This window comes from Hibiscus syriacus, unplaced genomic scaffold, assembly GCF_006381635.1.
Source record: "Hibiscus syriacus cultivar Baekdansim isolate YM2019G1 unplaced genomic scaffold, ASM638163v2 tig00117017_pilon, whole genome shotgun sequence".
Classification (NCBI taxonomy): Eukaryota; Viridiplantae; Streptophyta; class Magnoliopsida; order Malvales; family Malvaceae; genus Hibiscus; species Hibiscus syriacus.
In genome coordinates, this window is record NW_024063526.1 from 3,180,268 (window position 1) to 3,252,356 (window position 72,089).

Below are 72,089 nucleotides of genomic sequence, written 5' to 3' on the forward strand. Positions count from 1 at the left end.
ATCGATACCAAAAATATGTTTGATATTTTGGAAAATTAGCCCTAGTACCGATACTCTTATTGGGAGTATCGATACTCTACCTACTGTATTGATACTCCTATGAGTACTGATACCAAAAGTGGCTACTATAATCTAAAAGACTATTCTAATATCAATATTAAGCCTAGAGTATCGCTACTCTTCTTGGGAGTATCGATACTCTACCTATGGTTTCGATACTCCCATGAGTACCGATACCAAACGTGACTACTATAATCTAAATGAGTATATTAGTTTTGATACTAAGCCCATAATATCGATACCTTAAGCTCAAATCACCTCTGTTTTTTACCTACACAAAGAACAATATCAATATTGTTCCTTCAGTACCAATACTCAAGCCTAGAAAACCTCTGTTTTCACAAAAATACAACCCCAACCCAACCATTATCCCCTCTAAGGTTATTAAATGTCATGTACAACTTGTAGGAGTTGTAGGGGATCATAATGTGTCATTTAACATCCTTCATATACCTTAAAAAACATATAAAACCATGATCATATGAATTTTGCACAACATGCTCAATGACCTCATACAAGCAAACACACTGGAAATGACCTACACATGGTATAGAAGAGTCATAGGTGTGTTACCTTGATCCTAAGTTGCACCTTAATATTGTGTTCACCCAAGAACAAGTTTCACCTTGCCTTTGCCCTTGGAGCTCTCCCCCACCTCTTTCACTAATAACAAGAGTCATAGGAATCTTGATGATTGGGGATTTCATTTCTTACGTTAGATTCTTGGATTAGGAAGGAATGTTTCATAAAATTGCCACCTTTGTCCAACTAGAAGAGAGTAGATGAAGAATGGAGTTTAAATTGGAAGAGTAATAAGACAAAGAGTGGCGAAAAAAAAAAGATATGAGAAGCCTGCTAGTTGACATCACCAATTTATTGGAAATCAACCTTTGGATAAGATTAGGGGTTATTGGCTCTCCTCGTTCTCCTCCTTTCTTGAAAAAATAAAAAAAAAACAAATTTTTATGCCTTGTTGGGCTCAACCCCAACTAGAACATGTCAAACTTAACCCACCACATCTAAATGGTCTCTTGGCCTAATTAAAAACCCACTCGAGTTATCCGTAACTACTAACCCAGAAATTGGGGCATTACAAATTAGAAGTGTCATGGAATTATAAGTATAAATACTATTAAAGGTGTATTTATAATTTGATGAGGGGAAGAGTTATAAGTAAAAACAATAACTGATTTTAAATCAACTATATAAAGGGGTTATGGTTCCCAAGAAATAGAACAATCTCATTTTTTCTCTTATCAATGTTAGAGAGTTTATACTGAAGAGAATTCTATCTGCTTGGAAGATCACAACTAAAGAAATATTCAAGGATTTCAACCTATCAATTAATCCATGTATTCTTCTGCATCTAGTAGTTTATTCTTGATGATTTAGCACGATTAGATCCTGGTTTGATTTTATATTTATGATGGTTTGGTTCTAACAAGTGGTATCATCGCATTGTCATGTTAGATCATAAAGAATCAATTTGATTATCATATGTGTTTCTGATTTTTCGATTAAATCCAATGTGTTTATTATAGCTTTGAAAATATTAGCTTTTGATTCTCTTGGCTCTGTGTATATCCTTAATTCAGGGTAAAGAATTTTATTAAGTGAATATTTATATATTTGGTTGAACATTCATGTGTGTTTTTCTAATCCCTGTGAAGGATTTACGGGTTTCCATTTATATAGAATTGGTAATTGTCTTTTCTCTAATTCAGATGTTTTGCAAGTATCCAACATTTTCTATTAAATGGATCAATTCAAGATTCAATTTGTTGCCTAATTAATGAGCGATAATTTTCTTTTTAATTGTTTGGTGTCTATGTGCCCATATACGTTGATAGACGTTAGTATCTTATGATTAATATTGTTTCCAATAATCATTAGGTTTTTTGGGAGAAACATTAAGGATTCATAATGGTTTCATAGCCCATTATTCTATTTTGTTTTTTTTCTTTATTCTGTCGACTAATAAATATTATTATATATATACATCTATACAAATGCACGATACAATAAACAATTGGCGCAATGTTCATGTACACTTTTAATTATTTACGGCGAATTGTTGATTAATAACATCATTTGTGATAAACGAAAAGAAAATTTGGTTTTTTAATATATGATAGTTTAGTTTATGGTATTAAGTTTGAAAAATTGAAACTTGATAATAATTAATTTTGTGTCATGATATTAATTTTTGAATATATATTCGGTTAATCATGATTTTTTTTAATTTCTTGTATCTTGTTTTATGTTAGTGAATCCATGATTAAGAAATTTTTGAGGAATAGTTAAATGTTTAGGGTTTTTATTTCTAATAATGTCAATTAGAAAACCTTATTATGGTTACTTTAAAAATCATGACGTGAATAGAAAATTCAGTTTTGAGTTTTGATTGTTATGGATTATAGAGTATATATTTGTTATTTATTTATTTGATTTAGTTTGATAAAAGATTTAATTCACTAGTAATTACTTTTGATTTTGAATTTTGAATTTTGGTTAAGTATGGATTATTTTTAATTTGGTTTATTTTTGGGTGATTTATGAAGTTATGAATTAAATCCATATTTAAGGACTTATTTCAAAAACAATAAAAAATTTGAGTTTCAGTTTTTTGATAACTCATTTATGTAACCTTATTTTGGGTTATTTCAAATATTGTAGTGCAATAAGAAATTTTAGTTTTCACCTTTGATTGGTATAGAAATATTAAATTTGAACACTAATATTTATTTTGAGAAGACTTAATTAAAGCAATAAGTCGCTAAAGTGGCCTCTGTTATGGAAAATATTTTATAAGGTTATGTACATATATATGAGGATATGTTATTGTTGATCAACCCAAAGGATGATTAATAGTTACATAATCACATGTACAACTTTGTTAATAAGCATATGATAAGTTTTTGGTTTGATATGTGAGTAATAAATCGTCCAAAAGGAATATTTTTGTTTGATGTGTTCTTATTATCAATGTTTGATTACCGCACTAGATATCATTTAAGGTGAATATTTGACTAAAGATGAAACAATAATAGAGAATTTCGTATCTTGACATAATATTTAAGTGTATTCAAATTTATTATTATTTTTGTTATATTTTAATTTAATTGAAAGATAAATTAAGAGAAATCGATTGGTTGATAATATTTCTATGGTTTTGTTTATATTGTTAATGCAATATATATATATATATATATATTTGCAATTCATTTTTTTTATTTTGATTGTTGGTTAATAGAATATATAAATTTTGATACAAATTAATTAATATTATGGCTATGATTGATATTTTGATAGAATAGTTGAAACATAATGTTGCCTACGTGACCTCTTTTGTGTAAACTAGTTTATTTAAAATATCAAGATGATTATGTGTTTCTTGTGATTCATGCGTTTATTAATTGAACCAAAGGAAAGTTAATATTTGGTCGGATTTCAAGTGACCCTTGTGGTAATATTATGTGACTATTATAAGGCACTTTATATGAGGATTACATTAGTCCAAAGATTAGTCTATTGTTTGACATAGCTTATTGTTAATGTTTCATTACTACAACAAAACCACCATTTACTGTTAATATTGCTGTCCAAATATTTGATATTGATGTAGTGTTTGGTACCTTGAGATAAGAATTAGTCATAATTTTGAATTTATTTGTTTATTTAAGATGTGAGATTCAATTTTATTTATGTTTTGTTATGTATTCAACTAATTATTTACTTTTTGCTATCAAAATATCTTTTATTATACACTTTCTACTCATGGTTAAGAAAATGGATCTCAAGAGAAATGAAAAAATACGCTTATATAAGGTTTTAGTTGTATGAATATAGACTTTGCACTAAGGAAAGAAAATTTTTAACCCCTCATGAGAATATCATCCTTAATTGCTATAAAAGATTTTAAGAGGTGAAATTTGTTCAAATTTCATAAGTTTAATTGTCAAGAAGAATAATATTTTAGAAGTCTTTAGGGGGAACATAATCTGAAAAAATTACCAAGGCTTATGGTTTCCTTGACGAATGTTTCCCAAAGCAATAAGGTTTAATTGACATCATTTTTACTTCTTCGATGTATATAATTTATAAGGAAAAAGGAAATGTGAGGGAATACATTATGGATATGTTTTATATTGCTTCAAGACTTAAGACACTTAAGATCGAGTTTTTCTAAAGAATTAATCGTTCTTGTGATTTCAGTATCGCTTCCTATAGAGTTTAATTAACTCAAAGGGAGAAATAAACTCTAATTAGCTCATTTTTCGTTATGTGCAAAAGGAAAAAAGTTCGAAGCATAATAAGTCTAAAAGTACTCATTTAAAAAGTGCATGTAAATATAAGGCAAAAATAAAATCAGAATGTAGATGTTAAGGGTCAAACTCAAAAGAGACAACAATATGTTACAAAGGGTTGTTCTCTTTTGTATTAAGCTATAACGTATGAGAAGAAATTGAATTCTAAAATAGTAAGCAACTACTTTTGTTATTCTAGGCAATTTAGGGGTTATAAGTTTTATGATCTAAGAATTAGGAATATTTTAAAGAAGAGATCTATAACATTATTTTTAGGATGTTGAGTTCAGAGGGAGAAATATGGTTTAAGGAATTGCTTTTGAAGGGGAATTTAAGTATAAATCAATTCCTATTATCACTTTTGATGATTTTCATGTGTTCATACATGTCGTTAATCAATAAGTGAATCTAAAACCTCAATAAGATAATATAGAACAATTCTCCATTTAAGATAAGAAATTGTTACAGAAGTTCAAACTCACTAACCTCAACGAACAAGTTTCATTAAGAAGATCCTTGAGATGAGAGAAATAATATTTAGAGTATTACATTTTATTTTTTTTTAAAAATAAGGATGTCAGTGGAATGATGGAGGATGATCTAATCAACTTTCGTCATATCATAAAATTTTTGACTCTCAAAAATGGATTAATACCGTGTAAGATGAGTATAAGTTCTAAAGGCATGTTATATATCTAAAGGATATACTTATAAAGAAGACATTGATTTTGTATAGACTTTCTCTTTGGTTTCATTTAATGAATCTTTCAGGATAATCATGATACTTATTGCCCATATTTGATCTTTAGTTACATAATTTGGATTTCAAAATGTTAGCATTTGATGAGATGTTTTATAAGGTGCAATTACAAAATTAATGATATGAAAATTAGTAAACCATTTATGATTTTAAGTATGACTTTCATTAATTGTATAACAAATGTCATCAAGTGATTATCTCGTTTGGTTTTAAGATTAGTTTGGTTGAAAAATGTATATACTATAAGTTCAGTGGGAGTAAACCAAATAATATCCCTTATTGCTTAAGGAAATAAGTTTAATCTTGATCAACACCCTAAGAATGATTTTGAAACTAAGAAATGCAAAATGGTTCATTATGCTTCAAAATAAATAAATAATTTAATGTGTACTCAAGTTTATATGTATTCGGATATATTGTATGATTTTAGGTATGGATGGTTGGATAACAGCCAAATTGATTCATACAATACATTTAAGAACAAAAATGTTACATACTCTCATATTGGATGTCTAATAAGTAAGAGAACATCATGTTTATGGACTCTGACTTATTGGAATATAGGTGCAAAATTTTATCACATGAACTGCTAATTATGGATTGATAAAAAAGACCACTTGAGTTATTTTGTGACAACGAGTTGCAGTACTTAATTCGAAATATAATAAAAACACCATATGTCTAAGCACATTGACACTATATTTCTGGTTGTTAAAGAAAATTCAGAGTGGTTATGTGTTTATAGAATATATTAGTACAAACTAATAATTGTGCGCTTACCAAGGAATTGTCACCCAAGGTCTTTCATGAGCATACTACTTGTGTGAGTGTAATATCATTGAAGGATATTCAATTTTAGTGGGAGTTTTTAATTTTATTGCTCGTTTATTATAAACACAATTTCAATTACTTAAGTTTAAGGATATTAGTTTTAAAGTTATTTTTTGTATAAATAAAATATGTTTTGTTTTATTTCCACACTCTATATTCGATAAAATTTGATCTCACTAATGTCAAATAGGAATAGTTGGAAATAGACATATGTAGTTCACATTGCATGTAATTTCAATACTACACTTGATTGATCTATGTCATTTGACTGTGTTTGTATATGTGACTATTGATGGGTCTAGACATGATTGATATGGCAAAGATCGCTTTGATCCTATATGGATAAAATTGATGCACATGAATTTTATAAAATACCTATTACATGATGACGAATTTTGAGCTCATAAGGTTATAGATTTATCAAGAAACACATGCTGCCCAAGTGAGAGATTGTTGGATTAAGATCCATAATTATGGGCACATATTTAAATGTACATTGTTATAATAAAATATGGCATAAATTAAGTGACTGATTATGTTAAAAGTCATAAGGTATTAGAAGTGTCATGAAAATAAAAGTGTAGATACTATACTAGTTGTATTTATAATTTGAAGAGGGGCAGAGTTATAAGTACAAAAAATAATTGATTCTTAAATAAACTATATAAATGGGTTATGGTTCCCAAGAAATAGAATAATCTCATATTTTGTCTTATCCCTGTCAGAGAGTTTATACTCAAGAGAATTTTATCTTCTTGGAAGATCACAACCAAAGAAAGATTTAAGGATTTTAACCTATCAATTAATTTAGGTACGTTTCTGCATCTAATTTTTTTATTACTTATGATTTAGCATGATTAGATCCATGTTTTATTTCATATTTATTATGGTTTGGTTGTAAAACTGATCTCTCTTATGCTTATGGATGTCGGCTCCAATCATCCAGTGCTATTTAAATGTTTGGCAACTTGCTTTGTTCGGTCTTGCTTGGTCACTCTAACTATATCGAAATGAGGCTATTTTAGAAAACATAAGCCTAGACAGAAACCAACTATTTGATAAGGCAATGATGTGTATTAGTTTCTGGTGTAAAAATAATTGGCATGGTTTCTTCAAATTAGTTTTTGACATATTACATTGCCCCTCGACTGCTCATGTGTTTCAGGTAATGAAAACAAAATCTTTGGACAACATGTGGATAAAATTTAATGTGGATGAAGCTATCCAAGGGAGTTTTGGTTCGACTACTAAGAGAGGCATTATTAGAGATCACAATGGTAAAGCTCTTACTAAATTGTCGAGATCTGCTAGTCTTTTGGACCCTTCGAGTCCTAACTTCAAACTGTTATGGAACCCTATCATCTTTTCCTCGAGTATTCATGGTTCCTATCTTTTTGATTGATTATAGAATCAGACAGCAACCTCGTGTTATCATGGATCAATGCACCACAAATTTCCCCATCTTGCTTTAGCCATAACTGGCGGTATTTTTTTTCTTTTTCGTAAGTTCTAATGGAAGATTTAGGATACACTTAGGGTTATAAAAATGCAATAATATTCTTTAGCAAATTCGGGTATTCGTCATATGTCACATGTGTTTATGTACTTTAGAAAATGCACGAGTTTGGAGGTGTTCTATTATGGATAAGTTCTTGGTGGTTCATTTTGTTAGCTTTTAGTCTACAAAAAATTTGGAGTTCATCGATTTCAGCTTTTCCTTTGGCCATATATGATCCTCCCTTTTTACTCGTGTTTGGTAGTTTTGGGACATGGGGGCTGTTGTAGGTTTTGTTGCTGTGAAGATTGCTCATTACGGTGGCCCGGTATGCGTGATGCTATAGGCAGATTGTTTGTGTGTAGTTGGCCATTTGGTTTTTGTTTCTTTATTGGTTTAATGATGATGTTGACTATACTAGATTATTACATAATGCTTGAACCCTCGATCGACATTGTCATAGACACTCTTTTTCCTCCAACTAGTTCTAGCGAGCTTTTTTTAATGATGTTCATGTCAATGATTCTTTAATCATTATATGATTTACATAAATCAATCATACTTTTACCTTTCATAAAAAGTGAATATATCCTTCTTGAAGAAATTGGTGATAAAAGCTTCGTATAATATTTGATGAAGCTTGAGATCATGCCAAAAGAGAGAAAATGTCTATTGTTTTGAGATATGTTAATAAGATTGAATATGTGAAATAACGATGAGATGTTTTTTTTGACCTTTCTCAATATAATATTTGTTCAAAATATTCAAGGACAAAGATATGATGGTGCAAGTCATATGAGAGGTGATTGGAATGACTTACATGCTTTGGTTTCAAGTGTATGCCCATATGCTTATTATGTTCATTGTATGGAAAATCGATTGTAATTAGCATTAGTTATTGCTTCAAAATAAGTTACACGTATTCATTTATTCTTTGATAAATTGGGTTCCATTGTCAATAAAGTTGATGCTTCCTGCAAGAGTACTTTTCAACTAAAAACTGTCCATACAGAGATTTATTTATCAACTAAAAACTGTAATTAGCATTAGCATTAGTTGTTGCTTCAAATTAAGTTACATTTTTACTTGATATTGATGAACTTTACAGTGGGAAGGGGCTTTATTAAATTGGTACTCTACAAGGTCAAGAGATTTCGATGGAGTTCACATTTAAAATATAATTCTACCTTAATCAATATGTTTAGTGTAACATGCGAAGTTTTGTTGAACATTATTGATGATGAAGGTACGTTAAGTCATTGTAAAGAATTAGATATGGTATATGAGGCTTTAACTTCTTTTGAGATTGTTTTTATCTTGTCTTTTATGAGGAAAGTTCTTGAAATGTTTGATACGTCATGTCAAACTTTTCAATAACAATCTCAGGGCACTTCAAATGTCATGCATCTTGTTTTATCTAGTAAGTCATTACTTTAGACGTTAAGGGATGGAGGATGAAATGACCTATTTATTAAAGTAAGATCCGTATGATTTAAAGGCTCGTTATGTTACAAGAAAATGAAGGACTCACCATCAACAAGAAGACATTACATTGGAGCATCAATATAAAATATACATTTTAAAAAATATGATTGATACTCAATTGTAAGAATTGAATAATAAATTGGTGCACAAATTATATCCTTCATACTTCATTGAACATGAGATGATGCAATTAAAGTTGCAATTGTAATACCAAAATTTTGGCAAGTGGCTAAAACGTAATTTTTGAAAGTTTAGTGGTTAAAGTAAAAAAATTGGGAAACGTTTAGAGACTAAAGAGGTGATTTTCCCAAAAATAAATTTTATCCCGTAAATGAATAGTTCACCCCAAGAATGGCATTTTTGTGGGTTTTAGATTTTTGATTAAAAATTTGTAAAAAAACTATAAAACGATAAATTTCGATAAAAATTTGATTAATCGGATCGAATCCGATTGTCAAGAAATTTTGAAGGATGATAGTATAAGGTTAATAATATCATTTCCATATTTGTAATTAGTATTTTTTAACATGGATAATTGGATTAAGTTGATTTTCTACGTTAAATCAAGATCTTTTGATTAAACTGGCAAGATTAGAATTTTTGGAAAAGTGCAAGGGCAACGATGGAAAGCTAATAAAATATAGTTTTATATTGACATGATGATGTAAGGAATGATGGCATGATAATGGAATGGTGTGATTATCATTATTCATTAAGGGTAAAAAAGACTTTTTGCATAAAATGAATTTTATATTCATTATAATTAGTTAAAGGACAAGTGTTAAAAAAATTATGATAAAAATCTAGAGAAATCAACCATCTTCCTTCTCAAAACAGTGGCATCCATAGCTAAAGTAAGAAAAATTTTATTTTTCATTTTTAAGTCATTTTGTTAGGTTTTTGGATTAAGAAATGAAATAGATAATTAGTCTACATCAAATTCTTTATCGTTTGGTGTAAATATTTCATGCTTGGATCGTTGATTTCATGAAATTGGTGGATGAAGGGGAAGTTCAAATTTAATGATTTAAAGTTGGATTTTGATATTAGTGGTGTAGCAAAGTTGTTTCCAAGCATGTATGATGATTAAAAACATGTAGAAATGATGATGTTGAATTTGGCCATGGTTTGGGTTTGTAAAGAATTAATGAATTTTATTTAAATTGATATGGAAATGATTGTAGAAGCGTGGAAATAATGTTTAAAGATTGAATTCATGCTTGAATCAAAGTAGAAATCATATAATTTTACCTTATTAGGTTCGACATGTATAAATTAGGGGGAAATTATGTATAAGTTGATGAACTATACTTGAATTAAATATCGGAATATGTATCTAAGCTTTTGGAATATGGAATTGAAGTTAGATGGAAAGGGACCATTTTGAATGAAATTGAAAATATTGGGGTGATTTTTAAAGTAAATGCCATACAGAAATTGTGTGACATCCTTAACTTGTATTCAGATATGGATGTGGGTTACAGGTGTTACAAAATTTGACATTTTGATCATGTGTGAAAACTTTCAGATTTCAAAAGTTTGAAAACTATTTCTGATTTGTGTCACTAGATTGTGAAAACAAAACATCTAACACACATCTCATGTATACCATTCCGCACATGAGATACAAATGTCACATCACTTTTTAAAACATTTTGTCATTTAAAAACCCGTAAAATTTTGTTTCAAATTTTAAAACCACGCAATAGAATAACATTCATATAAGAATATTACTAGAACTATCACTTTAAATACATTACAAAATATTTTCTTAAGTTCAAATACATGCCAACTAAGTTTTCAAAATGAATAAGATTGTCCCAATGTTACTGAGGAGTCAACCTTTAATTGATGAAAGTTATTGCAGATGCACTCCTTACTCGCCAAATCTCTGATTGTTACCTACGCATGAAATCAACACACGTTAAGTATTTACTTAATGATGCATAACCTTGTAAAAGAATTACTATTTATTCATAAGTATGTCCTGACTATCAAAACCATGATAAATTGTCTACTTTATGGGATTCTGTTACAATCCTTTTAGTCAAATCAATAAATGACACCGTATATGTCAAAATGCACTGTTAAGCATTTAGTCTTTTACCCAAAGGCATTTAGCCTTTCATCTAACTTGCATGATTGACACCATTTTGCCAAATGCATAACTAGGCTTTTAATCTTTAACTCAAAGGGATTTATCCTTTCAGCTAACTGGCATAATTGTCACCTTTCTGTCAAATGCACATCTAGGCAATTAATCTTTAACTCAAATGTATTTAATCTTTCATCTAACTGGCAAAATTGACACTTTTCTGTCAAATGCACAGCTAGGCAATTAATCTTTTATTTAAAATAGTTCTTACTCTAAAAATCATTCATAATATTAGTTCCATACACATTATAAACATATATAATATAAAGTAAAACATACATTAATTTAAACATTTGAGGTGGACATATTGTGAGTCTCCCTCAACCCATATAATTACATTGTATGCACTCACGTGATATACTGTATTGATGTCCAGCTACTTCACAACTTTTTCTTTGTCCTTTTTCTTGCTTGACTCTGGAGCTTGATTTCGATCTATTCAAATATCCATTAAACACCCATACCAAATCAATTGTTAGTATATTCTCTAACATTTATACTTTAACAATACTCAAAAGTACTATTATTAAATTTTCTATAACAATCTCAACCCATCTTAAAATTCCTGGCTCAATAGTATCGATACCCCTACCATGGAATCAATACTTCTATACTGTGGTACCGATACTCCCTTTCAGTATTGATACCATTTCTACATTCTAGATCTATGGTATTGATACTTTCCTTCTAGTACCGATACTTCTATACTATGTTACCGATACTCCCTTTCAGTATCGATACCATTTTGGCATTCTGGAATCCATGGATCGATACTTTATTGGTATCGATACTGATTACATTACTACCGGTATTATTCATCGTATTTCTACCTATTTAAACCTATAGTATCGGTATTGCTTTATCAATACCGATACCCTTACCCAAATTTTCCATTTTTTTAACCCAATTATTACCCAAATTTTGTCAAATTTCCTTATGGTTACCCTCAACAATACTATTAAACTCTTATTTACTTATCCCTACTAACTTTTCTTCATTTAGCTTTTTAAAACATCTAAAATCTCTCAAGAACATTTCCATCTAAGAATCATACCACTTTTCCTAACATGTTTTTAATCCCATCCAATGCTTCTAATCTCTTATTTACTTATTTGACAAGTCAAATATACTCATAAACATCAATAAAAACTCATATTCTAACATATTATTCAAAAAACCATTTTCTTAAATATAAAATATTTCCTCCATCTCCTAGTTTTAATCTTAATTAACCCTTCCTTAAGCTTACATATCACTTAAGGTTGCAAAAACAAACCATAATCTAAAGGAAAAACTAGTTTGATGAAGCTTACCTTATCTATAGAGAAGGCCATGTGAAAAACAAGAAAGAAGAAGAAGAATAGCCAAGGTATTAGCACTCTCCCTTTTCCCCTTTACTTTAATTTAATAGCATAATTCATTTCCCCTTAAAGGACCAAAATACTCCTTTCATTATTCTATTCTTAGAAATTAGTCTTAACCAAATAATTTCTAATTTATTTTCTTATACTTTAGCATTTATTAATTAAATCCTCAAAATTTAAATATTTTTAATAAAGTCACTTTCTTGACATTTGGGGTATCACAATTCTCCCCCTTAAGAAAATTTTTCCTCGAATTTAATGAAGTATCTGGGACGAAGAGGTATGGAAATTGCTTCCTCATGCTCTCCTCTCTTTCCCAAGTAGCTTCTTCTACCTTATGATTCTGCCAAAGCACATTAACTAACAAAATTATTTTGTTACATAATTCCTTGTTTTCCTTATCCAATAATTATTCGGATCTCTATCTCTTCGGGCTCGATGATATGGGTGGATCTAATCTGTACCTTTTAAGCATCGATACATGGAAAACATTGTGGATCTTGTCCATATTCGAAGGCAATGCTAATTGATAAGCTATGGGTCTGACCCTTCTCACGATCTCATAAGGTCCAATGAATCTCGGAATCAGCATCCCTTTTCGCCAAAATCGCAATACCTCATTCCAAGGCGATTGTTTCAGAAATACTTTGTCTCCTACTTGAAAATCGATTTCTTTTCATTTTAAATCAACATAAGATTTCTGTCGATCAGAGGCTATCTTCAAATTATCTTAGATAATTTTTACTTTCTCCTCAATTTATTTCATCAAATCCGGGCTAATTAGATTTGATCTTTAAGGTCGACCCAATTTAATGGTATTCGATATTTCCTCCCATACAAAGCTTTATACGGGGCCATCTTAAGACTTGATTGGTAACTGTTGTTATAAGCAAATTCACCCAAAGGAAAGTACCTTTCCCATAATCCTTTAAACTCAATCACACATGCCTTAGCATATCGTCCAATATCTGTATAGTTCGTTCAGACTGCCCATCTGTATGCGGATGAAAAGCTATGCTGAAGTTCAATCAAGTACCCAATACCTCATGTAACGACTTCCAGAATCTTGAAGTAAACCTTGGATATCGATCTGGCACTATTGATATAGACACTCCATGTAGTCTGGCTATCTCTTTTATATACAGCTCTGCATACTTATTAATTGAGTAATCTACTTGAGTTGGAATAAAATGAGTCGTATTTGTCAATCTGTCTACAATTACCCATATCGAGTCCCTTTTATTTGGTGTCAAAGGTAGCCCTAAAACAAAATCCATTGTAACCCGCTTTCACTTCCACTCATGAATGGATATCAGTTGTAGCAATCTGAAAGGCACTTGATGTTCAGCTTTCACTTGCTAACATATCAAACCTTTTCAACAAATTCCGATACAACTCTTTTCATATCAGGCCACCAATAACGGCTTTTCAAATCATGACACATCTTATTCCCGCCTGGATGCATCGTCAAAGGGCTACAATGTGCCTCGGTAAGAATATCTTTCTTCAATTCATCATTATCAGGAATGCAAAGTATTCCACGAAAGATAAACATCTATCAAACTTGATTTCGAAGTCTTTGGTTTCTTCTCTTTCCACTTGGGCCATCCTCGCTAAACAATTCTCATCTTGACCTTAAAGCTTTTTTACCCGATCCAAAAGAATTGGATTTAATTTAAGTTCAACAATCAAGGTACCGTCTTGCTTTAGAGACATATGCACATCCAAAGCCCGTAAAGCAGCAAAAGTCTTTCAACTAAGCACATCCACTACCACATTAGGCTTTCCGGGATGATAATCAATAATCAAATCATAATCTTTTAAATGCTCAATCCATCTTCTCTGTCCAATTTCATCTATTTTTGAATCAACAAGTACTTGGGACTCTTGTGATCCGTGTAATCATGACAACGCTCACCGTACAGATAATGTCGCCAAATTTTCAAAGCAAACACTACCGCTACCAATTTTAAGTCATGCGTCGGGTAATTTATCTCATGATTCTTCAGTTGTCTTGAGTCATAAGACATAACTTTCCCTTCTTGCAGCAGCACACATCCCAAACCATTATGGGATGCATCACTGAAAATGACATAATCTTTACCTGACTCAGGTTGCACAAGCAATGGGGCCTCTGTTACTATTTTCTTTAGAAATTCAAAACTTTCTTGGCATTTCTCCGACCAAACAAAAGGAACATATTTCCTCAACAACTTAGTTAGCGGTAAAGCTAACATTGTGAATTCTTCACGAACTGTCTATAATAACTAGCAAGCCCCAAGAAACTTCTAACCTCATAAACATTCTTTGGGAGTTGCCAATCTACTATGGCTTGGATCTTTTTAGGATATACTCTTATGCCTTCTACGGAAACTATATGACCAATGAATGAAATCTCATATAACCAAAATTCACACTTGGACAATTTGGCATACAACTTATTCTCTCGAAGTATCTGAAGAACCACCCGAAGATGGTCAGCATGGTCCTCTCTTGACTTAGAATGCACCAAAAGATCGTTTATGAATACCACAACAAATTGATCCAAGTAAGGTTGGAATACTCGGTTAATCAAGTCCATAAATGTTGCAGGAGCATTAGTCAATCCAAATTGCATTACCACAAACACATAGTGTACTTACCGAGTCTAAAAAGTTGTATGGGAAATATCCTCATTTTTTATCTTTAATTGGTGGTACCCCAACCTCAAGTCTATATTAGAAAACATCGCTGCACCTTTTCAGTTGATCAAACAGATCATCAATCCTCGGTAGAGGATACTTGTTCTTTATCGTTTCTTTATTCAACTGATGATAGTCAATATATAACCGCATAGACCCATCCTTATTTTTCACAAATAGTACCGGTGCTCCCCAAGGAGAAACACTGGGTCTGATAAATCCCTTCTCAAGTAACTCTTACAACTAGGCTTTTGATTCTCTTAACTCCGTTGGAGCCATTTGATACAGAGCCATAGAAACAGGTTCAATACCCGGGTAAACCTCAATCTTGAATTCTATTTCACTAGAAATTCCTTAACTATTGGAATATCGTTTAATCTCACCTTTATCACTCGAGTACCTACCACATTAGCTAGAAAAGCTATAAACCCCTTTGACATCATTTTCTTTGCAAACATGGCTGATATCACATTGGATGGTGATTTCATTTTTCGCCAATCACTACAATTTCTGAGCCTTCCGCATCTTTCAGATAAAATCACTTCTGGCGACAATCAACCATCCATTATGTGGAGAAAACCAGTCCATACCCAAAATGATTTCAAACTCATCGAAAGGCAACTCCATTAAGTTTGCCGGAAATAAAATCCCATGGATTTTTATTGGGCATTTTCTACACACCCGCTCTACTGTAGTACTATGACCCATAAGATTTACCACTATCATTTCACTAAAGATTTATTCTATAGGAATTCCTCTAGCTCTAAGCAACTTTGTACTAATGTAAGAATATGTAGAACCAGGGTCAACTAATACAAATACAGACTCATCAAAAAGATGGAATGCACTTGTTATGATCTCTAGGTCATCCCGATCCTCATTGGTCTTAATGTTATAAATTATGGCGACTCCCCAAGTGTTTTGTCACTGCATTAATTTAGCTTGTCCCCTGGATCTACCCCTTTCTCTACTTCTATTAGAGGCTACCACATATCTTTCAGATTTCGCCTAATGGTCCCCAGATCTCTTTGGACAGTGTTGGGCAAAGTGACTAGTCTCGCCACATTGGAAACAAACTCCACTAAGAAGTCTGAATACTCCCCGGTGTGCTCTACCGCATGCCTAACATACATTTCTTTCTCCAACTACTCCCCAAGCTAGCAGTAACCGATTGAGACTGTTTAGTTTCCTGTGAAGATGTAGCAGAATCCTCTCTGCCAGAATATCTAGAACTCGAGCCCTTCCTCTATCAACATAATGGGAAGTTAAAGGCGTTCCAACCCTTTTCCCTATCTACAAATTCTATTTCACTACTAATGTCCCTGTTTGAGCTCTATCGATAGCTTTGGCTCGGTTTATAACTTCTTATAATCTAGGCAAACTCAAAGCTAACATCATTTCTTTCAACTTTAATCTCAACCCCTCAATAAACTAATCACAACGGGTCTTGTCATTGGGAACCACCTCAGTAGCAAAATGACTCAACTTATTATACTCAACCTCGTACTCAGGTACTGCTCGGTGGCCTTATTTTAAATTAAGAAACTTCATCAGCATCGCTCGTCTGAACTGTTCACCAATATACTTATTATTAAATTCTTTCCGGAAGAACTGCCAAGTCAATTATCCAGGTGGTGCATACATTGTAGTATTTTATCACCATACTTGAGTTGATCCCCTTAGCAACGATATAGCTCCACTCAGTTTCTCTAAATCCGGGAAGTGAAGACTTTTAAGCATTATCATTAAATCATTCAACCATAAATCAACCTCCATAGGTATTCCTCTTCTTTTCCACGAAATTTGGGAGCTCCTAAACTATTTAGCTCTTTTGGGATCAACATCCTTGGTACTGAAGGAGAAGTCGGTGCGAAGGAGGTTAAAAACGAGTCAATATACCATCGAGAGCTTGCATAAAAGCTCCAAACTCTAGTACTGGCATCCCTCGATGTGCAAGCGCACTAGCATTTTCAGATGGAACCGGAAGTTTACTATTAGCCTCATAACTTTCGCTACCAATTCCTTCTCCCATCTCTTGTTCCCCCAATCTACACAAGTTTGAGGACTCTGCCATTTATTAGAACATGAATAGTAATAACATTACAGTTACTAAAGAGTGTCATCAAATACACTCTAAGGACACCATATTAGTAACCTTGACAATCTTAGTGGCATGTAATCCCTTTTTCTTATTTCAAATGAACTAATTTCAGCCAAGAATCGGTTAAACCTGTAGCTTTGACACCAATAAATGTAACACCCATCTCCCGTATACCTTTTCGTACACGAGATACATATGCCACATCACTTTTTAAAACATTTTGTCATTTAAAAACCCATAAAATTTTGTTTCAAATTTTAAAATCACACAATAGTATAACATTCATAGAAGTATATTACTAGAACTATCACTTTAAATACATTACAAAATATTTTCTTAACATCAATTACATGTCAACTAAGTTTTCAAAACAAATAAGATTGTCCCAATGTTACCGAGGAGTAAACCTTTAATTGATGAAAGTTGTTGTAGATGCACTCCTTACTCGGAAAATCTTTGATTTTTACCTACGTATGAAATCAACACACGTTAAGTTTTTACTTAGTGATGCATAACCTTGTAAAAGAATTACAATTTATTCATAAGTATGTCCTGACTATCAAAGCCATGATAAATTGTCTACTTTATTGGATTTCTTTACAATACTTTTAGTCAAATCAATAAATGACATCGTTTATGTAAAAATACATTGTTAAGCATTTAGTCTTTTACCCAAAGGCATTTATCCTTTCATCTAACTTGCATGAATGGCACTTTCTTCCAAATGCACAACTAGCCATTTAATCTTTAACTCAAAGGCATTTAGCCTTTTATCTAACTAGCATAATTGACATATTTATGTGAAATGCACAGCTAGGCAATTAATCTTTAACTGAAAGGAATTTAACCTTTCATCTAACTTGCATAACTGACACATTTCTGTAAAATGCACAACTAGGCAATTAATCATTCATAATATCAGTACCACACACATTATAAACATCTATAATATAAAGTAAAACATATATTAATTTAAACATTTGAGGTGGACTTATTGTGAGTCTCCCTCAATCCATATAATTACATTTGTATGCACTCACCTGATATATTGTATTGATGTCCAACTACTCGACAACTTTGTCTTTGCCTTTTTTCTAGCTTGACCTGGGAGCTTGATTTCAATATACTCAAACATGCATTAAAGACACATACCATACCAATTGTTAGTATATTCTCTAACATTTATACTTTAACAATACTCAAAAGTACTATTATTCAATTTTTTATAACAATCTCAACCCATCTTAAAATTCTTGGCTTAATAGTATCGGTACCCCTACCATGGAATTGATACTTCAATATTGTGGTACCGATACTCCCGTTCAGTATCGGTACCATTTCTACATTATGGATCCATTGTATCAATACTTTCCTTCAAGTATTGATAGTTCTATACTATGGTACTGGTACTCCCTTTCAGTATCGATACCATTTTGGCATTCTGGAATCCATGGTATCGATACTTTCCTTTTTAGTATCGATACCCTATCAGTATTGGTATATTTTTCATCATATTTCTACCCATTTAAACCTATAGTATTGGTACTGTTCTATTTGTACCGATACCCTTACCTAGATTTTCCATTTTTCAGCCCGATTATTACCTAAATTTGGTCAAATTTCCTTATGTTTACCCTCCCCAATACTATTAAACTCTTTTTTACTTATCCCTACTAACTTTCCTTCATTTAGTTGTTTAAAACTTCTAAAATCTCCCATGAACATTTCCATCTAAGAATCATACCACTTTTCCTAACATGTTTTTAATCTCATCCAATGCTTCTAATCTCTTATTCACTTCTTTGACAAGTCAAATATACCCATAAACATCAATAAAAAGTCATATTCTAACATATCATTCAAAAACCCATTTTCTTAAATCTAAAATATTTCCTCCATGACCTAGTTTTAATCTTATTTAACCCTTCATTAAGCTTACATATCACTTAAGGTAGCAGAAACAAACCATAATATAAAAAAACTATTTTGATGAAGCTTACATTATTTATGGAGAAGTCCACGTGAAAAACGAGAAAGAAGAAGAAAAATAGCCATGAAATTAACACTCTCCCTTTTCCTCTTTACTTTACTTTACTTTACTTTAATACCATAATTCATTTCCCCCTTAAAGGACCAAAATACCCCTTACATTATTTCATTCTTAGAAATTAGTCTTAACCAAATAATTTCTAATTTATTTTCTTATACTTTATCATTTATTAATTAAATCCTCAATATTTAAATATTTTCAATAAAGTCACTGGCCTGACATTTGGGGTATTACAAAGCATAAGTTTATCATTTTGTATATAGAGTGGTGATTCCCATTCTCATCATTCCAGTTTCTACAATAATTATGAAGTTATTTTTTTTAACGATGAACAACATTAAAAATAATCTTCATAACAAGATTTAAGAAGAAGTCTTATCTAGTTGTTTCTTATTATATATCAAAAATATTACATAAACATTTGATTTAGATTCGATTATAAATGAATTTTGTGACATGAAAGAACAACATATTTCATTCTTTTAGGTTGGACATGAATGTATTAACATATTCCATTTCTTTAGGTTGGAGATGAATGTATGTTGAAATTATTCTAGTATTGAATGTTATTTTATTTCATTGGTTTCAATTTTTTTTATACTTTCCCCTCCCAAGTAAGAATCGTAGCTTAGTCACTATAAACACATAATTAGGACATTTCCTAAAATTAATGGCACAAGAAACTAGGCATTTGAGATTATTCAATGGCTAAATATGAAAATATTAAAAATTGATTTAAACACGCAAACAAAATATACGTATGAACATATTTGACTGCATCAAAAAATAAACCACTACAGGAGATCAAACTATTAAAATGTCACAAGCAATCACAAACTAGAGTCGAGCATCAAGAGAAAACTACTTCAAATACAAATCACGTATACAAATCTAATATGAGGTTCCAAAGCAAAGACGATCATCAGGATGACAAATAAAAGTCATTTGATCATATGAGGTTAATTTTTATTCAACTTAGAGAAAAATAAACAAAGAGAACGATCAAACGAACAATAAATAAGATAAAAAACAAATCAAAAGGCAGAAAATTGTTTCGTAAAGATAAAATTATTATAAACTAAAGAAGTAAAGAAAAAAAAACACAATAAGAGAACGATTAACACCTAGGCTAATGCATGTACTAGCTAAACATAGATGATAAAAAGGTAAGTGACAAAAAAGGTTAGAGAAAATAATTAATTAACTATATTATAGCTTATAATATGCTATTTTTTTTAAAAAAACACTACATACAGACTATCCTCACCTAAAGTATAACATCCTAAACTCAATTGGGCCTAAAGTGTGCTATTGTGCTACCGAGATAACCCCTGATTTTCAAAAAATGTTCACTTGAATTTCAAAACATAACACATGGGATCAAGATAAAATACAAGACAATTAAAAAACAATTTATAAATCAAAGTTTCATGACACATAATTTAAAACAAAAAAAATAAAATTATGAGTTATAAATCTGAATATAATAATAAGGGTCCTATGAATACATATGCCCACTAAAGTTATAGTGTCTTGGAACTAGCTGAGATACATCCGGATATTTCTAGAAATAAGGTTATAGACATGTTGGCTAAGACAATTTGGCTATTAAGTGGAGGTGTCTACCTTTAAAACTAAATTGAGACTTCTATTTTCTATAGGGTCGGTACCCTCAAATGATGATGTGAAAACATCCTTAAGGTCTCATATCTAGCTTGAAAACCATACGGATATTTCCCTATGGAACACACAAGGGTGGAGGATTATGCAGCTTAATATTTCTTAGGGTTGACCTTTAACTCAACAAGGAGGAACCACCATCAGGTAACACTTGTGTTAATAATTTATCTTAAATCAACTATTGAGTCTAATCCAATCCCTCAAAGAATATCTAAGGTAACCTCGTATTTTCCACTTAGGCCCACTAACTAGGCACTTGGATACTTGTGCTCAGATCCTCTAGAAGAATGTGTTTCCTACTTAGTTCACTTAACACCGCAAAGGAATGCATACACTTATGCCTACTCAAGCAACATGAAAACTAAGATAGCTGAAAATATACCTAACATATCATATGTGACATCAACATTTTGACCCTGATTCTATACAGTCTAACAAGCATAATCATGCACAGCTAAATATGGAATAGGTTTATCTACTCTTCTACTCTTTTGTCCAAGTATAGAACCAACACCCCTATTGGTAGGCTCTCTATCAACCTAAACCATAGGAATCATTTCCCCAGGTCGATTTGAGACATCGCCATCAGAACTAGGGCAATACCTTACCATATGCGCCAAGGATCCATATCTATAGCACTTCCTAGAAAATTTAAAAAACCTTCCTAGATGATTTTTTCCACAGTGCTCATACTCTGGATACTTCAAAACTCTATCAGATCATCTAGAACTCACAACAAACGGTGAAGTTGGAAGTCTCCTACGAGACCCTATGTTTAACCTCTAACTTGATTAGAGTGACAAAGCTGATATCACTCTCCTATGCTCGCACGAACCTGTGGTCCTCTCTGTTGTTGATTGAGATAGGTCAACTGGTATACGAGTCCTCATACTTTGGACACCTAATTCTTGAAAGAAACTTTTCCTCATAGTCTACACCCTCTCCACGGCCTTAGCCTGTTGTGCCAACACCAAAAATTCTATTATTTTTCAATAAATTTCATCTTCAACCTTTTAGAATTATTCTATGGATACATATTATTCAGGCATTCAAACTTTCAAAGATCTATTCTTTGTAATTTTGTCATTAATTTTTAATTTCAAGAACATATTTAGTATGCTCTCACTCCTAATTTTCATTTGATAATATTTTTATCAAGTTTTTACCAAATGTATTCTTATTCTATAAAGCCTAAAAGATGAGGGGTTTCTATAATTAAGGGCCTATTTTTAAATATAAGCAATTCTAAGCTTCGTGGAAATTTCTAGAGCTTTAGAACATCAAAACCTACTTATTTGAAAATTAGGGTTCCATGTTAATCAGCCAATTTGATACAATGTGATTTCAATATTTGATTGACGAATCTATGTTTAAATTTATGCTTAACATGGAATTATTTAAGGAAAATCCTAACTAGAAGAGAGAATTAAGCTTTCAAGATTGGTTGTTGATTCAGAGTATACCGTGAGTGTAGTTGTATGTTGGGTGACTTTGTTTATTCTGATTTAATCTTTGTTACTATTTGATAGATAAAATCATATGTCATGTTTTGGACTCACATAGAGTTATTAATGAAAAATTAAGTATTAAATTAGGCATGGTAAGCATATTTGTTTTATGATATATTGTGTAAATACATAACAAAGATATATCATACCTTTAGACGGGAATAAAATTACACTGATCACTTCATAAGCGACTTACAATGTATTAAATAAAATTAGAGATCTATAAAACTTGTTTCAAGAAATTATGAAACAAAGAGGGTGTAAGTTTATATAGCTTAATGAGGTAGATAACATAATAAAAATTAAATGAACATATAATATTAGCTTGTACTTTATATGCTTGAATCAAAAGTGAGCAAAACTTGACTTGATTCAAAAAATTAAGCTTGAGTTCCAAGATTATTATGAGATCAGATATGATGTTGTACCAATTAATTAGTCAATAAGTGGTTACAAAGAATCTTCTAGGATGGCTAACTCTCCAATTTGGACATTATCAAAGTTGGAAAAAAAATCCTATTGGATGCAATATTGACTCTTAGAGCTTATAAAAGGGACTAAACTTTACACTTTTCACTTTTCACACATTCTGCTTCCTCAATTTTAATTTCAAGTCTCCTTTAACAATTCCTTCTACCATCTACAACCATGGTAGCTTAATTTCGTCAGGGAAAGCATCAATCAGACGCGGAGTAGTGCAACCATGAAAGCGGTGGCAGATGATTGATTGATTTTCTTCTTAGCTTTTGATTTCAAACCCGATAATGGGAAAAATTATTTCCTTAGGTTGAATGTTATTGTGGATGATGTTAAACTTGAATGATATTTTGTTATAATTTTTTATGGAATGTATGTTTACTTTATCCATATTTTTGTAACATGGTTGGTGTGTCTATAACTTAAATTTTAGGTTAGCTTTTAGAGATAAAAATTTTCAATAATGCATTAAGATACAAGATACAATTTAAATAACATCAATGTTTGTAAGAGCATCTTATAGCATATGTTACCTAATTTTTGTAAGAATATTTAGGTTGATGTATAGAGATATAGATTTTCTTTGTAGGCTGTTGGTGAGTACTTTGAGTGTAATGCCCTGATTTTTTGGTTGGTATTTTCAGGGGCTTGCAAGAAGTCTTTGTCAAATGATAGAATGACTTGGGCTTGAATTTGAGCCTACTAAGGAGTAAAGAAAGTAGTTTTTATTCGGGGTTAAACTAGAGAGGACTAAAAGTGTAAATTTCCACTCAAGGATTTAAAAGGTTGAATTTGTTTTATGGAACGGTGAGGTCACAATACAATAAGAAAAAATGGGGAGTACTCTTCCATATCTTTTTTTCCTCACCATTATCCCTTTCCCAATCCAAATTTTTTTTCTCCTTCTTGGTTGCTATAATCAAAAGTGAAGACCTTGTTAGCATCAATCCTTATCTCAAAATTGTGAAGGTAAGACTTGAAACCATCTTCTCTATAGCTTTAAATTAAGTGCCTAACCTTAGAGTTTGACCATGGAAACCATGGAAGAGGTTTAGTGGGGGTTTTATGTTTTGATAACCTTAGGGTGATTCTAGTTCATTTTAATGTTTAAAATCATGTTCACACCCTTCCTAATCCTTGGAGATGAAATAATAACTTATTTCCGCTTGTTTTTTGAGTGAGAAAGGTGGGTGAAAGCTCAAAGATGAAGGGCAAGGATAAAAAAGTCCTTAGGTGAGCTTGATGTTTTTTCTTACAACTGTCAAGTGTATGGCAACTCTCTCCTAACTATTTTTTACTAGTTGTAGATCAACTTGTGTAGTTTTAGTACTTGTATGTGTGATTGAGCCATTTGTGTGCATATGGGGGTTTAAATCATGAAAACATGGTTTTGTTGTTATTTATGTGTAAAGCAATGACCTTTTATGTTCCTTGAGTACTAAATAAGCCTTAAGCACTATTTCGGGGCCTTGGGGACACTTTAGGAATGAATTAGGAAGTTTTAGACAGGTGAAATAGAGTTTTATATGCAGAGGGTTTTAGTGCTATAAGAATAGTGCAGCTATTGCCTATCGTGTAAGGGGAAAATTCAAAAGGGTTTTGAGGAGAGTATTGATACTCCATTAAGGAGTATCGATCCTACTCAGGCGGTATCGATACTTGAGACTTAGTACCGATACTTGATATTTTGATCAGAAACATCGATAATAATTTTGGTATTGGTACTCATAGGAGTATCGATACCGATGGTAGAGTATCGATATTTGATAAATGTCCAAAATAGTTATTATTTAATATCTTTTTATCTAGGTAGAGATTAAAATTTAGCATTATTAAGATCATCTTATGATCATTTTTTACAGTAAGTTGGTATAAGTTAGATTGAAGCTGCAGCTGATGATGCGCTACGATACTATGATAGATTACTTAACATAACCTGCAGTAATAGGTGACTCATCAGATGATTTGAAGAACCTTTTGGAATGAAAAATTAGAAGAGGGAAGCTGTCAGGGGATCTAGAACCACCTGAAATGTGGAGAAAAAAAATTGGTTGAGGGCCTATTCTTTTGACCTATAAATAAGAGGGAACCTAGCACCACTAGAAAAATTAATTCATTCACCTCCATATTTCTATCCACCACATTCGATCCACGATGGCAGTCTATTTCTTTTACCAGAGAGTGCACTAGTAATAGTGGAACAGTTGTGTAGCAGCGGTTACCAATCAGGGTTAAACCTTACACTTGTGTTATTGACTTGAGAAGGGAAATACACTTTGCTAAAGTTGAATGATTAATTTTCCATTTTTATTTAGTGCCAAATATAAGTTGTTCAGTAAATTGTTGGACTCATGGTTCTTGCTTTAAATTATATATTTATGAATTGCATTTTAATTAGATATTATTAGAGATAATTTTCATCTTAATTGTATGTTATCTTGTTAGGTTTTATAGATAAAGAATATTGCGATTGCATGCTGCTATTGTCTCAGCATTGGTGTTTATGAGAGTAAACATTTTCATATAGAGATATATGAGGTCAAGTGTTATGATTTGTTAACCGATTAATCTAAGGCTTTGATGAGAATTAAATTTGTTAGGATAAGGGTTAATCATTGCATAACTCATAAATATATTGCTACAACATAGTCTTTTTTCATTAGCCAATTAAAACAGCATTATAGGTCCATCGGTCGGATTGCTCTATTGTTTGCTGCAACATTCTCCTGCTTTCGTTGTCCTGATCGCTTTATTTTCCTAGATGTTCATTAATTACCAAATTTATCATTATCATACAATTAAACTCTTTTGTAACTTGTTCTGCTCTATATATGATTCGAGACTCATAGTTCTTTTGAGCTACTAGTTTATTACTTGAACGATACATATACTTGTGTAATTGCTATAGCATCTTACGTAGCATCAAGTTTTTTGCACTGTTGTTGGGGAGAATCAAGTTTACATTAGAGTTAATTTAATTATTTTTCTTTACTTTTTGTAGGTACTTATTATCTTTATTAGTTTGTTGGTTTATGTCTCATAGTGACAACGATCTAAAGCCTTTTGATTCAGAGATAGAACGAACATTGTATCACCGTCGAAGAGAAGCTGTGAGAAATCAAGCAACCTTGAATGTTGAAAATGGTAACAACACTCTACCTCCGTTACAACATGGAAATGACAAAAAGATGCCAACTGGAGCTAGAATTAATCAACAATAATTTATAGTATGGATGAATACAATAGGCCTATTCGAGAGCATGTGGTGGCAACTTTAGATGATTTACATCCTGGCATTGTGTGACTAGCAACACATGCTACCAATTTTGAACTGAAATTGATGATGTTTCAAATGCTAAAATCTATGGGGCAATATAGCGGTTCATTCACTGAAGATCCTTGAGCACATATTCAAGCATTTATGGAAGTATGTGATTCATTTGTTCAGCAATGAGTTCTTGAAGAGGCATTAAATTTGAATATGTTCCCTTATTCGTTGCGGGATAAAGCTAGAACATGGTTGAATTCGTTGTCGCCTAACCTAGAACAAAACTTTTGTTGCAATTCAATCCATCAAATATGAATGCAAAGTTGTGAAATGACTTGACATCTTTCAAGCAATTAGAAGATGAGATTTTATATTAGGCGTGGGAGAGACACAAAAACTTATTGCATAAATGTCCAACGCATGGATTTCCACATTGGACGCAAATGGAAATTTTCTACAATGGGTTGAAGATGATACATATAATAAGGCTTATGATATTCTGGATAGAATATTAAACAATGATTATCAATACCCCAAAATAAGAAATATGTTTGGAAGACACAATACTGCATCAGTGGATTCTAACTCTTTCAATTCCATAGCATCTCAAATCTAATCATTAACATATATGGTTAAAAAGCTAAAAAATAGGGGAATTTATGAGGTAAAAGTCACATCTATTCTTTCTTGTGTTTATTTTGGAGATAATCACAATTATAAAGAATTCCCTCAAAACCTCGAATCCATATTCTATGTGAGAAATTATAATAAGGATGATAATTACTATGGTAACACTTACAATGCCAATTACTGTAACAATCCTAATTTATCTTAGAAGAGTCAAAATGTTACCAATCCTCAACAGTAGCATTACAATCAACTACAATTGATGCCACAACCTTAGATACAACAACAAGCCAGATAACCACAACATAGGCCAAATTATCAAGGATAGTCTTCAATAAAAAAACACCAATCTTTCTTCTCTCTAAGCCTTAATGAAGGATTACATGGAAAGTTAACCAACATCATTAAGGGCTTTAGAGAATAAAGTTGGCCAAATTGCAAATGCTTTGAGAAATATACTACAAGGGACGCTACCAAGCTATACCAAGAATCCAAAGCAGCAAGGAAAAGCTCAATGCAATGAGCATTGCAAGGCCATCACTACTCGAAGTAGTCTTCACATTGGAAAACCTGTTGAGGACCCCAATAAGAAAATAGATGTGGGGACTACAAATCATGAAAAAGGCAAGAGCATGGAAGTCGATATTGAAACATCCACTATTAATGTCAAAGTAAGAGAAATAAGATAGCATAGTAACTCTGAACTATTGCAAGCAGCAATGCATTTTCTTCTTGGAGAATTTAAGAATATTTCACTATTATTTGCATTATTGGTGATAAATTTATAGTAAAAACTTTATGTGACTTCAATGTTAGAATTAATATATTGACATTTTCAATTTTTAGGAAATTTGGAAGTGACAAAGCAAGACCAATCACCGTTACTTTGCAATTTGTTGATCGATCCACCGTGCATCCTAGTGGCATCATGTAGAATATGCTAGTCTGAGTAGAAAAGTTCATTTTCCCACAAACTTCATCATTTTGGATTGTAAAGTTGACAAAGATATTCCCATCATACTTGTTTACCCATTTCTTGCCACCAACCAAGTTTTGATTAATGTGGAAAAGGGGGAACATACTATGTGTTTGAATGCTTAAGACATTACTTTTAGTGTTTTGAATAATGTTTCATATGATAATAATAATATTAATACTATTGATCAATTTCATTGATGTGTTCACGCAGTAGCATTAGAATGAATACCACAACATGCATGATGCTACCATCAATATACCAACAGTGGAAGAAATAGTTAAGGACAAGGATTTGAGGGCAATTACATGCAATAATTTGAGTCATTTGAACTCAATTATCATCCTATTTGTGCTCTGAAAATCTCAATTAAAGAACCACCCGTGTTGGAATTAAATCCTTTTCCTGAACATTTGAAGTATACTTATATTGAAGACAATTATACTTTTTTATTCATCATTACGCCAAATCTTGAAGCATCAAAGGAAGCTAAATTGATTATTGTATTGAAGTACCACAAGTGAGCAATTTCTTGACGCATCGTTGATATTAAAGGAATTATAAAAGCATTTTGTATGCAAAATATCTTGTTAGAAGATCCCAACTGTAGTTTAATTGAGCAACAATAAAGATTAAATATGATCATGAAAGAAGTTGTTCGAAAGAAAATTATAAAATGGTTGGATGTTGGAGTTATATACCCAATTCCATACAGTAATTGGGTCAGCCCTGTGCAGTATGTCTCAAAGAAAAATGACATTACTGTGGTTACAAATGATAAAACTAAATTGGTGCCAACAAGGACCACTACTAGCTTTAGAATATGTATGGACTATAGAAAGTTTGAAAAAGCTACAAGGAAAGATCACTTATTGTTGTCACTTATAGATAAAATGTTGGTTCATCTAGCTAAAAAAGCTTTTTATTGTTTCTTAGATGGGTATAGTGGCTACAACCAAATCATTATAGCACCTGAAGACCAAGGAAAACTACTTACACCTGCACTTATGGTATTTTTTCTTTCCGAAAAATTTCATTCATTTGTGCAATGATCCAACAACATTTCAATGTTGCATGATGACGATATTATCTGATATGATTAAAGACTACCTATAGGTATTCATAGATGACTTTTATGTTTTTAGGGAAAAATTTATCAATGTTTAGCCAACTTCGACACTGTGTTGAAAAGATACAAAGAAACTAAATTGGTTTTGAATTGGGAGAAATGCCACTTCATGGTGATTGAGGGCATAGTGTTATGGCATTGTATCTCTAGCCATGGCATTGAAGTGGACAAGGTTAAAGTAGAAGTTATTGAGAAGTTGCCATCTCTTAACAATGTGAAATTAGTATAGAGTTTCTTATGACATGCTGGCTTTTATCGAAGATTCATCAAGGATTATTCCCAGATTACTGACCATTATGCTCACTTCTTAAGCAAAATAGGAAATTTATGGTTGATCGTGAGGTGTTGAAATCTTTTGAAACAATCAAGATGAAATTGGTTACTACTCATATAGTCGTAGCACCATACTAGAATTGTTAATTTAAGCTTATTAATGATGCCAGTGACCAAGCTGTTTGTAACACACATTTCCCGTATACATCCATGTACATGAATCATAGATGTGGCATGTGTTTTAAAATGTTTATGTACTTGAAAACAACTAAAATTTGGTTTCTTTAAATAAAAAGATTTAATAAATAAATTTACTTCTACTATAACATGTGTCAAAACCCATGGTAAAACAATACGAACTCTTTTTACACGTACACATGCCAACTGGAAATTTAAAACAACAGTAGTATGTCATTACTAATACCGGTAAGTAATCTTCGTTGATTGATGCCAAACTCATCTCGTTACCCCGCTCACTCCTTTTACCTACGCATAAAAACCATCACACGCTAAATATACACTTAATGAGGCATATAAGAGTAAGTAAAACATTTTAAATCGTGAGTTAAATTGTATTATATATATATATATGCATAAAACTAACTTGATAAGCCAAACTTTCGTCACATAACTTGCGAAATATTATTTCATACGCATATCATACTTATCAATTGGTATATTAAAAAATATACATTCACAGTCCATTGTATGAAAAATGAGAATGAAATGTACATAAATTCCACATAGGTGCTAAACGAAAGTATAGGTATCGTAGTAATAGCAACACTATACTAATAAATCACAATGGTAATTCACAAACTCATTATGAACACCATCAATGCACACGTAGTTCCAAAAGTATACAAAGGAACTAATACGGAAATGCAATAAATGCATTAAACAAAATCGATCAATAACCACCTTATTCAAGGTATTAACAAGTGTCGATTATGAATACCAACGTTGCACACATAATGTCGTATTACACTAAGTACTACTACCAGTACATAAAGTACTGGTACGAAAAATGTGATAATGCATTAAACAAAATCGATTGATAACCATCATACTCAAAGTATGTCAAAATGCACTCACGACTCTTGATATACATACAATAGGTTGTTATATCCCAAAATGTAGATTAAACATTTATTCTGAAACACCAATAGATGTTAAATAAAGTAAACTACATCCAATTGTTTTAGGGCAGTTCAAACCCTAAGATCCTTTAATAAAATCATTTTCATAAACTTTATGAAAATACTTCAAAATGCATTAAAAACTTGCTTAGTAAAAACACTCGAGGATGAATCATTGCAGGTTATCCTCATATCATATCAGTGCATAGTAAAAACACTCATTTTAACACTATTTATACTAATAAAACTATAAGGCACATTAAGCATTAAGCTTAATCCTCTTCTTTAAATTCGCTCCTATTAAAAAGTTCATCACAATTTCGTATTCTGGATAGAGAATTAGACTCGAATACAAATAGAACCATATAAAGCAATTATTCTAGTTTAATCTGTACAATTTATAAAGAATTTTCAAAGTTGACTTACAGAAGCTATCTTGAGAAGAATCTATTACCCTATTTTCTAACCTATCATCGATTAAAAATTCATATCTTTTTGTATCCTCCTCAAAATTGGTTTCCATTTGTTCTTAAAAAAACTAGAATGGTACACAAATCCAAAGGTATAACATTCATCCTATAATCATTTCTTTATAATTTATGGTGATTTTCTAAACTTATTGTTCAGAGCATAATTTCTAGGCGGGTTCTACCAATTTATATTTTTTGCTTATTCACTAATTCTAATAGATCACCAAATGAACATGCATGCTTGAACCATAAATCACATAACATTTAGGAGTCACTTCATACCATTGTAACTATGTCAGTGGCTCATTGCAAGCCAATGTATGTACGATAGAATAAATATGAATTAAATATGTACTCACCTGGCGTCCTTTAGCTTGCAAACCTTCCTTAAAAATTCGCATTCATCCTTAACTCTAATTTTTATTGATCTTAACTTCAATCATAATCTAAATGAACATCATTATACAACATATACATTTCAAAACATGTTAGAATCTCACTAATATAGGCCCATAATTGAAAATAAATTCGTAAAAAACAAATTTTAATGCTCATTCGATAAAATTTCCATGTCACAACATAATTGTTGACTTTATCTTGACCATTCCAACTCCATTTTATCCAATTTATCTAAATTTCACATAACACTTTCATTTAAGTTCCCAACTTTTCTATATTTATGGTTTTATCCTCAACTTTTCTCGACTTCCCAAAATGAACCAAATTCACATTCTAATGTCAATTTCAACACTCTAACATAAATTTCCATCATAGTACAATAACTATTTAACAATTACACATTAACCGTTTAACTTTTCATAATTATCAAATAGGTCCCTTAAATTTCACAAAATTACAAATTTGTCCAAATAGTTTTCTAAAGCTTGTATAACATCCCAAATATCATTTCAAAGTTTAGGGAAAATTTTCACAATATTCCCCTAATTTCTTCCTTAGGGTTAAACACTTTAAGGGTTATGGTTTCAAGGTTTTCACTTGACTCAAGCATGAAACAACCTCGATTCAATGTTTCAAGACCTCAACAATTAAACCCCTAACTTAATTTCATCAAATCATAATCTTTCCCCAAATTTAGGGTTAGGATGAAATCAACATGAGCATGAATGGTCTTGTATAAGTGTTTTTAATCATCAATTAAGCTTGTAAATGATTCTACAACCTCAATAACATCAAAATTCATCATCTTTTCTTAAAACCCTAACAGTAACATAAACCCTAGAATTTGGGATCTTTGAACACAAGCAAGATTAGCATGCAATAATGGTATCAAATGATAGCATTTTTCGAATAGAAATTTTTCTATTTTATAGCTCTATCCAAAATCCAAAGAAAATTGATTGAAAATGCAAAATAAAATTCCTCATCTTGTTTAATGAAGCTCGCGGCTAAGGGGCTGAAAGTACCCAAGTTTCGTGAAATTTCTCCATATTTCATGTTAATTTATCATGTATTTAAGCTTAAATGGATTTAAAATTCATTTAATTTAGAAATTACTATTTTACCATTAATGAATCCTTATATTTATTTCCATACCAAGACACATGACACTTATCATCTTTATAAATTAAATGATGAACCAAAATTCTTGTCTTTTACAACTTTGCTCATGCAATCTTTCCAAAATTTTAATATTGCCATTTTTCATCTAAAGGTCCAAAATGAACATGGAGAGAAATTATCAAATCCAATGGTTCATATTATTTTTCATCATCTTAACATGTGAAAATAATATTTTTAAGCTTAATTTAATAACATTCAAATTTTCCATAATTTCTATTCGATCCGATTTACTGAATTTTTACTAGACTTTAACACTTTGTAGTTTTTAACACAATTTTTAGATTAATAATTTGATTTCTACCCAAACATCATTCTTGGGTGAACTATTCATTTACTGTACAAAATAAATAAATTTTTAAAATTACACTTTTAGTCTTTAAACTTTCCAAAATTACCTTTTTGGTTCCTAAGTTTTTCTAATCTTTGTACTTTAGCTGTAAAACTTTCAAATTTTATATTTTGGTCACTAAACAAAGTTTGGGGAATTACAATTTTCCCCTTAAGAAAAATCCATCCTCGAATTTTGTATGTAGCTGGAGTAAACAGATGTGGATACTACTTTCATGCCTTTTTCTCTTTCCCAAGTAGCTTCCTCGACCTTGTGATTCCGCCAAAGAACTTTGACCAAAGGAATAGTCTTGGTACATTGTTCTTTGACTCTTCGAGCCAAAATCTCTATTGGTTCTTCTTCATAAGTCAAATATTGACGAATCTCTAGTTCCTCTGGGGTAATAACATGTGAAGAATATGATCGATACTTCTTGAGCATCGATACATGAAGAACATTTTGAATCTTGTCCATTTCAGAAGCAATGCTAACTGATAAGCCACTAGTCCAACTCTTTTTAAAATCTCATAAAGTCCAATAAATATTGGACTAAGTTTTTCTTTGCGTCTGAAGATACTTTCTTCCTTGGTGATACTTTAAAAAATACTTTATCACCTTCATGATATTCAATCTCTTTTCTTTTTAAGTCTGCGCAATACTCTTGGCGATACTTGATGCCCTACTTAAACTTATTGGCTGGTTAGACATTTAGAACAAACTTAATGACAATTATTTTTATGGTTGTTACTAATATCGACTCTTACCTTGATAATATAAGCATCCAACAAGCTTAAATCCAAGGGCCTTGATTTCAACTTTTTCCACTTGTTCTATCTCTGACAAGTACACCAATTTTTATATTTTCTTTGAATATCCTTTATTCAATCTAGCCACTTAATCTTTAACTTTAATTCTACAATTAGAGCATTGTCTTTCCTTAAAGATAATCACGTATTCAAATTCTCATAAAAGAAATGTCTTTCGACTTTATCGTATTAGCCCATACATGAGCCTTTCCTGATTGTAATCAATAAGCACATCATCATATTGTAATCAATAAGCACGTCATCATTTTATAAACAATATAATCTATTTCCTTTATTTTCACTCATTCGAGTTAGCATCATACCTTTGGCTTTTAAGATCGGTTTATATATGGCATAACTTACCATATAGATAATGGTATTATACTTATAAAGTAAACACAATTCATGCTAGCTCGAGATAATGAATTAGGTAAGTCCTTATATTATTTGTACTTTCTATGGAGCATAAACCATATCATTTCTAGATTGGATCACACTGACACTGGGGCTTCTGTTAGTATTCTTTTTAATGCCTTGAAATTCTCCTGTCAGTAATCAATCCAAATATATGGCATGTCTTTTCGCAATAACTTGGTCAGAGGGGAGATAAACTTCGAAAAGTTCTTTACAAACCTTTAATAGTAATTAAATCCCAAGAACTTTGAACCTTGGACCCACTTGGGAGTTTTACACTCTACTATAGTCTGTTTTATGGGGATTCGTCTTTATACCCTCTACCAAACTACCTGTCCAAAAAAATATAATCTTAAACATCCAAACTCACACTCTGTTAACTTAGCATACAACGTTTCTCTAGAAGATTTAGAATAACTATGCGAAGATATGCATCGTGTCCTTTCTTAGTCTCTCAATAGATATGAACATCATTGATGAACACTATCACAATTAGTCCAAGCATAATTGAAATACTCAGTTTATCGAAACCAAATGGCTTTATTATGAACTCGTAGAATTATACTGAGCCCTGTAAACTTCTTAGGAAGATCTTTTTCCTTCATCTTTAACTGATAATATTTAGATCAAAGATCAAGCTTTGGAAATACTATGCACCCTTTAACTAATCAAAATATCATCAGTCCTCGAAAAAGGATACTTAATCCTCCATGTTACATTATTTAACTGATGATAATCCATATATTATTGCACAGATGCATCTTTCTTTTTAACCACTCTCACTGGTGAATCCTAGATGATACATTTCATCTAGAAATTCCTCGATCTTAACAATCCTAGTAATTATTCCTTTAATTATCTAAGCTCAATCATAACCATTCTATACGGGGTTATAGAATAGCATTATACTTTATAGCACCTTTTTAAATTCTACATTTCAATATGGAGATAATCCAATTAACTCTCCCTGTATCCCCTATGGATAATCTTGAACAGTTGGAGTATCTTCAACTTAACCTTAAAAACTTGAGTATTCGCCTTCTTTACGGGGAAGGCTTAACAACCTTGCAGTAATAACTTCATAGAAGTTACTTCTAAAATCACATTAATAAACGAAATTACTATTTTTCCTACTAAAACGATCTCGATACTTTTCAAGTTCTTTAAAATCAATCTCTCTAAGCAATAATTCATTGTAACATTGCAGGAGGCCACTAATCCATACTAAAATTTACCTTCAAAATGTAATTCTATCGAGTCCTAAAGGTTAACACTTTGAATCTTTAATAGACAGTTGTTGTCTACAAATATGATTCAACCTCGCACTCTAGCCTAAAGGGTTATACACATATGTATCACTTAGGATCAGTTCTAACTGAATGTCCTTTTTCTTTAGCCAATACTATACTTATGTATGAATAAGGGCTTCTTTAATCTTATGCTAGAACTTCTTATCATGCGAGTGCATTACTCAAGTTAGTCTGAATAAGAGGATCATAAATAACTACGTTACAACCATTTTTCTCTTATTCTCAAACCTTTAATTATGACACTTATCTTGAACCCTCTGTTTCAAACATTTAATACTTATACTATACTTATTCACTTTCATGCGTAAGGAGTGGCATCAATTGAATCTTATAATCATCATACCGGTAATAATGACATCCTAATGTCAGGTACACATTTTTCACATAAAATACACTCATTTTTTGGTCGGTAATTGGCTAAATCTGTAGCTATACAAATAAATGTAACCCTCATTTCCTGTATACATCCCCAAACATGGGTCGTAGATGTGAAATGTCTTTTAAAACATTTATGTACTTGAAAACAAGTAAATTTAGGTTTCTTTAAATAAAAAATTTAATAAAAAATATATTTCTACTATAACATGTGTCAAAACCCATATTAAAATAATGCAAACACTTTTTACACATATACATGCCAACCAAAAATTTAAAACAACTGTAGTATGTCATTTCTGATACCGGTAAGTAATCTTCGATGATTGATACCAAGAACAGTTCCTTACTCTACTCACTACTTTTAGCTACGCGTGAAAAATCATCACACGCTAAGTATACACTTTGTGAGGCACAAGAAGTTTAAGTAAAATATTTTAAAGCATAAGCAAGCCATAAAAGATCAAAATATGAATTAAATTGTATAATATATATATAAACGCATAAAACTTACTTAATAAGCACAATTTCTATCACATAACCTGTGAAACATTATTTCATATGCATATCGTACTTATCAATCGGTATATTCAAAAATATCCATTCACAGCCCAATGTATGACAAATTAGAATGCAAGGTACATAAATTGCACATAAGTGCTAAATGAAAGTATAGGTACCATAGTAACGACAACACTTACTAATATATCAAAATGGTAATTCACAAGCTCATTATGAACACAATCAATGCACACATAGTGCCGAATGTACGTAGAGATACTAATACAAAAATACAACAAATGCATTAAACAAAATCGATCGATAACCACCTTATTCAAGGTATTAACAAGTGCTCATTATGAACACCATAATGGCACACATAGTACCATAGCAAACAAAGTACTACTCCAAGTACACAAATTACTGGTACAAAAATGCAACAATACATTAAACAAAATCTATCAATAACCATCATACTCAAAGTATGTCAAAATGCACCTATGACTCTCAATGTACATACAATAGGTTGTTATATCCCAACTCGCATATTAAACATTTATTATGAAACACCAATAGATGTTAAATAGAGTAAAATGCATCCAATTGTTTTAGGGAAGTTTATACCCTAAAATCCTTCAATAAAATCATTTTCATAAACTTTATAAAACTACTTCAGAATGTGTTAAAAACATTTGAGTAAAAACACTCGAGGTTGACTCATCGCAAGTCATCCTTGAATCATATAAGTAAATAGTAAATACACTCATTTTAACACTATTTATACAAGACAAAATGTAAGCCTCACTAAACATTAAGCTTGATCATCTGCTTTAAATTCACTTCTATTAAGAAGTTCATCACAACTTCGTATTCTGGTAGTTTACACTACCTTTAAAGAAATATTATTTTGTAATAATATTTTCACTCAAATATTATTTTGTTTATGCAAAAGAAAACTAGTCTCAAATAGGAATCAAACCATATAAGGAACTTCTTCTAGTTCAATTTTTACAATTTATAGTGAATTTTCAAAGTTGACTTACAAAAGCTATTTTGAGCAAAATATGCTGCCTTGTTTTCTAACCTATCCTTTTAAAATTCATATCTTTTTGTGTACTCCTCAAAGTTAGTTTCCATTTGTTCTAGAAAAACACTATATTATATATGAATGCAAAGGTATAAGATTCATCCTCTAATAATTTTTGTATAGTATATGGTGATTTTCTAAACTTACTGTTCAAAACATAATTTCTAGGCAGGTTTCACCAACTTAAATTTTCAGTTTATTCACTAATTCTATTGGATCACCAAATGAACATACATGTTTGGATCACAAAGCACATAACATTTAGGATTCACTTCTTACCATTGTAACTCTTTCACTTGCTCATCGCAAGCCAATGTTTGTACGATAGCATAAATACAAATTAAGGGTCTTTTGATAGATTGTAATTGGTTTTCTGGAAAATAATTTACGTAAAATAGATTACCTAAAAACTGTTTTATGTAAAATAAATTATTTAAAACATTTTTACATTAAATGAATTACATTTTACAGGAAATAGTTTTTGAAAACTATTTTACGGTGTATTATGATATAGTGTAGATCATTTTCACTAATTGTTTGATACACTATAATTAATTTTATAAAAAATGATTTACATAAAATGAATAAAGTTTGGTTCGGTTAATACTTTCATAAAAAAATTGATTCGATTAACAATTAAAGAAAACAAAGTTTGGTCAGTTCAGTTAATGTTAATTAAATTTGATGGGTGGTTGAATTAACCATTTGAACACCCTTAATTTTAATTATTATTGTTTTATTAACATAATAATAAATTATTATATTAATGTTAAATATATAAAATTATTAGTACTCATTATTAATAATTTAATAATATTATATTATGAAAATAATAGATAAATACTAATTATTTATTTAAAAATATAATATCATATATTATTATAATATATCTGAGTATATATTAATATAATATTAAAAATTATTAAAAATTATATTATAAGTAAATTAAATATTTTAATAATTAATATTTTAATTAAAATGGTATTAAAATATTTTTATAATATTTTTTAGAGTGTTTATACTCTGAAGTGAAATGTTAGGAAAACGTTTTACGAAAAATCAGATGGTAAAACAATTTACATAAAATACAAAGGAACTAGGAAAATGAATTACATTGGAAAAAATCAATAACATCTATCAAACAATGAAAATGTTTACTGTAAAACCTATTACAACTATCAAACACGGGAAAACGAGGAAAACATTTTACAATAAACAATTTTCAGCTATCAAACACACCTTAAATATGCACTCATGTGACGTCCTTTAGCTTGCAAACCCTCCTTAAAAATTCACATTCATCCTTAACACTAATTTTCCTTGATCTTTCCTCCAATCATAATCTAAAATAACATCATTATAAAACATATACATTTCAAATCACTTGTTAGAATCTCATTAACATATCCCCGCAATGGAAAATAAATTCCTAAAAACAAAATTTCGATGCTCATTCGATAAAATTTCTATGTCATAACATAAATGTTGACTTTATCACTTCAAGCTACCCATTCCAACTCCATTTTATCCAAACTTCACATAACACTTTCATTTAAGTTCCCAACTTTTCCATATTTATGATTTTATCCTGAACTTTTCTAAACTTCCCAAAATGAAGCAATTTAATATTCTAACATCAATTTCAACACTATAAGATAAATTTCCAGCATTGTACATCAACTATTTAACAATTACACATTAAATGCAAAGCTTTTCATAGTTGTCAAATTTGTCCCCAACTTTTACAAAATTAGAAATTGGCCTAAATAATTTCCTAAAGCTTGTAGAACCTTCCAAATATCATTTCTAAGCCAAGGGAAATTTTTCACAATTTAACCTAATTTCTTCCGTAGGGTCGAACGTTTTAGGGGATACAGTTTCAAGGTTTTCACATGATTCGAGCATGAAATCAAGCTCGATTCAACATTTCAAAACCTCTACAATCAAACCCCTAACTTAGTTTCATCAAATTATAATCTTTTATTAAAGTTAGTGTTATGTCAAAATCAACATGAGCATGAATAGTCGTGTATAAGTGCTTTTAATCATCAATCAAGCTTGTAAATGATTCTACAACCTCAATAATATAAAAATCCATCATCACTTACTAAAAACCTAACATGGACATAAACCCTAGAATTTGGGATCTTTGAACACAAGCAAGATTAGCATGCAATAATTGTACCAAACGGTAGCATTTTTCAAATAAAACAATTTTCTATTTCACAACTCGATCCAAAATCAAAAGGAAATTGCTTGAAAATCCAAAATAAAAAAGTTCTCACCTTGTTCCATGAATCTCACGGCTAAGGGGCTGAAAAATACCAACTTTCATGAAATTTGTCCTTAATTTCATGTTATTTTATCATGTATTTAAACTTGCATGAATTTAAAATGCATTTAATTGAGAAATGACAAATTTTCTCTTAATGAATCCTTATATTTACATCCAAACCAAGCCAAATAATACTTATCATCTTTATAAAGTCAAAGATGAACAAAAATTCTTACCTTTACAACTTTGCCCATGCAATATTTCCAAAATTTCAATATTGCCATTTTTTGTCCAACGGTCCAAAATGAACATGGAGAGAAATTCTCCAATCCAATGGCCCATATTATTTTCCATCATCTTAACATATGAAAATAATATTTTTAAGCATCTAGAATTTCTATTCGATCTGATTTACCAAACTTTAACACTTTGTAGCTTTTAATACAATTTCCATATCAAAATTCTGATTTCTATCGAACGTCATTCTTGGGGGTGAACTATTTATTTAGAGGACAAAATACATAATTTTTTTAAAATTACATTTTTGGTCCCTAAATATTTGAAAAATTACCCTTTTGGTAAACTTTTCCAATCTCTATCCTTTGGCCACTAAACTTTCAAAATTTACATTTTGGCCACTAACCAAAGTTTAGGGTATTTCACTATTAGAGTAGTGTTGGGGCAAAGATGGGAAATATCTTCCACGTTATTCATTATGCTGGTCAAACAATGAATGATGCCCAACTCAACCACACAATGATATAGAAGAAATTATTAGCTGTGGGGTTTACCTTTGATAAGTTCTAATCTTACTTGGCTGGGACTAAAGTTATTATCTACTCTGATCATTTGACTTTGAAGCATTTATTTTCCAAGAAAGAACTAAGTCGAGACTAATGAGATGGGTGTTGATACTTAAAGAATTTGACATGGAAGCAAGAGACAAGAAGGGATATGAAAATCAAGCAGCTAATCAGTTATCTCGATTGGAAGCTGGTAATGAGGATGAAAAATATTATATATTCTGGATACCTTTCCCGATAAGTGATTACTCATGTAGAAATTTACATTAGTATGTGGATTTTTCTAATTATTTGTTAAGTGGATTGCTGCCAACTGATCTTAATTGCCAACGACAAAAAAAATCATGAGTGATGTTCATGCATACCAATAGGAGGGACCATACCTATTCAAATAATGCAATGATCATATTTTGAGAAGATGTGTCGCTGAATATGAGTAGAAAATCATTTTTACCGTTGCCACAATGCTCCTTATAGAGGTCATTTTGGAGGAATACAAACTACAACAAAGGTCTTATAATGTGGCTACTGTTAGCCATCAATTTTCAAAGATACCAATGATTTTGTCAAGCATTTTGACTAATGCCAACAAATAGGTAGCATTTCTCGTTGTAATGAAATGTTGATGTAGTCTATTTTAGTGATTGAACTCTTTGATGTCTGAGGGCTGGATTTCGTGGGAACATATCATTCATCATGTGGAAACATCTTTATCTTGGTATCTATGGACTACGTTTCAAAATAGGTGAAACCTATAGCATTGCCTACCAGCAACGCTAAGGCAATGCTAAGGTTTCTCCACAAAAATATTTTCACTAGTTTTAGAACACCCCAAGCATATATCAGTGATAAAGGATATCAGTCAATTTATACAAAAGTTACTAGAGCATTGAATCGGTATGGGGTGAAACATCGAATTGATACAATATATCATCCATAGACTAATGGTCAAGCTAAAGTTTCTCACCGTGAGATCAAACAAATCCTTGAAAAGGTTATCAATCTTTCTCGAAAGGGTTAGTCTGTACATTTGGAGGATATATTATGGGCAAAGCTTTCCATTTACCCGTAGAGTTGTAGCATAAAACCATGTGGGTTTTGAAGTAACTAAATTTTAATTTGGATGCTGCTGGTGAAAACTAGATCTTGGACATCAACGAGTTAAAAGAGCTAAGGAACAATTCTTATGAGAATGCTTGGATTTACAAAGACAAGATTAAAATATTACATGAAAAATATATTTTTCCAAACAGTTTAATGCTAGACAGCATGTCTTGTTATTCAACTCTCGTCTAAAGTTATTTCCTAGAAAGCTAAAATCTCGATGGCCTGGTCCATTTAAATTTATTGAAGGTTTCCTCATGGTACTATGATGATAAAGAACTTGGGGATAGAAGTACATTCAAACTTAATGGGCAATGTTTGAATCTTATTGCCAACAAAAAGCCTACACATTTCTTTCATCGCACTAAGCAGACCTTCTGATTTTTAATTTCTTTTAGCATTTAGTAAGTAATTTTTTTTCATTTTTTGTAGTTTTAGTTTATTGTATTCATTTTAATTTTTGTTGTTTACTCTCTACGTCTCTGCTACAACTAGGTATACAACTTCTCTATTTTTCTTTCGTGAATGTTACTCGACAATTGGTTCAAATTTGAGTATCAAATGTTGCATACATTTTTGGCATCATCAAATAGTTGGATAAGGTAATTATTGGGCGGTAAAAATTTATGAGTTATATCACACTTTCTTCACCGTTACATCATCATTTTCCATATCTCCAGTCTACTTCATTCATTCAAAATATTTAATCATTATTAATTTCATCCATTTATATTTTCAATTAAAAGTTTTATCCTTCCACACGTAACCCTACATGCCAATTTAATCCTCAATTTTCACCTCCAGTCTGTTGTCAATGAAGACGTAGTTGACGAGGACATTATCAACCACCAGGACAAGCTAAGTAAGGAGGATCAAGTTGTATAAGAACTGTTGGACTTGAATGTTGGCACCATGATGAAGGATATTGCATCAACTGAACAGGAAGATGTCGATACTAGTTAGGTAATCACCAGTGTTATTGCATAAGTTAAAATAAACGCTAAAATCAATCCACCAAAAGACTCTACCACTGAGTTAGTCAATGACGCTAAGGAATCATTGGAGGAGCCCAAATTAAAAACCCATGCAATGAAATCAAAGGAAGTTGCTACAGCATTAGTTACTCCGATACTTGATGTTGTAACACTCTTAACATGTATATGTACTTAATTATGAGAAAAATATGTCACATCAGTCATAAAAAATCTACTTTTAAAACTCAGTTAAATTTTGTTTCTTTCAAATTTCTAAATGTAACTTTTAGTACAAAATTATTTTAATAGCATACAAACATAACATAATATTTCATCTGTAATTAAAATCTAATTTTAGGCAGCAACTATGTAACATCCCAAAATTTAAGTAAAAATAGTCGGGGACCAAATTGCAAATTATTAAAAGTTTGTTGCTCGATATTGGAATCTGTGGAAAGTTTAGAAACTTTACCCTAAATTATTCCATTTCTTCTAGTCAGTGAAAATTAAAAATCAGAGAACCCCCCAAATCTATGAAAAATATTCCCATAACCCCTTTCCCTAGCCAAGTTTTTCACCGGCTACCCTTTTCGTCTGCCCACCGGTGGGTGTCACTGCTAGCACCATTGGAAGCACCGCTTCACTACGGCTCAAGCCCAGTCGGTCACTCGCTATTACCCCGTGTCCCTTGTGGGGAAAGATCATTCAAAAGTCGAAAGCAAAATATAAGCTTTTTGTTCGGTTTCTCGTGTTTCCAAGATGCTCCCTCCACCTATCGGTTAGCCTTAGGACCATCATCGGTGTACTCCCCAAGAGATTCTAACCAATATCGATAGGGTTTGTCGATCAAAAATCGTCCCCTCATCGATCGCCACCTTGGGTAAGATTTGGTTATATTTCAGATATTTTGGAATGGTTTTGGCTAAAATTCGGTTTAATCTCGATTGTAATTGGTTAATTGAAGTCGTAAGTGTACTCTGCAGATGTTCTCTGACCCGTCATCGCCACTACGCACCTCCGCGTGCATGTGGGGCTTCTTTTCATACCTAGAAAACCTTTTAGAACAAGTCTATAGATTCTGGATCGGCAAACCCGGTCTAAATCAGGTTTGATTAACCCGAACCAAGTGAATCTGACCCGACCTATTAACTTTGATCCAACACGTTGACTTTGACCAAAAAGTCCAAATTTTATGTTTTTCAAGTCCCGAGTTTGAATAAGAAGTTTGTTTCTCCAAATTCAAACTCGATAAGCTATTTTCAGCATTTTACCTTCTTATTCGATCTATTTTTTGTGATTAAGTCTAGTTTCTGATGTAATTATATTTATATGTATCTGAGATATTATTAGAAGTTGGATTTGAGTTCGAGAGTGATTAAATAGAGTTTAAATGTTCAATCGATAGAGAACAAAAATCGAGGTAATACATTACTACCTTACATATGCTTTATGGAACATGTTGGTATTAGTTAATGCATAGATGAAAAAGTTTGGTTACATGTGTGTAATTAATATATTTCTAAAGTCGTTCCAAATGCGATAAAAATTAATTAAATTGAATAAGACTCAGATTACATGTATACGACACTAGAAGACTGATAAGACATAATTTCAGGTTCAGTGATTAACCGATAAAGTAATCCACCTTAGAATCTTTAAATTCTAATTATTTTAATTTAAAGTTTTAATATCAGAATCACTTGGTTAAGAAATTATGAAATTACCCCTATGAGGTAAAAATGGTCCAGACTGACCCTGATTATGAAAGTACCCTGAGAATTCATAATTAATTCAATAAACTAGTGATTTACCTATTAAATTCATGATCAGCTCAAATAGACACTAATAATCAGATCCCAACATTTGAGATGGTGCAAGATTATAATTATTAATTTATTAGTAAGCACATAAAGACTAAAACATCAGAAGTACTATTCATGTTTGAATTATTTGTTAAAAAATTATATAAATTGAAAGACTAGACGAAAGTAAAAGACTAGAATACCCTTGAACTGTAAAATAACCAAAATGCCCTAGAATGTAAGTGACGTAAGATACCCTCAAGTTACGTAATGAATAAATACTTGTTCGTCTCCTTGAGGTTCGTTTGATGATAATTCTGAGAGTGCTTAGCTCAGCTCAGCTCAACTCTATGGCACAATTAGTACTAAGAAGTGAATATTCGTGAGACTACTCTATATGTAAACTTATTTAGTACTGCATTATTGGGATCTAATCAGTTCAACTGGATCTGGAAGCTGTATAAGACACTTGAAATCTGAAATACTATAAATCATTGTTTTCCTTTATTAAATCGAATTACCAATATTTCTCAAAATTTAAATGACTATAATGCCCTTACGTTTGTATGATTTACGTAATCATCACAAGAATATCAGAATTTTAAATAATTCTGATATAGCAGTTTCTGACACATCCTATGATTATATTCGAATATTATATGATAATAATGTATCACTTTCCTAATGATTGATGAGTTTGTTAGTAATCCAATTTTGAAAAAAATGGATCTCGTTCCTCAAGTTTGACTAGTTGAAGAAATTTCATGTTTACCTCGCTGCATAATTACCAAGTACATTCAGAAAATAATTGGATCCTCTAGTGTGTTCCCTATGTGTTATATGATTGTTTTATCTGTTTTGAAATGTGTTTTATCAAGATTTATGAGTTAGTAAAGTTTTAAGCATGTCTGTCTGATTCATGATCTCTGGATATTATTTTTACTGAATTGATATGTCTAAACTTTGATTTCTCTATTACCGTAATATACTATCTGAAAACTAATGTCTTTGTGGTACTTTGGTATCTGGTATGAATTCTCTGCAGGTTCAACTTTGATCTAGCTGGTAATTCCTTATATAGGTTCAACTCTGATCACGTTGGTAATCCTTTAGCAGGTTCACCACCGATCAGTTCATAGTTCCTTATATAGGTTCAATATTGATCAGCTAGTAATTCGTTATGGATCTTAGGCGACCCTTGGGTGGGCTCCTAGACCAAATGCACCTTTTTTATGTGCTTTGGGTAAGTCCTAATGGACGTGAGGACACACCCCTCAGGTGAGAACTTATGCTTTGGCTAGGGTAAGACCTTAGGGACCCAATGTGCTCCCTAGATTGCACCTATGTCTAATGGGCCTAGGGTAAATCCTTGTGGATTCAGTTCTGGGGAACTGCATATTGGTGTTCGGTTGGAGGGTTTTACTATTGTCTTAAAAATATGTTTTAAATTGTTACTATTTTAAAAACATATGTACCTTTTCACTGGTTTTAGTTGGAACACACTAGCCATCCTATTTTGATCTCCTGAACCTGGTCCTCTAATCCTTTTCTCTGAACTATAAGCTTATTTTCTTTTACTCGAAGAAATATTAATGTAACCTCAGTTCATCGCGAGAAGATGCATACGTCTGAATCAATAAGGAAAATTTTATGTTTTTCCATTTATATGCATGTCCTTCAACGTCATTTGGCAGTTCTGCATGACTGAGCTTCCTAAAGCTCACTCTTCTACTCACTATTTTAGGTTAAAAGAATTGATCCAGCGCAGCTATGAACATCTGTAATGAGAGTTCGTTTGGCTTTATTGGCAGAGTATGATGTAAGTGTAAATAAAGGGCATATATGTCACATTTGATTTTTAGATTGAGTTTGAAACTTGTATTTTATTTATAAATTATTTTATGATCTTACATGTCTTCACAAAAAATAATTTTTTTCCTGATTTTTACTGCGCGTCGCTTTGGTGGGCCTAGTGTAACACATTGGATCAGATCGGGCCATCCGCATCAGTTTGTGGGTGTTACATTTAGTACTATCGGAGCTTGAGTTTAGTCGAGTCATCAGAGTAAATCGGTCGATCGACTGTTATAGGATGTCTAGCTTGTACATGCCCCAAGATTATCACCGTACTCTTTGATTCAGAACTTTGATGTTAAGAAATCATTCTGTAATAAGTATACCAAAATATCTTATCTGTCATGTCTTAACCAATGCAAAAAAGGGAATAATGTTAGCATTCATCCCAATCTTGGAAGTTTCCCATCAAGTAACGAGGGAGATTATTCGTTTGAGAATTTTAACCTGACTTCTTACATGAATTTGAGTTTTGTTACTCCCCAAACATTCTGTGATGATAAAATCATAGCCAAACTTTATAAGTAATGTTTCGATATTACGAACTACTACCAAAGTGGATTGAAGAGTATTATTTTGTTTCAAGCTATGATAAAGTGTTCTCCCCCTAAAGTTCTACACTGATGTACTGAATTGAAGAATTTTTTAAATCGTTCTTGTTCCAATTTTACGAGTTTGAAACCCAATAAGTGTTAAGCTTAGTACCTCAATGATTTGACCTGTATAAGATTAAAGTAAATGTTTAAATACTTGGAAAAAGTGCAAGTCTCGAGGTGATCCTACTTGTACAAAAGAAAACATTTATGTTTACATGTTGCACTGAAAGTAAGCAAGTGATATTTTGAATAAGGATTGATAATTACGGTAAGTTTGGTTCTACGAGGATAATTATGCTTAGATTTTGGAATTTAGACAAAAAATAGATATGTGCAAAAGAAGCTATTTAAATTCAAGTAGAGGAATCATATACCTGTAAATGATACCTGAGAGAATAAAGACTGGATGGAAACTCAGTTTCTACATTTATATGTCTTGAGTAAATTTTGAGGACGAAATTTCTTTTAAGGATGGGAGAATGGTAAAACCCCAAAATTTAAATAAAAGAGTGTCGCTGACCAAATTGCAAATTTTTAAAAGTTTACATCACAGTTTTGGAACTTGTGGGAAGTTTAGGGACTTAACCCTGAATTATCCCATTTTTCTGGTCAGCAAAAAATAAAAATCAGAGAACCTCCCAAATTAATGAAAACATTTCCAAAACCACTTTTTGCGGCCAAGTTTCTCACTGGCTTTCCCTTCTCGTTTACCCACCGGTGGGTGTCACTGCTGGCACCATTGGAAAAGACGCTTCACTCAGACTCAAGCCCAGTCAGTCACTCGCCATTACCCCGCGTCCTCCCTCGGGGAAGATCATTCAAAATTCGAAAGCAAAATATAAGCTTTTTGTTCGATTTCTCGTGTTTCCAAGATGCTCCACCCATCGGATAGCCTTAGGACCTTCATCGGTGTACTCTCCAAAAGATTTTAACCAAAATAGATAGGGTTTATCGGTAACAAATTGTCCCCTCGTCAATCGCCACCTTGGGTAAGATTTGGTTATATTTCAGATATTTTGGTATGGTTTTGGTAATAATTGGTTTAATATCGATTGTAATTGGTTATTTGAAGCCATAAGTGTACTCTGTAGATGTTCCCTGACTCGTCACCGCCACCACGCACCTCTGCGTGCATGTGGGACTTCTTTTCATACCCAGAAAACCTTTTAGAACAAGTCTATACATTCTAGATCGGCAAACCTGGTCTAAACCGGGTTTGTTTAACCCAAACAAAGTGAATCTGACCCGACCTGTTGACTTTGATCCAACCCGTTAACTTTGACCAAAAAGTCCATATTTTATGTTTTTCAAGTCTCGAGTCTGAATATGAAGTTTGTTTCCCCAAATTCAAACTCGATAAGCTATTTTCAGTATTTTACCTTATGATTTGATCTATTTTTCGTGATTAAGCCTTGTTTCTGATGTAATTTCTATTTATATGTATTTGAGATAATATTAGAAGTTGGATTCAAGTTTGAGAGTGATTAAATAGAGTTTAAATGTTCAATCGTTGGAGCACAAAAATAGAGGTAGTACATTATTACCTTACATATGCTTTATGGAACATGTTGGTATTAGTTAATGCATAGATGAATAAGTTTAGTTACATGTGTGTAATTAATATATTTCTAAAGTCGTTCCAAATGCGATAAAAAGTAATTAAATTGAATGACTCAGATTACATGTATACGACACTAGAAGACTGATAAGACATAATTTCAGGTTCAATGATTAACCGATAAAGTAATCAACCTTAGAATCTTTAAATTCTAATTATTTTCATTAAAAGTTTTAATATCAGAATCACTTGGTTAAGAAATTATGAAATTACCCCTATGAGGTAAAAATGGTCCGGACTGACCCTGATTGTGAAAATACCCTGAGAATTCATAATTAATTCAATAAACTACTGATTTACCTATTAAATTCATGATCTTCTCAGATAGACACTGATAATCAAATCCCAACATTTGAGATGGTACAATATTATAATTATTAATTTATTAGTAAGCACATAAAGACTAAAACATCAGATGTACTATTCATATTTGAATTATTTGTTAAAAAATTATATAAATGGAAAGACTGGATGAAAGTAAAAGACTGGAATACCCTTGAACTGTAAAATGACCAAAATGCCCTAGAACGTAAGTGACGTAAGATACCCTCAAGTCATGTAATGAATAAATACTTGTTCTTCTTCTCGAGGTTCGTTCGATGATAATTCTGAAAGTGCTCAGCTCAGCTCAACTCAAGTCTATGGCACAATTAGTACTAAGAAGTGAATATTCGTGAGACTACTCTATATGTAAACTTAGTTAGGAGGGCATTATTGGGACTGGAAGCTGTATAAGACACTTGAAATCTAAAATACTGTAAATTATTGCTTTCCTTTATTAAATCGAATTACCAATATTTCTCATAATTTAAATTACTATAATGCCCTTACGTTTGTATGATTTACGTAATCATCACAAAAATATCTGAATTTTAAATAATTCTGATGTAACAAATTCTGACACATCCTAAGATTATATCTGAATATTATACGATAATAATGTATCACTTTCATAATGATTAGTGAGTATATTAGTAATCCAACTTTAAAAAAACGGATCTCGTTCCTCAAGTTCGACCAGTTGAAGAAATTTCATGTTTACCTCGCTGGATAATTACCAAGTACCTTTAGAAAATAATTGGATCCTCTAGTGTGTTCCCTATGTGTTATATGATTGTTTTATCTGTTTTGAAATGTGTTTTATCAAGATTTCTAAGTTACTAAAGTTTTAAGATTTTTGTCTAATTCATGATCTCTAGATATTGTTTTTACTGAATTGATATGTCTAAACTTTGATTTCTCTATTACCGTAATATACTATATGAAAACTAATGTCTTCGAGGTAATCTGGTATCTGGTATGAATTCTCTACATGTTCAACTCTTATCAAGCTGGTGATTCCTTATATAGGTTAAACATTGATCACGTTGGTAATCCCTTAGCAGGTTCAGCACCGATCAGTTGGTAGTTCCTTATATAGGTTCAATATTGATCAGCTAGTAATTCGTTATGGATCTTAGGCGACCCTTGGGTGGGCTCCTAGACCAAATGCACCTTTTTTATGTGCTTTGGGTAAGTCCTAATGGACGTGAGGACACACCCCTCAGGTGAGCACCTATGCTTCGGCTAGGGTAAGACCTTAGGGACCCAATGTGCTCCCTAGATTGCACCTATGTCTAATGGGCCTAGGGTAAATCCTTGTGGATTCAGTTTTGGGGAACTGCATATTGGTGTTCGGTTGGAGGGTTTTACTATTGTCTTAAAAATATGTTTTAAATTGTTACTATTTTAAAAACATATGTACCTTTTCACTGGTTTTAGTTGGAACACACTAGCCATCCTATTTTGATCTCCTGAACCTGGTCCTCTAATCCTTTTCTCTGAACTATAAGCTTATTTTCTTTTACTCGAAGAAATATTGATGTAACCTCAGTTCATCGCGAGAAGATGCAGACGTCTGAATCAATAAGGAAAATTTTATGTTTTTCCATTTATATGCATGTCCTTCAACGTCATTTGGCAGTTCTGTATGACTGAGCTTCCTAAAGCTCACTCTTCTACTCACTATTTCAGGTTAAATGAATTGATCCAGCGCAGCTATTAACATCTGTAATGAGAGTTCGTTTGGCTTTATTGGCAGAGTATGATGTAAGTGTAAATAAAGGGCATATATGTCACATTTGATTTTTAGACTGAGTCTGAAACTTGTATTTTATTTATAAATTGTTTTATGATATTACATGTCTTCAAAAAAAATAATTGTTTTTCTTGATTTTTACTGTGTGTCACTCTGGTAGGCCTAATGTGACACATTGAATAAGATCGGGTCACTTATATTTAGTGCTATTAGAGCTTAATTTGAGTCGAGTCATCTGTGTAAATCGGTCGATCGACTGTTATAGGATGTCTAGCCTGTACAGGCCTATAGATTATCACCTTACTCTTTAATTCGAAACTTTGATTTTAAGAAATCATTCTGTAATAAGTATACCAAAATAACTTATCTGTTATGTCTCAATCAATGCAAAAAAGGGAATAATGTTAGCATTCGTCCCAATCTTGGAAGTTTCCCCACGAGTAACGTGGGAGGTTATTCGTTCAAGAATTTTTACCTAACTTCTTACATGAATTTGAGTTTTGTTACTCCCCAAACATTTTGTGATGATAAAATCATAGCCAAACTTTATAAGTAATGTTTCGATATTAAAACTACTACCCAAGTGGATTGAAGAGCATTATTTTGTTACAAGCTATGATAAAGTGTTCTCCCCCTAAAGTTCTACACCGATGTACTAAATTGAAGAATTTTTAAATCATTTTTATTCCAATTTTATGAGTTTGAAACCCAATAAGTGTTAAGCTTAGTACCTCAATGATTTGACATGTATAAGATTAAAGTAAATGTTTAAATACTTGGAAAAAGTTCAAGTCTCGAGGTGATGCTACTCGTACAAAAGAAAACATTTATGTTTGCATATTGCACTGAAATTAAGCAAGTGATATTCTGATTAAGGATTAATAATTAAGGTAAGTTTGGTTATACGAGAAGAATTATGCTTAGATTTTGGAATATTGACAAAAAAATAGATATGTGCATAAGAAGAAGTTTAAATTCAAGTAGAGGAATCAAAGAACTTTAAATGATACCTGAGAGAATGAAGACTGGATGGAAACTCAGTTTCTACATTTCTATGTCTTGAGTAAATTTTGAGGAAGAAATTTCTTTTAAGGAGGGGAGAATTGTAACACCCCAAAATTTAAATAAAAGAGAGTCGTTAACCAAATTCTAAATTTTTAAAAGTTTGAATCATAGTTTTGGAACTTGTGGGAAGTTTGGGGACTTAACCCAGAATTGTCCCATTTTTCTGGTCAGTGAAAAATAAAAATCAGAGAACCTCCCAAATTAGTGAAAACATTTCCAAAGCCACTTTTCGCGGCCAAGTTTTTCACTGGCTTGCCCTTCTCTTTTACCCACCGGTGGGTGCACTACTGGCACAATTGGAAGCACCGCTTCACTCAGGCTCAATACTAGTCGGTCACTCGTCGTTACCCCACATCGTTTGACGGGCATGAGCGCTCAAAAGTCAGATGCAAAACTTAAGCTCTCCATTCGATTTTTCATTTTTTTTATCGCTCCATGTATCATTTAGCCTCACGCCCATCGTTGGTGAACTCCCTGAGAGATTTTTACCAAAACCTGACCATGTTTATCGGCCGAAAATCTTCCCATCTTCGATCGTCGCCTTAGGTAAGCTACGGTTATATTTAAGATATTTTGGCATGGTTTTGGTTGATATTTAGTTTAATCTCATTTTTAATTAGTTAATTACAGTTGTAGTAGTACTCGGTAATCATTCCCTGACCCTTCAACGCCGCCACGCACCGCCGCGTGCTTGTGGGGCTTCTTTTCTTACTCTGGAAACCTTCTAGAAATCGGTCTAGTTGGTCAGACCTGCTTAAATCGGCCAACCCGGTCTGAACTAGGTCTGTTTGACTTGAGCAGAGTCAACGCGACCCAACCCGTTAACTTTGACCCAACCTGTTGACTTTGACCCAACCCTGGACTTTGACCAAAAACTTAAAATTTTCAAAAAGTCCTATTTTATGTTTTTCGACGCCCTGAGTCCAAATCGAAGACTGTTTCCACAAATTCAAACCAGGTAAGTTGTTTTTCAACATTTTACCTTTCGATTTGATACATTTTTCGCATATAAGCTCCATTCTGATGTAATTTTGTTTATATGTATCTGAGATATTATTAGATGTTGGATTCAAGTTCGAGAATAATCAAATGGAGTTTAAATGTTTGATCAGTGGAGCATAGAAAATTGAGGTAATACATTACTACCTTATATATGCTTTTTGGAACACGTTGGCATTGGTTAATGCAGTTATGAATAAGTTTGGTTACATGTGTGTGATTAATATATTTCTAAACTCGTTCCAAATGCAATAAAAAGTAATTAAACTGAATAAGACACAGATTACACGTATACGACACTTGAAGATTGATAACAAATAATTTTAGGTTCAATGATTAACTGATGAAATAATCAACCTCAGAATCTATAAATTCAAATTATTTTTGATAAAAATTTTAATAACGGAATCACTTGGTTAGGAAATTACAAAATTACCCCTATGAGGTAAAAATGGTTTGGACTTAGCCTGATAGTGAAAATACACTGAGAATTTGTAATTAATTCGATAAACTATTAATTTACCTATTAAAATCTTGATCTGCTCGGATAGACACAAATAATCAGATCCTAACATTCGATAAGGTATAAGACATATAATTATTGATTTATCAGTAAGAACAACCTAAAGACTAAAACATCGAATGTATTGTCCATGTTTGAACTCTTCGAAAAAAATTGGATTAAATGGAAAGACTTAACGGAAGGAAAGAATTTGAATACCGTTAGATTGTAAAATGACCAAAATTCCCTGTAGTGTAAATGACCTAATATACCCTCAAGTCATGTAATGACTGAATACTTGTTCGTCTCCTCAAGGTTCATTCGATGATAATTATGAAAGCACTCAGCTCAGCTAAAGTCAACTCTAAGGCTCAATTAGTACTAAAAAGTGAATATTCGTGAGTCTATTCTACATGTAAACTCGATAAATACCGTATTATTGGCATCTGATTAGTTCAATTGGATTTGGAAGCTGGATAAGACACCTAAAAATATAAAATACTGTAAATCACTTGTTACTTTATTGAACAAAGTTACCAAAATTTTCTCATGAATTTAAATAACTATAATGCCCTTACGTATGTATTATTTACGAAATCATCACGTGAATATCTTAATTTTAAATAATTTAGATGTAGCAGTTTCTAACATATCCTAGGGTTATATCTGAATATATACAATACTAATGTACCACTTTCCTAAAGATTTATCAATGTGTTAGAAATCTAACTTCAGAAAAAGGGGATCTCGTTCCTCATGTTCGATTAGTTGAAGAAGTTTCATGTTTACCTCGCTGGATAATCACCAAGTACCTTTGGAAAATAATTGGATCCTCTAGTGTGTTCCATATGTGTTATATGATTGTTTTATCTGTTTTGAAATTTGCTTTACTAAGATTTCCGAGTTACTAAAGTTTTAAGCATGCATGTCTGATTCATGATCTCTAGATATTGTTTCTATTGAATTGATATGTTTGAACTCTAATTTCTCTGTTACCGTAATATATTGTCTGAAAACTATTTTTTAAGGGTACTCTAGGATATAGTATGAAGTCTCTGCAGGTTCCTGATCAAGCTGGTAATTCCTTACGTAGGCTTAGCTCCAATCAAGTTAGTAATTACTTATACAGGTTCATCACAGATTGATTAGTGATTCCTTATATGGGTGGGCTACTAGATCCAATAGACCTAATGGTAAGACTTTATAGACCCTAAGGTACTCTCTTAGGGTGGCACCTCTATTATGTGCTTTGGGTAAGTTCTTATGGACCTAAGGGTACACCCCTTAGGTGGGCATCTACGTTTTGGCTAGGGTAAGACCTTATTATCCCATGGTCCTCCCTTAGATTGGCACATATGCTAATTAGCCTAGGGTAAGTCCATATGCATACAGTTATGTGGAACTGCTTATTGTTGTTCGGCTAGAGGGTTTTACTATGGTCTTAAAAATTTGTTTTAAATTGTTATTGTTATTAAAAGATATATTCCTTTTCACTAGTTTTGGTTAGAACACACTTGATATCTTATTCCGATCTCATGAACTTGGTCCTTTGAATTTTTCCTCTAAACTATAAGATTCTTGTCTTTTACTCGAACAAATATTAGTGGAACCTCAGATCATCCCAAAAACCTGCATACGACTGAATCAATAAGGAAAATTTTATGTTTTTTCATTTATCTCCATGTACTTCAGCATCACTTGGTAGTTTTGTATTACTAAGCTTCCTAAATCTCACTCTTTTACTCACCATTTCAGGTTAACAAATTTATCCAGTGCATATATCAACATCTGTAATGGGAGTTTTTTGGCTTTATTGTCATAGTACAATACAAGTGTAATTGGGGGCTTTAGGTCATATTTTATTTTTATATTGAGTATGAAACTTGTATGTTATTTATAAATTATTTTATGATCTTTCATGTTTTCACAAAGATTAAAAGTTTTCTTGGATTTTTCTTGTGGGTCGCTCTGGTGGCTTTAATGTGATAGCTCAGATCAGATCGGGTCACCCATAACGGTCTGTGGCTTTTACATTTAGTGGTATCAAAGCTTAGGTTGAATCAAGTTCTCTAGATAGATCGCTCGATCGACTGTTATAGAATGTCTGGTCTTTACATACCCCTTGATTATGACTGTACGCTATGAGCCGAAACTATGATATTAGGAAATCATTATGTAATAAGTATACCAAAGTATCTTATCTGTTATGACTCAATCTATTCAAAAGAGGGAAAAATGTTAGCATTCATCCCAATCTTGGAAGTTGCCCTCTGAGTAACATGGGAGATTATTCGTTCGAGAATTTTGACCTAACTTCTAACATGAATTTGAGTTTTGTTACTCCCCAAACATTATGTGACGATAAACTTGTAGTCAAACTTTATAAGTAATGTTTTGATATTAAGAACTGCTATGCAAGTGGATTGAAGAGCATGATTTTGGTCCAAGCTGTGATAAGGTGTTCTCCCACTAAATTTTTGCACTGATGTACTGAATTGAATAATTTTTGAAATCCTTATTGTTCCAATTTTATGAGTTTGAAACCCAATATGTGATGAGCTTAGTTCCTTAATGATTTGACATGTATGAGATTAAAGTAAATCTTTGAACAATTGGGAGAAGTGCAACTCTCAAGGTGATGCTGCTCATACAAAAGAAAACATTTATGTCTGCATGTTACACTGAAAGTAAGCAATCGATATTCTGATTAAGGATTGGTAATTAAGGTAAGTTTGGTTATACGAGGAGAATTATAGTTAGATTCTAGAATTTTAACAAAGAAGATATATGTGCATAAGAATTAGGTTAAAGTCTAGTAGAGGAATGATATACCTGTAAATGATACCTGAGAGAATGTAAACTAGATAGAAGCTCAATTTCTACATTTCTATGACGAATAAATTTTGAGAACAAATTTTCTTTTAAGGAGGGGAAATTGTAACACCCCAAAATATAATTAAAAGAGAGTCGTGACCAAATTACAAATTTTAAAAGTTTGGAGCTCGGTTTTGGAACTTGTGGGAAGTTCAGGGATTTAACTTTGAATTATCCCTTTTTTGGTTAGTGAAAAATAAAAATTAGAGAACCCCTCAAATTCGTGAAAAACATTCCCAAAACCCTTTTCCCCAATAAACTTCTTAATCGACTCACCCTCCTTGTCTGCCCATCGGTGGCTATCATCGTCGGCACCTATCACCGTCGGCACCATTGGTAGCACCGCTTCGCTCAGGCTCAAGCCCAACTAGTCACTCGTCGTTACCCTGCGTCGTCCATTGGGGAAGAGCATTCAAAACTCAGATACAAAACTCAAGATCTTTGTTCTGTTTCATGCTTTTTCGGTTGCTCCACCAACCATTTAGAGTTGCGCCCATAACTAGTGTACTCTCTAAGAGATTCTGACCAAAACCCGATCAGGTTTGTCGACCTAAAATCATCCCGACATCGATTGCCACATTGGATATGCTTTGGTTATATTTAAGATATTTTGGCATGATGTTGGCTAATATTTAGTTTAATCTCAATTATGAAAGTGCTCAGCTCAACTCAACTCAACTCTATGGAAAAATTAGTACTAGGAAGTGAATATTCGTGAGACTACTCTGCCCGCAAACTCTGTAAGTACCACATTATTGGGATCTAATCAGTTTGACTGTATTTGAAAGTTGGATAAGACACTTGAAATGTAAAATAATGTAAATCACTGCTTACCTTTATTAAACTGAATTGCCAAAATTTCTCAATAATTTAAATGATTATAATGCCCTTATGTGTGTATGATTTATGGAATCATCATGAGAATATCCAAATTTTAAATAATTTTTATGTAGTAGTTTTTGACACATCCTAGGGTTATACCCGAATATTATACTATATTAATGTATCACTTTCCTAATGATTGATCACTCTGTTAGTAATTCAACTTTAAAAAAAAGGGATCTTATTCCTCAAGTTTGATCAGTTGAATATATTTCATTTTTACCTCGCTGTATAATTACCAACTACCTTCAGAAAATAATTGGATCCTCTAGTGTGTTCCCTATGTGTAATATGATTGGTTTATCCATTTTGAAATGTATTTAATCGAGATTTATAAGTTATTGATGTTTTAAATATGCATGTCTAATTTATGATCTCTGGATACTATTTCTATTGAATTGATATGTCTGAACTCTGATTTCACTATTTTCGTAATGTACTATCTAAAAACTAATTTATTCAGGGTACTTTAGGATTTGGTATGAAGTCTTTGTAGGTTTGGCTCTGAACAAGCTAGTAATTACTTATATAGGTTCATATTTGATCAAGCTGGTAATTCCTTATACAGGTTCAACACTGTTTGGTTGGTAATCCCTTATATAGGTTCAATATCGATCATCTAGTAATTCTTTATGAACCTAAGGTGACCCTTGGATGGGTTCCTAGGCCCAATGGACCTTGTAATAAGACCTTATAGACCCTAAGGTACTCCCTTAGGGTTCTACCTCTGCTATGTGCTTTGGGTAAGTCCTTATGGACTTTAGGGCAAACCCCTTAGGTGGGCACATATGCTTCGGCTAGGGTAAGATCTTATGGAGCCAAGGTGCTCCGTTAGATTGACACCTATGCTCAGTGGGCCTAGTGTAAGTTCTGTTAGGTATGGCTCATAAATATACAGGGTTGATTTTGTAATTATGTACCAGGGTTTTCTATTATAAATAGAGATGTAACCTAGACCTAAAATATCATTGAATAAAAACTTCTAGCGCCGCCTAGGCACCGAGGACGTAAGCACATTGCCGAACCTCGTAAAATTCTCGTGTTCTTTTGTTTTCTTTACCCGTTTTCGTCAACAATTGGTATCAGATGTCAGGAGCAAAATTCGAAGTCGCGAAATTCGATGGTCAGGGTAACTTCGGATTATGGCAAACGAGGGTGAAGGATCTATTGGCGCAGCAAGAGATCTTGAAGGCTTTGCGACCTACAAAGCCGGCGTCGATGGATGAGGAAGATTGGGAAGAATTGTAGCAGCGAGCGGTAGGAACCATACGATTATGCTTGGCGGACGAGGTCATGTATCACGTCATGCATCTATCGTCTCCAGACGAAATTTGGAGGAAGTTGGAAAGTCAGTTTATGTCCAAATCCTTAACGACAAAACTGTATCTGAAGCAGCGGTTGTATGGGCTGAAGATGCAGGACGATCACGATTTGGCGCAACACGTGAATGTCTTCAATCAAATCGTTTCTGATCTGGCTCGGCTTGATGTGAAAATTGAGGATGAAGACAGAGCGATGATTCTGTTGTGTTCGTTGCCTCCCTCTTACGAACACATGGTGACTACTCTTACATATGGGAAAGAGACTATCAATGTTGAGGAGATTACTGCAGCCTTGTTGGCTCACAACCAGCGGAAGCAGAATGTAGGGGAAAGCTCTCAAGCCGATAGTTTATATGTCAAGGGTAATCGAGATCGTGGACGGAAGCCAGAGAAGGCAGGGTCCGGGAAGCGGAATTCCAGATCCAAATCCAGGGATAAGAAGACGATTCACTGTTACAAGTGCAAGGAGGCGGGACATATGAAGCGAGACTGTCCGAAGTTGAAAAAGCAGACTGATGAGAAGCGTGATGGCTCATCCAAGTCTGTGAACGTGGTCGAGGATGATAATTCTGATTGCAGTGAGGGTGATATGCTTTCTATTTCAACGACACAATTGACGGATGCTTGGATTCTTGATTCTGGATGTTCTTATCACATCACGCCAAATAGGGAATGGTTTTCGACATACAGGCCGGTTAATTCTGGTTCGGTTTATTTGGGTGATGATCGATGTTGCAATATTATTGGTATTGGTGATGTCAGAATTAAGATGCACGATGGCTCCGTTCGGACGTTGAGTGGTGTTCGACATATCCCAGACTTGAAGAAGAATTTGATTTCCTTGGGCACTTTGCACAAGAATGGTTTTATCCCTAAGGCTGACGAGGATAGGGAAACCATTCGGATTGTTAAAGGAGCATTGACTGTGATGAAAGGCAAGATGACTGCAGGGAATATCTACAGATTGTTAGGGAGTACCGTTGCAGGTGGAGTTCACTCTGTTGAGTCCTGTGATGATACGACAAAATTGTGGCATATGCGCCTTGCTCATCTTAGTGAACGTGGTATGGCAGAATTACACAAGAGAAACTTGTTGCATGGTGTCAAAAGCTGTAAGCTCGACTTTTGCAAGTATTGTGTTCTTGGTAAACAGACTAAAGTCCGTTTCAAGACTGCGAAGCACACAACTCATGGGATTCTTGATTATGTGCATTCTGATGTATGGGGGCCTTCCACGACATCGTCTTTGGGTGGATCTAGGTACTATGTTACTTTTATTGATGATTTTTCACGGAAAGTTTGGGTGTATTTTTTGAAACAGAAATCTGAAGTTTTTGAGAAGTTCAAGCTGTGGAAAGCTGAGGTAGAAAACCAAACAGGACGAAAAATCAAGTGTTTGCGGTCTGACAATGGTACGGAGTACACAGATTCACAGTTCCTACAATTCTGTAAGGAGCATGGGATTCAGAGGCATTTTACAGTGCGCAAGACACCACAACAGAATGGTGTTGCGGAACGAATGAACAGGTCGTTGAATGAAAGAGCCAGATGTTTGCGGTTGAATGCGGGGCTTCCCAAACACTTCTGGGCTGAGGCTGTTAACATGGCGTGTTACCTTATCAACAGATCGCCAAGGGCATCGCTGGCTGGGAAAGTTGCAGAAGAGGTATGGACTGGTCATGATGTTAGTTTTGATAACTTACGGATTTTTGGTTGTCCTGCTTATGTGCATGTACCTGCTGATGAGAGATCCAAACTTGATGCAAAATCGAAGGAGTGCATTTTTCTGGGTTACAAGAAAGGTGTCAAAGGATTCAAGTTCTGGGATCCAGTTGCGAAGAAAGTTGTGATTAGTAGAGATGTCGTTTTTGATGAACAATCCATGTTGTAGCAGAAGCAAGACACGACAGTGGTGGATCTCGAGCAATTTCCAGTTGAGAAACCAGAAACTTCTCAACCGACTTCTGGTGGTTCCACTACGGATGATTTGCAGGATTATAGTCTCGCCAGAGACAGGGTGAGACGGACGAATATAAAGCCTCCGAACAGATTGGGTTTTGAAGACTTGGTATCTTTTGCACTTATTGTTAGCAGTGATGATCCGGTTACTTTTCATGATGCCATTACTAGTCAGGAAAACGACAAGTGGATGGCAGCCATGGTTGAGGAGATGGAGTCTTTGAATCACAATTGCACATGGGAGTTGGTTCCCCTTCCTGAGGGTAAGAAGCCGATTGGTTGCAAATGGGTGTATAAGAAGAAACCAGTAGTAACAGAAAAAGAGGGGGAGAAGTTCAAGGCTCGTTTGGTAGCGAAGGGTTTTTCACAGCAGAAAGGAGTTGATTATGATGAAATCTTTTCTCCTATGGTCAGGCACACTTCAATCCGAGCAGTACTTGCATTGGTGGCTAGTTGGGATTTGCATTTAGAGCAGATGGATGTTAAAACTGCTTTTTTGCATGGTGATTTAGAGGAGCAGATCTACATGCGGCAACCTGAAGGTTTCACTCAACCTGGAAACGAGCATTTAGTTTGCAGATTGAAGAAATCTTTGTACGGGTTGAAACAATCTCCGAGACAGTGGTATAAACGGTTTGACTCCTATATGATCAAGATTGGCTACAACCGATGTGAGTATGATTGTTGTGTCTATGTTAAGAGCCTTGATGATGGTTCTTTTATTTTTCTATTACTGTATGTTGATGATATGTTGATTGCTGCGAAGAACATGGATGATGTTATCGGTTTGAAAACTTTATTGAGTCAGGAATTTGATATGAAAGATTTAGGTGCTGCAAAGAAAATTCTTGGAATGGAAATTTGCAGGGACAGAGACTCAAGGAAACTGCGGCTATCTCAACGGGGTTATGTTGAGAAAATGCTAGAAAGGTTTGCGATGAGCAACGCGAAACTAGTTAGCACTCCATATGCGAATCACTTTAAGCTCTCATCAGAACAGTGCCCCAAGACAGATAAGGAAGATGAAGATATGGCAAAGGTTCCGTATTCTAATGCTGTTGGTTGCTTGATGTATGCGATGGTATGTACTCGTCCTGATTTAGCTCATGCTGTTAGTCAAGTTTGTAAGTACATGTCTAAACCTGGTAAGCAACATTGGGAAGCAGTCAAGTGGATCTTTCGGTACTTAAAGGGTACTGTGGAACATGGAATTGTTTTTGGGAGTCAGGGGGATAATCCTTTGGTTGTAGGATATGTGGATTCAGACTATGCAGGTGAATTGGATAATAGAAGATCTACGACAGGGTATGTCTTTACTCTTGGTGGAGGGCCTATTTGTTGGAAGTCTACTGTTCAATCTATTGTGGCTCTATCTACAACTGAAGCTGAGTACATGGCAGCGTCTGAAGCTGCAAAAGAAGCTTTATGGCTTATTGGTTTAGTGAAGGAGTTGGGTGTTCAACAAGGTGGAGTTTAGTTGCTTTGTGATAATCAAAGTGCTATTCACTTGGCTAAGAATCAGGTGTATCGTGCTAGAACTAAACATATTGATGTAAGGTTCCACAAGATCAGAGAGTTGGTTGCATCTGGAGAGGTTTTTGTTTCAGAAGGTACATACTGATGAGAATGCCGCTGATATGTTCACTAAGCCAGTTACGACAGACAAGTTCAAGCATTGCTTGAACTTGTTGAATGTTTCGAGTTGTTAAAGGATCAAGGTAACCCAACCCACATTGAAGTTTCCAAGAGGCAGGATATTCGCCAAGGTGGAGATTTGTTAGGTATGGCTCATAAATATACCAGTAAAGAGGACAGGAGATGTTGTAATTATGTACCAGGGTTTTCTATTATAAATAGAGATGTAACCTAGACCTAAAATATCATTGAATAAAAAACTTCTAGCGCCACCTAGGCACCGAGGACGTAAGCACATTGCCGAACCTCGTAAAATTCTCGTGTTCTTTTGTTTTCTTTACCCGTTTTCGTCAACAAGTTTCTTATAGATACAGTTCTAGGGAACTGCATATTGGAGTTCGGTTGAAGGTTTTTATTGTATTCTTAAAAATACATTTTAAATTGTTACAGTTTTAAAAAGATATATACATTTTCACTACTTTTGGTTGGAACACACTAGACATCCAATTTCGATCTCCTGAACCTGGACCTCTAAACTTTTCCTCTAAACTGTAAGCTTCTTATCTTTTACTTGGAGAAATATCAAAGGAACCTCAGCTCATCCTGAAATCCTACACACTTCTGAATCATTAAGGAAAATTTTATGATTTTCCATTTATCTGTATGTCCTTCATCATCACTTGTTAGTTATGTATTATTGAGTTCCCTAAAGCTCACTCTTTTAGTCACTATTTCAGGCTAAAAGAAGTTATCCAATACAGCTATCAACATCTATAATGGGAGTTCCTTTGGCTTTATTGGCAGAGTACGGTACAAGTGTAATTAGGGGTATCTTGATCACATTTGATTTTTATAATGAGTCTGAAACTTGTATTTTATTTATAAATTATTTTATGATCTTACATGTTTAAATAAAAATGAAAATTTTCCTGGATTTTTACTTTGAGTCGCTCTGGTGGCACTATTGTGACACCTCGAATCGGATCGGGTGACCCGCATCGGTCTATGGGTGTTCCAAATTAGGCAGTTCAATGTAATTTAATATAATAAATAATATTGCTTGAAAATTGCCTAATTTAAAAAACAACTGTTTAATTTTTTTAAAAAAATTTAATAAAATACTATTCTTTCTTCCTACTAATTAAATCTAATATTATCCATATTAAAGCATTTTTAACTTAATATTAAAAATCATTTTATAATTAATCTATTAGAACAACTAGAACATTTACAATATACATGTTATTTACCAAGTCAAAATAACATTACAAGATGTCTTACTAATAGTGTATGTTGATATGATTCCACAAAAAGTGATGTCTGGTATGCTCCTCACTCCACAACTTCATCTTTTTCTTTACTTATGTGTGAAAAAATCACATGCTAATTTTCACTTAGTGAGACATATAAACTGAAATAAATCATTTTAAAACATGAGCGGGTTATAATCATTAAAATTTATAAGACAATTGTATAAAGACTTATGACATGTAAATATGACATTTCAAACCTTTTTCTTTATATTGAAATTGTAACATGAAAAATCATCCTTTCTTATATATATACGACATATAATGCCCAATCAATATACTCATAAAAATATTAACTTTCTTTTGAATCATGTAACATATATCGTCACTTTATCACATAAAAGGTATATCATGCCAAAATCATCACACATAGTGAACCATTTGCTTTCATCTCAATTCAAATAACTTATATTATTCACATTTTTAGATCATATAACATGTATTTTTCAATTTTATATAAGTATATTCCAATATACGTTAGATGTGAATGCAAGGTACTTGAGTCAAACGAGTGTGTGCAATATGCACTCCAAATGCCTTATTAGTAAACAGTAATATGCACTTAAAAATGCCTCATATAACTTGCACCAACAGTGCCACATGTAATGTACACGAATGTACCGGCTCAGAAATCAATAATCAGTAATCACTCCACCTCATGCCGTGCTAATTGTACCTACGACTCGCAATCAACATACAATTGGTTGTTATGTCATAATTATATCTCATTCATATATCCAATGTGTGTGTGTATATATATATATATATATATATATATTAACATGTCCAATTATCCTTTATAAAAAATCAGTGCATTGGGCAGTTCATACCCAGAATCATCCACAATCATCTCTCAAACACCGTACAAAATACTTTGAATAGTTTATACCATATAATCATTTCAAAACCATTTTCGAAAATTATTCAAAAAATCCTTTAATAAAATATCATATAAAAATGTAGTGAGTAATTTATGCTCAAATCATCGGAATATAATTTTCTGAACATTATAAAAATAAATCATCATATATTTTAAATCTTTTTCTTTTCAAATCATTCTAGGTTGGCTTATCGCAATTCGTCCTCGCATCATATACGATAGTATGAGAACAATAATGCCCATAGATTATTAGCTTCACTATCTAAACCTTTAACGTTGATGTCCTTTACTCTTGTTTTTTATCCTTCACTTTCGATTCGCTTTGATCATGGGATTTATCACGATCTATACAACATCATATATATACAATACATATTTTAAAGCATATGTAACTAACATAAGTAAAATCTAATAATAAAATCCATAATATATTTTCAATTCTTGTTCGATTTAAAAATCACTTCACAACTCAATATCAATCTCAATATTCTAAACTGGCACTTCAATTCCTTTAATACTCATATTAATCACTAATTCACCTAACTTTCACAACTTTACACTTCAACCATGAATTTATGAATTCTTTTAGAATCCATTCTACTTTTTCCAATTTATTCAAAGTAGTCCAATGCCATTTCACATCAATTTAACTCCAACCACCAATTTTCCAGCATTCTAATATTGGATTCAAACTAGTACTTTCAAACCTACATAATTACCAATTAATCTCCCATATTTTCCTTATTTACAATTTAGTCCCCTATTTAAGGAAACTTGCAATTTGATCCAAATCAACATTCTAACTTCAAAATCTGCAATCTAATATTAATTTCCAGAATTGAACATCAACTATTTATCACTACACTTTAATCCCTAAAGTTGTCAATTTATACAAAATACTCCCTACACTTCCATAATTTTTCAAATTGGTCCAAACATATCTCTAAATCATGTAGAACCATTCTAATATAAATTCTAACCCATAGGAAATGTTTACAATTTCCCCCTAATTTTTCCTTATGACCGAACCTACTTGAAGATTTAAAGTATGGTTTTCATCCAAATTCAAGCATGAATTCAACCTCATGACTTCAATTCCTTGCAATTCTAATCAATTACATATCAATTTCAATCCAAAATCAATAGTTCTTCATAAAACCCTAAAGTGATCAAATCTCTATAACATTTTCTAATGGTTTTTATTCATCATGTAAGATTGGAAACAACTCTAAAACAACAATTACCTCAAAATCAACCTTTAAATCACTAAAATCTAACATGTTCTTCGTCCCCGTAACAACCATTTCAAAGATTTAAGCAAGGAAACTACTAAATATTTATACCAAATGATAGAGAATTAATGTAGGTTAATTCTTTATTTCACACTTTAGCCCAAAAATCAATTAAATAAGCTGAAAAATCAAATTGAAAATTCTTTCTTACCTAGCAATGGAGTACATTGCCAAAGGAGAAGACGAACACCAAATTCTTGAATTTTCTACTAAAAAATCTATTAACACTTGTCTTTATACTAATTAAATCAATTTAAATTTCATTTAAAGCTAGTTTACAACTTTGCCATTAATAAAACTTGATAATTTCTCATATGCCACCATAATATCTTCCAAATTAATTAAATTTAATACTATCCATATTAAATCAGTTTGAACTTAATATTACAAACCTTTTTATAACTAATATAACAGAGCTACTGGAACATTTATAATATACATGCAATTAAACAAGTCAAAATAACATTAGAGAATGTTTTACTGGTATTCCATGTTGATATGATTCCGCAAAAAGTGATGTCATGTATGCTCCTCACTCCACAACTTTATCTTTTTTTTCTCCTATGTGTTAAATATTCACACGCTAATTTTTCACTAGGTGAGACATATAAACCAAAATAAATCATTTTAAAACATGAAAGGATTATAATTATTCAAATTTATAAGTCATCGTAAAGACATATGAACATGTAAATGTGGTACTTCAAACCTTTTTCATTATATAGAAATCGTAACATAAAAAATAATCCTCTCACACACATATATAAGGCATATAATGCCCAATTAATATACTTAGAAAAATATTAACTTTCTTTTAAATCATGTAATATATATAGTCACTTTATCACATAAAAGGTATATCATGCCAAAATCATCACACATAGTGAAATGTTTGCTTTCATCTTAATTCAAATAACTTATACTATTAATTTATTTAAATCATATAACCTGCACTTTTCAATTTCATATAAGTATATTCCAATGTACTTTAGATAAGAATGCTAGGTACGTGACTCAGATGAGTGTGCGCAATATGCACTCCAGGTACCTCATCAATAAAAAGTAATATGCACTCAAAAGTTCCTCATATAACTTGCACTAATGGTGCCACATGTAATGTACATGAATGTAGCAGTTTAGTAATTAGTAATCACTCCACCTCATTGGCATGTCAATTGTACCTACGACTCTCAATGCACATACAATGGGCTTTTATGTCATAATTATATCTCATTCATATATCCAATGTGTGTGTGTGTTTGTATATTAACATGTCCTATTATCCTTTATCAAAAAATATTGCATTGGGCAGTTCATACCCAAAAATCATCCTTAACCATCTATCAAATATCGTATAAAATACTTTCAATACTTCATATCATATAATCATTTTAAAACCACTTTCATAAATTATTTGTCACACCCAAAATACTAGGATTTATTTAGTATTTTAATAATAATTTTAGTTTAAATCTATAAAACCAAGGATGCTCTAGGGACTAACCCCATAATTTCCATTTTTGGTCTAACCTAAAAATATCTTATGAAGCTAAAATAAAACAATAGGACCTATTCATAGCTAAGTTAAGGCCTTAACCGTTTAGGCTAGCTTACAGTTGTTGATTTGAAACGAATAAAGTATTCTTATAACTTACTAAAATTTGCTTTAACCAAATTCAATGAAGGAAAAACAATCCCCTTACTCGCGAAACCCCAAACCCCATTCCCAAATTTAAACCCATTTAACCTTACACATCGCCTTCGCTGTTTAACCGATCCCTGGCCTTCCATAGTGGCCACCCCTACTTCCATCATGTTTAATATTGACCCACGACTAGTCCCCGACCGTCAGACCTCTAAAATTGATTATTGTTTATTGGGAAGGAGGTGAAGAATGTTCAAGTCTGACCGTTGTTAATCTCCACTACCGTTCACCGGTGGGTGTTACCACCCAACCCAAATGAAGCACCTCACAAACCTAATCAAACCCTCCATCCGTCGTCTTTGAAGGCCAGCCGATCGTCGTGCAGAAGTCTCCAAAGCTTAACTGAAACCCACCCCCATCAGCTAAATGTTTCACAATTTTTAGTCATTCAAGTCGTTGGTTCACCCACCGCCGTCACCTTTAGACTCCACGTCGTTGTGCGCTCAAAACCAAGCCCTTGGGTCACTACATTACTGTTGTTCCCTCTGCCGCCTGTGTTGGGTAAATTTTGGTCACTTTTTGTTTTGAGTTGATGTGCGACGTAAGTAACCAGGTGGTTTTTGACACCACTTTTTGTTTAGGCTAGCGTACTATTCCTGATTTGAAACGAAGAAAGTATCCTTTTAACCCAATAAAATTTCGTATAACCAATTTCACACAAGAAAAACAATCTCCCTGCATGTGAAGCCCTATACCTCATTCCCAAATTTAAAACCATTCAACCTTACTCGTCGCCTTTGCCATTCAACTGATCTTTGGTCGTCCATAGTGGCCACCGCCACTTATATCGAGTTCAGTATCGACCCGTGACGCGTCCATGATTGTCAAACCTTCGAAATTGGTTGTCATTTGTCGCGAAGAAGGTAAAGACTCTTTCAGTCTCACCATTGTTGATCTCCACCACCATTCGCCAGTGGGTCTCACCGCCCATCCCAAATGAATTACCTCATCAACCCGATCAAACCCCTTCCATCTGTCGTTATTGAATGCCCGTTGATCATCATGGAGAAGCATCTAAAGCTTCGGTGAACCGTACCCCCATCACCTTGGTTTTTCACGATTTTTGGCCGTTCAAGTCGTTGGTTTGTCTCACTGCCATCACCTTTGGACTCCACGTCGCTGTGTGCTCAAAACCCAGCCCTTGGGTCACTACATTGTTGTCGTTTCCTCTATCTCCTCTGTTTCGTAAATTCTAGTCACTTTTTGTTTTGTGTTAATGTGTGATGTAAGTAACCAGGTTGTTGGTACAGTGATGGGACAAAGGAAGAATAAAATCTTCCATGTTATATGATATGTGTGTATAACCATGACTAATGCACATATTAATCAAACAAAAATCAAGAATGAGTTGCTTGTTATAATTTTTGCATTCGATAAATTTTGATCTTATTTTGTTTGAATAAAAGTGATTGCCTATACTAACCATTTAGCATTGAAGCACTTGTTTGCAATGAAGGATGCCAAATCAAGTGATATGATCATGGCAACATCACTGGATCTTGAAACCTTGCCACAAGGACCCATCACTCGTGCAAATGCAAATTTGTTCAAGGAAATCCTTATTTCCAAGTGTGCCCATATTTTTAAAGAATAACCTTTAAAAAATAGGCAACATAACAAGATACATGTTGACATTTGATATAATCTATGATCCACATCTTTGTATTATTTTATTTAAGTTATCTTAAGTTCATTATATTTATTTGTGTTGTTTTTGTTTTGTTTTTAAGGTACATTCAAGGTGCACACTATAAAACCAAGTGGCAGTTCACGTCAGTCATATTGCTCTCCATTTTTGAACAAGTTACGAACTTCTTTAGGAAATAGAATCTTCTTGAAATTTATTTCCCTGTCTCTTATATTTCCAATTCACTTTGAATCGTATCAATATGATATCGGGATCTTGAGATATGTCCAGATTACCGAAGATAGTGCAGCCTGGAAATTCATACGGGATTTACATTCAAGATGGCTATTGAGTAATTCATCCATATATATATACTCCTCCAAAGGCATATGAACAACCATGATGTATTTCCATTCTCCATGAATCCATTTAATGGTGTGAATGAACAAGTATGAAGCATGAACCTTCATAAGTGACGTGAACATTCATCCAAGGAAGCTAAATGGACTTGTTCACATTCAAAGAGATGATGTACTAAATGCAAGTTCATTCCCCATGTCCAAATGCATGTATGAAGCTGAATGGTTTCTTCGCAAAGGGGAGGAACTTGTAGCATGCATGCTCGTCAAGGAGGGGAGCACCAAGCCTCTTCATTTCACCCATTCATGCATGAACCTTCAAGCTACCAAGGGAGCCGAACCATCCTTCTCCAAGGGGGTGCATTTACGTAAACATTAAGGCTACCAAGGGGAGATGCATTCAGCCATGAAGATTCTAAGAAATTAAGGATAAACATGCACCTAATTAAAGCCTTCACATTCATCCATATTGGCGTGCAATGTACCTAGATGAGTTGTGCACATTCATTCATTCATTCACTTTGTATTTATCCTAGGTACTTAGGCCTATAAATAGCTTAGCATACTTCATTTGTAGACACATCTTTTATCAATTAAAAACATCTTTGTGAGTTTATATCTATTTCAAGTTTTTTAAGAACTATATCGATTTAGAAAGTTTTCATACTTGTGAAGTCATTTTATCCACCTTGATACTTTAAATTCCTATATTTCTATCTAGTGGATTTAAGTCACTTTTACCACCCCTTAAGTAAGTTTGTAGAGAATAGGGTTATGCTACTCTAGCATAGTTTCTTCTTACGCAAGCTTGATATATTATCAACATCAACACCATCATCCATCTTCACCAGTGCTTCCATCTATTATCAACTTCTGTAACTACACCCTAATCTTTAATTTTATCATTTCCATTATATATAATATATATTTCGTTATCATTAACTATCTTAATTCCATCTTATTTGTCTAGTTGCAGTTATACTTCAATTCTGAGTCTATACATGTTGTCTTTCCTAGATCGGGCAAACAACAAGACTATCTATCATTCTTCCTTAATGGAGGAATGTAGGTCATCTTACATAAAGTTGTAGTTAGAGCAATGATGGATTGACAATGAGTTCATTTTAAGTTGCAACAACATCAAACCAAAACAAAAAATGCAAAATAAAAGAAAACAGAGCAAGCTCATACATCATTCAAAGGGAGTTCAAAAGATATAAAGAAAGAAAAAAGAGAGTTTCCAAAAAGAGAAACGTTGCAAAGAACACCATTGAAGACACTCCTAGCATCAACAACCAAACTGAAGAGATAATCTTATTATTTTCTCGTGATAGGAGGTTGGTAAGTGTTTTCTTTGGATTGTAAGTCTCTAAAACTTATTCTTACTCCCTTTTTACCAAACCTATCTTCTATAACAATTTATTATTTCTACTTTAACCCATATTTCAATCAACACATACGATTGAAGACTTTTTTTTATCTTGAGATAGTGTTGAAAGAACTCAATAAAAGGGATCGAGTGGAAAAAGGAAAAAGAGTGAGTGAGAACAGAAGGGGAATCGTTAAAAGCCAAAATTCATATTCCTGAGTGAAACACAAGCGTTGAGTAAAGTGAAATCAAGTTTCTTTTGGAGTGGAATTGTGAGGTTTTTGTTGGGCTTGCTGGTAAGGTTTATTTCTTTTTCTTAATCATTGAATTCCTAAACCATGGAAAGCAAACAAAGGGAAAATATCTTCCACACCTATTGTCATGTTAACAACAAAGTTTATGTCATGGTCATCAATAGATGAAGTTGTACAAACATTGCCAGTACATATATGGTTAAAAGCTTGGGTTGAATACCATTAAAAATCTTAAGTCCATGAAAATTTCAATGATTGAACGATGGAGGGGAAATTAAGGTCACAAAATAACTTGTCATTCCATTTTCAATTGGAAGATATCAAGATGAAGTCCCCTGTGACGTTATGCCAATGAACATTGGACATTTATTGTTGGGAATGCCTTGGCAATTTAATTAGCGAGCAATACAAGATGGTTTCTCAAATCGATACTCTTTTTTCCACAATAACAAGAAAATCATTATGGCGCCTTTATCTCCTAGCCAAGTGAAGAATGAATAAAACCATATGAAGAGGGATGTTGTGGGAAAAGGAACATGAGAAGATGAGTGTTTTTGCCAAAGGAAAAAATTCTGAAAATATCTACGATCTCACAAGGCTCTCATTGTACTCATGTACAAGGATAACTTTTTTTCAAACTAATCCTTTTGATAGTTTGCCTTCTTTTATTTCTTCTTCATTACATGAATTTGAAGAAATTTTTCCCTAAGAAATTCCAAGTGGTTTGCCACCCATCTAAGGAATAGAACACCATATTGACTTTATCGTGGGAGTAATTATTCCAAAAAGTCCAGCCTATAGAAGTAGTCCTAAAGAAACAAAAGAGTTACAAAGACAAGTTAATGAGTTAATGGAAAATGGGTACATCTTAAAAGTTTGAGCCATTGTTTTATTCCGGTCTTACTTGTGCCAAAGAAGGATGAAAAATTGAGGATGTGTGTGGTTTGTCATGCAATAAACAAAATCACTATCAAATATCGACATCCCATACCATACTTGATGACATTCTTGATGAATTGAATGAAACCACCATTTTCTCCAAAATTTATTTCAAGAGTTAATAACAACAAATTCGTATGCGAGAAGTAGATGAATGGAAAATCACGTTCAAAATGGAACAAGGATTGTATGAATAAATGGTGATGCCTTTTGGCTTAACCAATGTACCCAGCACCTTCATGAGGTTAATGAATCATATTTTTCATCCTTTTATTGGTAAGTTTTGCGTACTTTTTTTACGACATCATGTTCTTTAGCCAAGATTTAGAATCACATGTGCAACACTTAAGGTTTATTCTAAAAACGCTACAAAAGGAAAAACTTTATGGTAACGTTAAGAAGTGTGTTTTCTACACTGACAAACTTTCTTTCCTTGGATTCATTATGAGTTTGCAGGGTTTAAAAGTGGATCCTGAAAAGATTAAAACAAATCAGGAGTGACCAAGACCTAACACAATCAATCAAGTAAGAAGTTTCCATGGTCTTTCAAGTTTCTATCAGCAATTCGTACCCAATTGCAATTCCATTACTGCCCCCTTAACAAGGATCATTAAAATGAATTTAACTTGTACTTGAGGAAAGGGACAAGAGGAGGCATTTGTTGAAGTTAAAGAATGCTTAACTAAAGCTTCATTGCTTGTATTACCAAACTTTGACAAAACTTTTGAAGTACAATGTGATGCATTCAATATCATAATCGAAGCTATATTGACTC